Source organism: Microtus pennsylvanicus, chromosome 3 (assembly GCF_037038515.1).
Source record: "Microtus pennsylvanicus isolate mMicPen1 chromosome 3, mMicPen1.hap1, whole genome shotgun sequence".
NCBI lineage: Eukaryota > Metazoa > Chordata > Mammalia > Rodentia > Cricetidae > Microtus > Microtus pennsylvanicus.
Genome location: NC_134581.1, coordinates 116,438,816 through 116,510,904, shown reverse-complemented (window position 1 = coordinate 116,510,904; position 72,089 = coordinate 116,438,816). Strand labels below are relative to the sequence as shown.

The 72,089-nt window shown below is 37.4% G+C and overlaps 1 non-coding gene across 1 annotated transcript; it reads right to left on the bottom strand.

The window, feature by feature from the left end:
- Positions 1-36,187: 36,187 nt before the first annotated feature.
- LOC142847405 (U6 spliceosomal RNA) lies at positions 36,188-36,291 on the bottom strand. The gene has a single exon (XR_012910167.1). It is a non-coding gene; the product is annotated as a U6 spliceosomal RNA (small nuclear RNA).
- Between the last annotated feature and the right edge of the window lie 35,798 nt (positions 36,292-72,089).

Sequence of the window (72,089 nt, the reverse complement as noted above, 5' to 3'; positions counted from 1 at the left end):
TTATCAAAATCCTATAGAACAGCATTAATCAGAACATAAAATAACTTCAAATTGTATTTTTTTGGAATGCAAGCTCATGTTTATCAATGTATGCATCAATAACAGAAAAAGCTCATTACTTTTTGTAATTGCAATTTACAAAATTTTTAAAGTAGATTTTATCAGATGCACAATGGGATTCACTGTCTAAATTCATGGACATTAGTGACACGCTTCAGAATATAACATGGGTTTACCTGTGGGTCACTAATCCTTTGGGTTGAACAACCTTTTCACAGGGATTATCTAAGACCATTAAAAAGCACAGATTATGATCACAAATCATAACAGCAGCAAAACTACATTTATGAAGTAGAAACAAAAATAATTTTATGGTCGGGGGTCACCACAACATGAGAAATTGTATCAAAGAGTCACAGCATTAGGGAGGTTGAGAACTACTGCTTTAGACTGTTGTTTCTCAGTATAGCCCTCACAACAACAGTGTTCCTAGAATTTGGAATGTATTAGATAATTTTTTCACCCCTATTAAACCTAGAGAATTAGAAGGCAAAAGTCAGGTCTAGCAGTCTATGGTTTGCGAGCCTCCTGGAGGAGTACCATGCTAGTTAGGATTTAGAAAGCACCTCCTTAGAAATTGGCATATCCCATGATACCAGGAAGCTAGTAAATGATTGATTCCATCACTCCCCACTCCACATTTGCTTTCTTTATGGCTTCTCAAGGATTCTTTTCTTTGTAGAAAAGCTAGGATCATGTCTTGTTCCTTTTTTATACTCATAAGACCAAGACAATTATCTTGATTAATTTTCCTATGCAGTGAGACTTGTAGTAGTCATGCATGTTTTGTGGAGAAACAAGCAGGTATGGACTGGCAGCTGTAGTGGCTTCTATGCTAGATAGATTTATATCAACTTGACACAAACTAAAGTCATTTGAAGAAGAGAACCTCAAATGACAAAATGCCTCCATAAGATCAGGCTGTGGGCAAGGCTGTAGGCCATTTTCTTAATTGGTAATTGATGGGTGTGGGAGGGCCTCTGTGGATGGTGCTCTTTCTGGGCTGTTGGTCCTGAAGTCAATAAGAGAGCAGGTTGAGCAAGCTGTGGGAGTCAAGTCAGTATATAGCAGCCTCTCCTCGCCTACACTGAGTTCTTCTGCATCACCTCCTGCCTCCAGGGTCTGACCATGTCCTAGACTGAACAGTGATGTGGAGGTGTAAGCTGAAGAAACTCTTTCTTTTTCAAGTTACCTTTGGTCATGGGATTTTACTAAAGAAATAGTAACCCTAAGATAACATTCATTCTGAGTAAAGCACTGTTACTTTAAGTCTTTGGAATTGCATCCAACTTACATTTCAAGTTTGATGGCTTTTTTGTTACAGCCAAGAATTTCATGCTTGTAATACTTACTATACCTTGGAAAACAACTTCTGCTACCAGAGGCTTTTACTGTACTTGTTATTGATGATGTTTTTGTCTTTTCAAAAAAGTGTTTATTTTTTGATATTATAATTTAAGTACAACATTTCTGTCTTCCCTTACCTCCCTTCATATCTTCCCATATGCTGCTTCCTGCTCTCCTTCAAATTGATGGACTCTTTTTTTCACTAATTGATATTTCATGAATATATATATATATATATACATATATATATTCATAAACTCTTCAGTCTGTATAATGTTACTCATATGTATGCTATCATACATTTGGTAACTATTCATTGTTTCTTAAAGCTAACTTAACAAAGATTGAATTCTTTTAGATATTCTCAATCCTGAGCTCACATACATATCTCAAGACCCCATTCTTCATACAGATGCTGGTGTCAGTGTGAGGGCCCTGCTTCATATTAGAAGGCTTGGAGGACCACATATTCATGGCATATTTTGTTTTAATGAGACAGGGTCATGCTGGGTAGTGCTGGCTTGTGTCAGACCCATGGTCCTTCCACTTGAGCACCCTATCCTAGTGGTTGGATTAGACATGTGCCATCACACCTGATTCTATGTGTGCTAGTATTTTTAAGTCTATATTTTCAATAGCTGTTATAAAATCATCATAGTCACAATATTATAAATTAAATGTTTATAATGTGTGGTTTAGCATTACAAATATGTGAAATACATTGTGTTTATTGATACAAAATAGAGAGAATGTGAAAACTAAAAATGATCCTAGAGCAGTGGTTAACTGTTTGCTTTGTAGAATAATTTTTAAATTTGTAAATAACATGTGCTTATCCTATGGAGTATTTATCATGTCAAGTACTGCACAAAGATCCACACTTGTTATCTACTTTAATCTTTATTATAACAATAGCATGTAAATAATAGCCAAAATATGTTTATTACAAGAAACTTGAATATGACATATCTGAACACAGCCATGAAGGACTATTCTAACTGGCAAGTGTATTAGAACAAGATTAAAGCCTTTCACCAGAATCTCTTGGATTTAATCTTTCTTCTCATTTTGTAAAGAAAGTCACTGCTGACAGTTTGGTTGATATCCTTCTAGACAGATTTCTGTATTTGTCTCTACTATAGAATGCTTTTCCTATGTTTCCTTGACTATATTTCAGTACCAAACTTTGGCATCTCTCTCTTTCTCTCTCTCTCTCTCTCTCTCTCTCTCTCTCTCTCTCTCTCTCTCTCTCTCCCTTAACTGCTTATCCCAGCCACTTTCATTACTCTAACATATAGTCCAGGCAATCAACCAATGGAAAAAAAGAAGATATTTTTCTTCATTTGGTTTGCTGCTTTGGAAGTGTCAGAGTTTATTGGTTGGTTCTGGCACTGTGGGTTTGCTGTGGCACATCACGGCAGAAGAAAGCAAACAGATTCACATAAAGTAGCAGAAGAGGAAAGAAGAAGGGGCCAGGGTTCTACTCTGTCCTTCAAGGACATACACTCAGAATAGGGAAAACCTCCCACTGGGTATCATCACTTAAAGTTTCTGCCACCAACATGTAAGGCTGAACTGGGGGCCAAGTCTTTACCCTATGGACCTTATGAATTATTTAATATTAAAAAAATGACTGCCTGGAAAGAATTCAGGCACAAGCCACAGGCCTTGGCAAGTACAGTAGGGCAGTGACCCATTTAAGCGTAATCAATTTCTAAGTTTTACTTTCTAAGTATGGTGATGTCCTAAAACAAAGAGTACTCAGGCATACTTGATCTAGTGGGTCTTACTTTTTAACTTCTACATAAATTACAGAATCTTGAATTTGTTTTGTGTAGGACATAACCTAAGATCAATCTGTTGCAGTTCCAGGGTTCACAGCTGAGTGAGAATGAGAATACAGATTAATTTTCTCCTGTAGCATGGGAGGTTCCTTTCAGCATTATGAATCCCAATCTGTAGGGGACAATCTTCTTTTTAAATTGTTTATTATATTTTAATTATTTTCTTTTAATGATTCACTAGTTGAGAACCACCAGAAGACAGGTTGGTTGAAATGCTTAGGACTTTAATGTTTGCCACTTGGCGTCCATCAAAGTTAATCTCTCTTCTTCCCACAAGCCGAGAAAGATGGAATACTTTCTTCATGGTAGCCATTCCTGAAGATGGCTGAAAGTTATTGAAAAACCAATTCTTGGGTGGTGGAAGTAGCTGGTCGCTTGGAGAAGATTTACAGTGATGAAAGGCAGCATAAGAATTTAGAATTGTGTTTTCTAAAGTAAATTTTCTAAGGGAGGTCAAAGGCACATGTCCAGGAAGAAACTTATGGAACTTTATTCAAACTGAGACTAACTTAAGACTGCCCTGACCAATATGGACAGTAAAGTCATTTCCTCAATATGTGCAAAGGCCTTGTTAGAATTTTATTTGGATGCTTGAATTTATAAACTTAATTTGGAAAGAAGCATCTTCTTTTTTCATAAAGTAAAAGGATTTTTACAGTTTATAAGCCATTTTCATATGTTCCAGATATTCTTGATGCTATTTTTCATCAGTCTTTTTTTCAATTCTAATAAATGGTTCTAGTGTAAAGAAAAATTACTTATTTTTATGTTGCATTTACTAACCTATTATTAGTTCTAAACATTTTCATTAGATATCTTGAAGTAGAACTGACAATAATGACACACTTTCATTCTAGTGTTAGTCTCTTATTTTTAGATAAAAGGAAATTAAATAATTGATTTAAAATTATTCATCTATTTATTTGTTTTATGTGCATTAGTGTTTTGCCTGTATATAGGTCTGTTTACCACCTGCATGCAGGCCAGTAGCTGTGATTGAATCTCCTGGGACTAAAGTTACAAATGGCTGTGAGCTTCACTGTGGGACTTGAATCCCAGGTCCTCTGGAAGAGTAGCCAATGCTGTTAATCTCCAAGCTATCTTGCAAGCAACTATGCAATAGATTAAGTGTATTTATGTATAGTATGTGATAGGCTTTGATTGTTAAGTATCAGAGTAACTCCAGTATTTGTTTATATTCTATTAATTTTTAACTCTACTTTTAAGACTTTATTCTATTAAAATGTTTCTTGGTAGAGAACTAAAGTTCCATATCATTTTTTGTTAGATGCAATATATCGATATAACTTTCTGAAAAGACAAGAAAAATCATATAGGTTAGTCAATAAATTTTGAAAAGTAAATAGAAGCAGAACAAATAAAAGCTATGGTTGTTGTCTTTGAGATTACTCTTGTTTTTCTAAGGTTTTATTTCACTCAAGGAACCTATTCTTTTGTTGGGTATACCTATCAGGATTTGATAACTCATTAATACATCACTATTTACAGTTTTGTTTTGCTAGTGTGACTGATATTAAAGACTTTAAGATGGAAGACTCCATTATAACAATAGGCCCCAGTTTCATTGCTGTTACTGTGATAAAATACCCAGAAAAATATCAACATGGGTAGAAAGGATTTATTTTAGCTCACAATTCCAGGCTATAGTTCATTATTATGGGGAAACCAAGGCAGCAGGGACTTGAAGCAGCTAGCTACATTGTATCCACAGTCAAGAACAGAGAGAAACAAATGCATGAATGTTTAGCATTCACCTAACTTCTACTCTTTTGCAGTCCAGTACCCCAAACCATGGACTACTGCTGTCCACTCTCAGACTGGGTCTTTTTATTCAATTATGACAATCATGACAATCTCCAATAAACATGGATCAGGACAACCTGGTTTAGACAATCTCTCACTAAAATTCAAGTCTCCTGTAACTCTACATTGTTTTCCAGTTAACAAATAAAACTTACCATCACACACCATAAATAAATATGGAGCTAATATATTGCTCACCAATAAAGCCTATACTGTCTCAGCTATTTGATATTTGAGCAGAAATACCCAGCCTATCTTCAGCGATCTTTAATGTTTATTGTGGGCTAGTTGCCATGCTGAGTAATACTGCAATTCTGCTGCTATATCAGATTTAATATATATTTATACACTAAATATCAGAGGAATGCACATCTGGATGAGATTTTCCTTTTTCCTTTGTTTTTAAAGTGCTGAGTTCTGCTACAGATTTTGGGTGGGTATCAGATCTGAGTTCTGGCGAGGCTGCTGAAGTGATATCTCTGTATATTATCCTTTAATGAAACAAGTAGAAGGGATGGCTGATTTACAGAGCAATTTCTTTTGCATCATTACCCATCTTGATTATATACAAATAGATGGTATTTTTATGACATGAAAGAACTGTATTGTTTTTCATATATTTATTTTGAAATTTTACATCTTTCTTGGCATTAGAATTAAATCCTACAGAAATTTCTATGTCTCATCTTTCAGAAATCCATAAGAAATTTTATTGAAATCTTTAACTATGACATTTAAGACTGAAATGTTTTCCATTTTTTTTCTGACAACCTCATTCGTAAAGAACACAATGGAATATCTGTGACTGACCTAAAACTAATTTAATATGGTCATTTTCTTTTCTTTAAGCATATGTTAAAACTGATTCACAAATACAAAACTCTGTTTCTATGGAGATGTCTTATGCTGCATTTACCATTTAAGCTGTTCCTTCATTTTAATTGGGTATTAGTATGAGATTGTATTATGAGTTACCCTCTCATACAACTCATTGTAGTAGAGTTGGAATTTTTAATATTGTCCATATGGTGAGGTTCTAAAATATTATGTTACAGTTTGGAAAGGACAATCTAGTTCTCTTCTTGACCTCTGCTGAACATCCTTTGTCTCACTGTGAGCTGGGTTCATATTAAATTAAAGGAGGACTTTAGCATTCTGTACACACCAGGTTTTGGTCCCACTTCCTTTTCTGGAAGACAGAAGACTAGAATCAAGGAATCCATTTATAAAGTTCTCTAGCCCTGAGTTGGTTGATGGCTGGAAATAAATTAAAAGTAGTTTTTTGGAAACAGCAAAGTTAACCCCACTTCTAGGTAGTTGGTCATAGCCAAGAGAAAGGCAGTGGAGGAAGGGAGAATGAGGGAATATTGAAGAAATTATGTATTTGGAGAGGAGAAAGAGAGGGAGGAGGGAGGTAGGGAGATAGGGAGGGAGAGAGAGATCAATATAGATAAAATATTTGCCTAGTGTGACATGTGGGGAGAGTGCCAGAAATAGTACAAGGACCCTAAGAAATTTACCTCCAAAGCTTGTGCTTGGCTTTTCCCTATTGTTCATCATACTTTTGGCTATTTGTTTCTTATCTAAATGTAACTGAACATCCATTAGGCAATATTCTTATTTTTCAAAAACTTAAAGAAAAGGACCCATGAGTGATTTAAAAGAAAGCATTTTTAAATCTATATCAGTTGTATAAAGACAAGCTTAGAGTAATCCAAAAATCTTGTCAGAATGTTCTCAATTCTGGCAGTATGATTCTCTGCCAAGAATATAATTATGGTTCCAGGTTTGATCTGTATGGGCACCACAATCTGCCCTTATGATCAAATTAATTGATCATGGCAAAATAGAAACTCCAGTTCACACTGAACACCATCAGACATGTTCCCCAAGGGGCAGCAATGCCATTTATTCTAGGCAATAGCAGAGCAGTTCTCAGATATTTCTTGAAAGCATGCAGTTTCTTCATTATGTTAAGTGAATGAATGCCCTCAAAAAACTGTTTTCCTTGAACTGGTCCATCAAATTTTCCCTTAAAAGTTGGCAGCTTTCCTCTGTATTTTTGAGAATAGCTAACCCACACTGCAGACACAGATAAGACAATCTGTGCAGCTCTCTCAGGAAGATAATTTTATCACTTAGTAACCATCTGGATTGCATCATTGCTAGCTGAATGGACATCAACATATTTCTCTGAATTCTCATACCTGTTTGTAAAGGGAATCAGACAGCACAGGGTTGTTAAGAGGATTGTGTTGCATGATGTCAAGGTCATTGTTTCTCTGTACACTCAGAGGACACAGAGTTGTGAGTCATGAATTCCCAAGTCACAGAACTTATTATATATAAGGGTTTCTCTAGACCTTGGTATCTCAAGGAGAGCTATTTCGTTGTTTCTATTTCCAAATTACCCTTAACATTTAACAATTTACTTACTTTGTTACACCATTTTGTGATGTGTTTTCAGTGATCATTTCTGTGAGACATTTCATATACATGACTATTAGTTAACTATTGTGTTTTAGGAATTTATTATATTTAAGTGGATTGTGTGTGTGTGTGTGCACGTGCATGCGTGTGTGTCCGTGTGCATGCATGTGTGTCCGTGTTGGAGGGAGGGTATGTGTACACCAGCTCAAGTTCCCAAGAAGGCCAGAAGATAACACTGGAATACCCGGAGAAAGAATTATAGACTGTGAGGAGCCACCTGGACAGGTGCTCACTTAACTGTGGTCATTGTTGAGAGCAACAAACTAACTCAAATGCTGAGCTGGGTTCTAGCCCCATTAGTCAGTTTGGATTCATACTCTTTTTCATGCAGTTTATCTTAAAGAGGGCTTTTGTAATGTCAGGGGAAGGTCGTGTGCTACTTTTCCATTACACTCTTCCTCATGCAGTTTGTCCTCTAACCTCAGAACATGCCAATTTCTTCAAATACAGAGACCAAAACATTCTTTGCTGCTGGGGCAGGAAAGAGTTTATAAAAAGAGATGGATTAATTGACTGAAGTGTCTCTTTCCATTTGAGTAGCAATTTAATTCAACGTTGCCTTTTTCCCTTTTTGCAAAGGCTTTTTGTTTGTCTCTAATTATTAACAAGTGTTCCCACATCTATGGAAGTCATTGGACTACAGTGTACTAGTTCACTGAAGCATTTTATGTGATAATGTTACCTCTCAAAAATGAGCCTTTGTAGAAACTATTTGATTTTCACCAATCTAATAAACTCATTGTGAGAGCACAACACTGTGTTATAACATCCCATTGCCATTTGACTTCCTTATCCACTAATGAATACTAAGAGGAAGAAAAAGTCCTTGTTTTTATTTTATGAGAAAAGATACCATAATGTCAGCAGTTTGTATCATGATGTTACAAATGAGTAACATCATTTACAAAGTTTAAAATACTCTTTTGAGGGAAACTAAGAAGTAGAATTCTTTTTACACTCATCCTAAATGTGGGAAGCACCATTCAAGGGGCACAGCTCCCAGCCTGTATATCTGGAGAAGTGGAGCACCACCATTCTTCCCTTTACATTTCCAGACCGCGGATATGATGGGACTAGAAGCTTTATGCTCCACCCCCATGATTTTCTTGTCAGGAAGGGATGTACCTTCAAACTATGAACCTAAGAAAACCATTTCTTTCTTAAGTTGCATTTGAAAATGTTTTATACAAACAAAACTAATTTACTGCTTTCCCACATTTAAATGATATAAGATTAAAGAAAAGGATAATCATTGCATACAGTAGTTCTTAAGAGAGAATTCCATGGGAATATGACAACAGTAAGAGGCATACTTTCTAAAAGAATCCATAACAATTGCAAACAGAGAGTTGCTCTTTATATACACATCATCTCTCTCCACACATATGCACATACATGTGCATACACATGTGTAATTAATTGGGCCATCTCATTTTTAAGAACTAAGTTAGCATGTGAGGTTAGGGGAAAGGAATTGGTAAATACAGGCTGAGACACACAATGGGACAGTGGAATAAGATTTTCTTTATAATGTTTAACAATAAGTAGATATTGTGAACTTCATACAAACACATCAGAAGTAGACCAGAAAAGGCACACTTAAATGGACTGGGGGTATGGCTTCATGAATGAACACTTGCTCCACACATGTGAAGTTCTAGGTCTGGTCTCCAGAATAAGAACACAGTCAGAAATTGTATGCATTTTTGACTGCTTTTGTGAGCATGGAAAATGGTATTTGTGCCAAACACTTCTATTAAAAAATAGTTTATATTGAATCTTAAATCAAGAAACTGGACAGATTATGTACCTGCCCATTCAGTAATGTATTCAGGTGATTGTTGACTACATGATAACATGTAGCTGTGTAGACAATGTCCTGATAAACATATAGTAAGAAGTATGTTAGAAATTTCCATCTTACATGTTGCAGAATATTTGTTTAACTGTGTCAAGGTCTGTTGTATTTTTTTTAATTATGTAAAAATGTGTTGCTGTTTTACCTTGCCGGCCTGAGGCACCTGACTGGTCTTATAAAAAGCTGAACAACCAATAGCAAGGGAGGAGGTATGGGCAGTGTTTCCAGGTAGGGATAGTAACTAGGAGGAGGAATTTAGGCTCTGGAGAAGAAAGAAAGAAAACCCAGCGAGACACCAAGGGCTAGCCAGCCTGGCATGGAGGAGCCATGAAAATAGGAATACAGAATTAAAGAAAGATAAAAAGCTTGGAGGCAAAACATAGGTGAATAGAAACAGGTTAACATTAGCTAAAGGAGCTAGTGGGACAAGCCCAAGCTAAGGTCAAGCATTCATTCTTCATAACAAGACGCTGTGTCTTTATTTTGGAGCTGGTTGGTGGTCCAAAGAAAATTTCAGATGCCCACCATTGGTCCTAAATTTCCAGATAGAGCTCCAGAAAGCTGAAACAAACAAACAAACAAACAAAAACGGGACATGGCTTCTGCTCTGTCCTGCACTTGAGAATCTGGCAGGCTACGTAGAAACAAGAAGCTACAAGAAGCTAAGTCATAATGTCTGCCTCAGTGTGGACACGAACTTCCTAGATCTGGGAATTCGAATGCTGCTCTCACTTAAATGCAATTCCCAGGTAATCACAGCTCTCATCATTGCCTAAGCTTGACTCTCATGAATCAGAAGAGAGGTCAGAGCAAACAGCCAGAGCTACATGGTGGAGGATCTGGCTTCTGCTTAGCAGTCTAAGGTTTGGGTCATGTGACCAGAGAATGTTACAGGTGCATAGTAAAACAGTTACAGACCCCCCCCCAAAAATCTTTAAACAGTTTTAGGTATCCATAGGTGCTTAAGAAGGAAGATAAAATGGAAATAGACAGTCATAGGAAAAAATCAATAGCTTAAAAATGGTAAATAAAGTATTTAAAGAAAGAGTAGAGTAATGTAAAATGAACAAGCCACATAAAGATTGGAAATCCACAGGGAGTCTGGGTCATTTATGGTGCTTTGTTGACTTTGAATTTTTTGAATGCAGATGAGTGAAGAGCATCTGCACAGAGACATGGAATTGTAAAAGGAAATCCTGAATTAAACTAACCTAGTTACTTTAGGGGTGTCAACTTTAAAATGGAATTCAGAAAGTATATTGTGTTGAGGCAGATGTTATGCTTTTGTTTCCACAGGAGATGAAAGGTTGTGTATTTTTTCAATATTAATAGAGGCAAGATTTAACTAGTGGGCATCATCTAAAGATCTTGGCTACAGACATAAAGACATAAACAAGTCAAGTGGCATATATGTTGATCCCTTGACATGGGAGCATCTCTGAGACTGGATGAGGCATGATAATTCTTGTTCATTACAGAGTTATCCTGATATTATTACATGCCATCCTTTCATATGACATGGATAGGGGTTTTGTTATACAGTCCAACTTCAAGGCTGCTAGCTAACATGGTCCAACCTCACAGACTAGTCTAGCCAGCACTTTAGATAACCCTTGCACTTTCCCATTACATGGAGACTGGACAAATAAATATTATTGCTAGTTTTCTTAGGACTTGACCATTATCTCAGTTGTCTCAGGGTCCCCTGGGAATGCTACTGCCTCCAGACATCAGGAAGCATTCTAAAGAACACAACAACCATATTCCCAAGAGGTAGAGTAAGTGGTTTTAAGTCATTTGGTGGGCTATTGATGTTTGTCATTATTTAGTGGAGATATAGGAATATAGGATAAAAAGACAGGTATTCATCTCAAATACTTTATTATGGTATGGACTTTCATGTATTAATACAAATGTAAAGTTATTTTTGCTATAATATATATATATATATATGTGTGTGTGTTTCTACTCCTGAAAAAGGTATTGAACTTATGCAGTTCACTTGAAAATGCAATATAAAGTTCTAATCCTTAAAATTTAATATTGAAAACTGTCTAGGATAATTAAAGAATGCAGGTTAGTAGTTAGTCATCAACAACAATCAAACTTGTAGTTATGTAAGGTATATTCTCAAGGTATGTTTTCAACAGATATATAGATAGATAGGTGATCTTCAAATTCTTCAGAGACTTATAGAATATGACATTTAAGATGTTTACTAACATAGGGCTTTTCATGACAGATATATCTGTCCTGGCAGCACCAATCTACTTCAAAAAAGGATGATGGGCAATGAAGGAGTTTGCTTTCATCACGGCAGTGCTAACCATTTGGGTAAGAAACTGCCCTTGCACACACTGCAGAAAGCATGCTGTACAAACTGGAAGAGCAAAGATTATTATTAATATTATTACTTCCTGTGGGAAGTCCAAGGAACCTCCACCTCCATCCAGGTCTAGTAAGTTGAGCATCCAAACTGCCTAGGCTCCCACAAAGCCAGTGCGTGCAGTAGGATCAGAAACCCATTGCCATTGTTCTTGATTTCTCAATAGTCCTAATTGTCCAACATGTTCAGAGAGTCTGGTTTTATCCCAGGCTTTTCCAGACCACCTTTAGTAATGTGGCAGGATACAAGATCAATTCCAAAAAATCAGTGGCCTTCCTATACACTAAGGATAAGGAAACAGAGAGGGAAATTAGAGAAGCATCACCTTTCACGATAGCCACAAATAGCATAAAATATCTTGGGGTAACTCTGACCAAGGATGTGAAAGATCTATTTAACAAGAACTTTAAGTCTTTGAAGAAAGAAATTGAAGAGGACACCAGAAAATGGAAGGATCTCCCTTGCTCCTGGATTGGGAGGATCAACATAGTAAAAATGGCAATTCTACCAAAAGCAATCTATAGATTCAATGCAATCCCCATCAAAATCCCATCAAAATTCTTCACAGATCTGGAGAAGACAATAATCAACTTTATATGGAAAAACAAAAAACCCAGGATAGCCAAAACAATCTTATACAACAAAGGATTATCTGGAGGCATTACCATCCCTGACTTCAAACTCTACTACAGAGCTACAGTATTGAAAACAGCTTGGTATTGGCATAAAAACAGAGAAGTCGACCAATGGAATCGAATAGAAGACCCTGACATTAACCCACAAACCTATGAACACCTCATTTTCGATAAAGGAGCTAAAAGTATACAATGGAAAAAAGAGAGCATCTTCAACAAATTGTGCTGGCAAAACTGGATGTCAACCTGTAGAAGAATGAAAATAGATCCATATCTATCACCATGCACAAAACTCAAGTCCAAATGGATTAAAGACCTCAATATCAGTCCGAACACACTAAACCTGATAGAAGAGAAAGTGGAAAGTACTCTACATCACATGGGCACAGGAGACCACTTCCTACGTATAACCCCAGCAGCACAGACATTAAGGACCTCATTGAATAAATGGGACCTCCTGAGACTGAAAAGTTCTGTAAAGCAAAGGACACTGTCGATAAGACACAAAGGCCACCCACTGACTGGGAGAAGATCTTCACCAACCCCGCAACTGACAAAGGTCTGATCTCCAAAATATATAAAGATCTCAAGAAACTAGACCGTAAAAGGCTAATCAACCCAATTATAAAATGGGGCACTGAGCTGAACAGAGAATTCTCAACAGAAGAACTTCAAATGGCCAAAAGACACTTAAGGTCATGCTCAACTTCCTTAGCGATCAGGGAAATGCAAATCAAGACAACTTTAAGATACCATCTTACACCTGTCAGAATGGCTAAAATAAAAAAACACCAATGATAGCCTTTGTTGGAGAGGTCGTGGAGAAAGGGGTACACTCATCCATTGCTGGTGGGAATGCAAACTTGTGCAACCTTTTGGGAAAGCAGTATGGCAGTTTCTCAGGAAATTCGGGAACAACTTACCCCTAGACCCAGCAATACCACTCTTGGGAATATACCCAAGAGAGGCCATATCATACAACAAAAGTATATGCTCAACTATGTTCATAGCAGCATTGTTTGTGATAGCCAGAACCTGGAAACAACCTAGATGCCCTTCAATGGAAGAATGGATGAAGAAAGTATGGAATATATACATATTAGAGTACTACTCAGCAGTAAAAAACAAGGGCCTCTTGAATTTTGCATGCAAATGGATGGAAATAGAAAACACTATCCTGAGTGAGGTAAGCCAGACCCAAAAAGAGGAACATGGGATGTACTCACTCATATTTGGTTTCTAGCCATAAACCAAGGACATTGAGCCTATAATTAGTAATCCTAGAGAAGCTAAATAAACAGAAAAGTATCTTATATAAGACATGTGAAGTTTATAAGAACAAAAACATAAATTGTTCATCAAAAAGTGTTTTTAGGTTTAAATAGATATAATTTTGGATTGGTAATATGAACTAAGATAGAAAGGTACACAACTTTGAACTCATCGGGATCGAATAGATAATGGAGTATTTTCTCTGAATTGACCAAATGGCAATGGAATGGTTCCTCTTATTCTCTTAATTAGGATAGCTTTCAAACAAGTTAATTGCAACAGGTGAATGAACTGTCACAAGGAGGATAACAACTTTAAAGTAAAGCTAATATTAGGCAATGTGTAGTAGACTTTATTGGACCAACAGCCCCAAAATCACGGCAAAAACTTATTATTGTTATGAATGCCCAGCCTTAATTTAGGCTTGTCCTGCTAGCTGTTATAACTTATTTTGACCTATTTCTTTTCGTCTACATTTTGCCTCAGGGCTTTTTTTCATTTCTTTCCTTCTGTGTGTCCTAATTTCCCGATTCTTTCATGTCTGCCTCGTTGGTGACTGCCTGGCTGACTGGCTCCCAGCATCTTCCTCTCTTTCTCCTTTATTTTCTCTCAAGGATAAATTCATCCTCCTACTTATTTTCTCTGCCTGCCAGTCCTGCTTATCCATCACTGCTTAAATACTGGCTTTTCAGCTTTTTATTGGACCAATCAAGCATGGTAGGCAGGCAAGGTGAAACAAATGTACCACACCTTTACATAGTTAAAGTATTATTCCACAACATAACACATTCTTATCTTTACATAGTTAAAGTAATATTCTGTGACATCAAGGTGATTAAACATATAAAAGAAACAGGGCTAGTGACATTAATGAGAAAATTTTAACAACCTGTCATCATTTATTTCAATAAGTGTATTTGAACAGGATTCGTACAAGGTATTTATTGAGTGTTTTAAACATCTTTTGAGCTTGGTATATGCATATATCTCCAATACAGAGGACAGTCTATTTGAAATGAGAAATTAGATAATCTTGGAGTAGTTAATGAAAAGTGATTTGCTTTTCTGATGAGTTTTAGGCTTAGTTTTGCACAAAGTTCTGTAATTAGGAAAAATTTACAGTCACAATTGTGGTGCTCTTATAGTTACATCTCATAATGTGGCCAAAGACTCTCTTCTCTACCTCCCTTCTGGGTTTTAACATTTTCCAATACATTTATTGGAGTGAAAACGAATTTAATCTCATTATTACCCTCAGTCCCTAAGCATCTCAAATCTCTCCAGTTACACAGAATTAGTTATGGTCTTGAATTATACTGCTTTTTATCAGCTGCAGCCTTTCTTGAAAATGTTTCCATTTCAATATTGAATTCTGGAAAGTTCTGAAGAAATAAATTGCCATGGTGAAAGTTTAGGGAACTGAACAGGAAAATTCCCTTGACTTTTTCATGATTAAATATTTTCATGTGTGTGATTTAAAGAATCCTGAAGGATGTGTGAGTGTGTGTGTTTATGTGTCGAAGTTTAATAACATTATTTCTTTTATTTTTGAAATTGTAACACAATGACATAACTTGCCCAATCATTTGTTTCTCCAAACCCTCATATGTATATATATATGTATATATATATATATATATGTATATATATATACTTTTCAAAGTATAGCCTCATATTTCTTTGTTTTTATACATATATATGAATTTTTATGTATGTGCTTGTCTAAATATATGTACATATTTTCATATGTATTAAAACACATAAGTAGAACCTTCATAATCTTTACAATGTTACTCATATATATGTATTCAGGGATGACCATTTGGCATTACATTTTCAAAAAGCTTTTGGGGCTCTGAGATGTCTCAGTGGTTCAGAGTGCTTGTTGCTCTTGCAGAGGACCCATGTTCAGGCTTTATCACCCTCATGGAAACTCACAACCATCTTTAACTCGAGTACCAGGAGGTTAACACACCCTCTTCTGACCTCTGTGGGCACTGGGTGCACTTGTAGTGCACATGCAGGCAAAAACACATCCACATAGAAAAAATAAATTTAAAAACATCTTTAAAAGCTTCTAAAATATAAGGTTTTCATATGTTTTTTCAAAGATCTTTAGTGTTATTTATTCCTCTTCACATTATTTATTTGCTCTGTTCTTTACCCCATGATAAGGTTAAACCTGCTGCCCATTTTACCATTTTTTATCATCTTTCTTCTTCATACCTGATGTGGGATTCCCCTCTGTATGTTGTGAATACCACTGGTTAATAAAGGAACTGCTTTGGGTCTATAGCAGAGCTATAGGGGAACAGAGCTAGGTGGGGAAAACTGAATGCTGGGAGAAAGGAAGGCACAGTCAAAGAGAAGCCATGTAGCCCTGCCGAAGACAGATGCCAGAACTTTACCTGATAAGCCACAGCCATGTGGTGATACACAGATTAATAGAAATGGGTTAAATTAATATGTAAGAGTTAGTCAATAAGAAACTAGAGCTGATGGGCCAAGGAGTGATTTAACTATTACAGTTTCTGTGTGATTATTTTGGGTCTGAGCTGCCAAACAGCTGGGAACCAACAAGCATCCTATAACAACACACACCATATCTTACCTCCCTTTAAAATTCCTCATGGCCTCTTCCTAGTTTACTGGCTTTTTCAGGTACTCCAGCTTAAGCAGACAAATTTAAAAGTTCAAAGGTAGGTCTCACATCTGAGAAAGAGCAAGGAGTGTTTGCCTTTCTGTTTCTGGCTTACTTCATTCAGTGTGATTATTTTCAGTTCTATCCATTGCCTGTGAATTTTGTAATTTCCTTTTACTTTACAGCTCAGTAAATTTCCATTGTGTGTCCCGCGTTTTCATTAACCATTCAGTCCACTGTTGTGCACCAAGGTTGTTTCCATTTTCTAGTTATCTGAATAAAAATGGTTCCTAAATTGGCAGCACAATGTAATTGCCTTTTGGGATTACAAAGTTAGGAGTTCCTTGCTCCCATTCTACACCTTTCAAATCAGAACTCCAGAAAATGATCATGGAAGTTAGGAGCATTTCAATGAGTAATGAAAGCCTGCCATTCAGATCACCATCCACTGGTTTTTAGAAGCTCCCCAAATTATCTGGCTGTGCTGTTCTGCTGTGGGACAATGGTCTTTTATCCTATCACTTGTATTATTTTTAATAAAACACTGGTTGGCCAGTAGCAGGGCAAGAAGTATAGGTGGGGCAGCCAGGCAGGAAGTAGAGACAGTGTGACAAGAACAGGAGAATTCTGGGAAGAGGAAAGATGTAGTCTGCAGTTGTCACCCAGACACAAAAGAATCAAGATGAGAATGCCTCACTGATGAAAGGTATCAAGCCAAACGGCTAACATAGACAAGAATTATGGGCTAATATAAGCTATAAGAGTTAACAAGAAAAGCCTGAGCTACTAGGTGAACTAATTTATAATTAACGTAGAGCTCTGTGTGTTTCTTTGGGACTGATCAGCTGAGGAACCAGGAGGGACAGAAACCTCTGTCAACACTAATTTATAATATTTTCTCCAGTTCTGGTTTAAGCATATAGTACTTGACTTAAAACAGGAGCTGTTCTTTAGACTTGTATAAAACTAAAGATACGCAATGTCTATTAAAGTGAATAAAGGACAGACCTTCTCTGCTCTTTCTGTATTCCAGAACCTATCCCTTAGGTTCATCACTAGTACTGTACCAGAATACCAGCTGCAACCCCACTTTCCCCTTCTTCCTCCTGACCTTCCTCCCCGACTCCTCCTACCCTCTCTCCCCCAACTCTCCTGACCTTCCTCCCACACTCCCCCTATCCTCTCTCTCCCAACTCTCCTGACCTTCCTCCCACACTCCTATCCTCTCTCCCCCAACTCTCCTGATCTTCCTCCCACACTTCTCCTGACCACCCTTCCCCCACTCATCAATTTGTCCTAGCTCCTAACTCAGACAACCTTTGCTCAACCACAGGCCATTCCTGCTGGAGAACTAGGTGGCCTGCTAGGAGACCTCCTCCATCATCTTTGTTCCTCCAGACGGAATCCCTTAGTCTTCTCTGTAGAACTGCAATGGAACAAACTGCAGCCTCCCTCTCCCTCTACCTGTGTCTTCAGTGGATCCCATTGAACATCTTTTCCTAACATTTTTCCCACCACTACTTTTGCAAACCACTCTCCAATGCCAGCAGGTATTCTTTGTGAACACAGGAACCTAGGAAACATAGAAAACACAAAAGAGGTAACACACAGCTATCACGCTCCCTGAAAACTCAGAGAGAAAACAGAAACCAAGGAATAAAATACCCACCAATAAAGATGAAGAAATCATCAAGAACTATAATCATCCCCAAGCCCAGATGCCTAAGCACCAGTTTAAGCACACAATTAATATCAGATTCACTGAAATTGATAGAATAGAAAAGCAAATGGCCCGAACACGTTGATATAGGAAAAGACTTCCTGAAGAGAACACCAATGATGCAGGTGCTAAGGTCAAGAATTAATAAATGGGACCTCATGGAAATGAAAAGCTTCTGTAAGTCAAAGGACACTGTAGTAGAGCGTCAGCCTACAGAATGGGAAAAGTTTTTTTCTTTTTTTTACCAACTCCACATCTTACAGAGGTCTAATATCTAATATCAGGAGAACATGACCCACTGAATCAACTAAGCGTGGAGCACATGGCCTCACAGAGACTGAAATAGCAAGCACTGAGCCTACATGAGTCTTCACCAGGTCCTCTGCATATATGTTATGGCTGTTACATTGGTGTTTTTCAGGGATTCATAACAGTGGGAGTGGGTGTTTCACTGACTCTTTTGCCTGCTCACGGGACCCTTTTCTTCCTGTTGAATTGCTTTGTCCAGCTTTGGTGTGAGAGTTTTTGCCTTGTTCTATTGTATTTTATTTTACCACATTTGGATGTTTTGGAGGCCTGCTCTTTTGATGGTAGATAAAGGGGGAGCCAATGGGGACAGGGGAAGACAGTCAAGTCGTGTGTGTGTGAAGCCAAGAAGAGTGGAGGGAGGGAAACTCTGGTTTGGATTTATTTTATGAAAGAAAAATCTATTTTCAATTTTTAAAACTGAATAATGATGATATTTATAGTAATAACAAGCATAAGATTTGATTACTCATAAACTCATGTTTATGTGGAATGATACAGTGTGATACAACATCCTCTTCGAGTGACAGGACAAAGTGATTCAACATGCCAGGATGGATGATAAAGAGCCCAGTATTCTGTTCCTTGATTCATAATTGTGAAGTGATAACTTTGATGAGAAACTAGATAATTTTAGCTTTCTTACAGTTACTCATTTTGTTTAATGATTAAAAATAACAAAAACATGGAAATTGCAAAGCAAAAATTATTTATTATTATGGCATAAAAATATAGCTGCTTGTGAATTCAAATGATTAAGAAATCAATTATAACTTGTACTCATTTATAGGTGTTTTTTAAACATAAAGCAAAGAAAACCAGCCTACAAACCACAATCCCAGAGAACTTAGACAACAAAGAGGACACATAGATCTAATCTACATGGGAAGTAGAAAAAGACAAAATCTCCTGAGTAAATTGGGAACATGGGGACCTTGAGGGAGGGTTGAAGGGGAAAGGGAGAGGCAGGGAGGGGAGCAGAGAAAAATGTAGAGCTCAATAAAAATCAATAAAAAAGGAATAGATTACACTAAGAAGACTCTTCCAAAGGCAAAATGTATAGAGTTTTGTCTTGATGAATAAAGTATTTTAAGTAGAGTATTGGTTAGCAAAACAGAGTATAACATCAAAAGTTGAAGTTTATTATTTTTTTGATTTTGTTCATTTCAAATGTAAAAATATTGGCTTGGCAAACTTTCCTTAATGAATATTTATTAATTAATAATGGTGTGAGTTTGTCCCAGAAATGGATATTATAGAATTCCGAAAAACATTTTAGTTTTGAAGTTTCGAATGGGTTCCATAATTACCACAGATACTTTCCCATAGTGCTGGTTCCCAATTATGCTGATGACAAAGTAAAATCATTCTAGTTATATAGGGAATGAAGTACAGCTGGCTATCATTAGATGATAAGGACTGGGGACAATAGTCATGAAAGCTCTAAAGCTTAAATTTAATATTAAAGTGACTGTAATGTTAATTATGGCAGAGAAACAGGAATTCTCCATACAAACCAAATATCACATGTAGGAAGACAATACTTCATTACTGATTGTTTGGCCCACACCAGGGCAGCTGACTTTGTAATTTTCCTGACAAACCCAAATCAGACCTGATTTAAGAATGACTTTTGACTGACTTTTCTGTCTACAGGAAAATCATGTGAAAATGTTCTAATTTTACCTTTCACTGAGATGATGCTAACTAGAAGACATAATTGTAAATTACAATGTTTTTAAAACATAAATTGAGTCAAAATGCTTCTTTTTCTTCTTTGAAAAAGAAATTAAGACAGATGATATATCGTGTGTTTGACCACAGATTTTATACAAGTATCTAGAATAACTGATTAAAACAAATCAGAACAAAGAACAGAAATAAAACTGTCTTTGTAATATTTTCCCCTATCTAGATATATTTACCAATATTATAATAAAACCATATTTATAGTCTCATGTTTAAAAAACTCTTGTCATCATAATCTGGAAAAGGTAATCCAAATTCTCACAGCTTTAAAACATATTGGCTCAGGCAATGTTATTCTTGCAGAACCATGTGGCTACATATTAGGTCCTAAAGATATCCAGATGCAAAGCAATAAAAAATGTTGAAACAGGTAAACAGGGGAAGCTCATAAGTTTTATAAATGTAATTAGAACAAGCTGACTTTACCTGAAAAAGCAAAAGGCATACATTGTCGTAACATTAAAAAAAAAAAAACCTGGCAAAGAAAGATGAAGTGCTCTGCTTTTTATCTCTGACCTTCCTTTCAAAAATAAAACACTCAGCGTGAGAGTGTCAGTAGAAATAGAGAACTGGGCGTATTTTCTATGAAATATTGTCAGTGGAGATTTTGCTCACCACCCACGTTTCACACTGACAGTTTTTATACTGAAAGAAAGAAACCAATAAAATTTAAGAACCTGATTTTACTTCTTTGAAAATGGATACTTTTTAAATGGAAGGCAAAAGGCCAGCAGGAAAACGCTCTGGCGTCATTATTGGTCTAAATGGGCCTCCTCCTGGATGACAATGCATAAGAAGTTAAAGTCATTCTTCATTCTAAGGTTTTAAAAAACTCAAAATTCCAGGTCACTTTTTAAACGGGGTTTTCTTTCCCTCTGTCTTGGTTAGTAGCCTCTGTGCTTCTGCTTGGGGTGACTAGCTTTGCCATGGGCCGTATGCCCAGTGGGATTTCCTGTGTGCTCTCCAAACTACACCAGCATCTCTAGAGACATGTAAGATGCAGATTCCAGTCCTGCCACAATACCACTGAACTCTGTACCCAGCAGGTGATTCTGATACTCCCCGATTTGAGAACAGACGCGCAGTATCATGTTGAGGAAGGTGATACTCCCATAAGACTTTCGACTGTTTCTCTGAAATGGATAGGGTTCAACCACATAAGAGAAAAATACACTTTATAATCTTTTGATAAATGAATTTATTTATAGTTCTGGTGACTAGTGAGAAGGAAGAAATTGTCCTTTAGCTCTGCTTTCTTCATTCAGTATTTCAATTGTATAGAAAAGAAACAAAAATCAGTAAGTTCCTATAACTAGATTTATCTCTGAGCTGATACAATGTGTAGAAGTTAGGCTTCTATATTCTATTCTTCTATATTCAAAAACCTGGACTTTGGGTGCAGGCAGGTATAATTCTGTAGCAAGTTTTTCTCTGTCTCACCAGTAAGCTACCAAATAATGACAAAAAGACTTCTTAATCATGGAAGCTTGGCCTATAGCTTAATCTTGCTCCTAACTAGTTCTTATTATTGAAATTAATACTTTCTAGTAATCTGTGCTTTACTGTGTGGCTTTTTACCTTTGATTCTGTATGTCTGACTCCATCCGTGTCTCATTGGCATCTTTCTCAAGAAATTTGTATGCTTCAATCCCTCCTCAGCTTCCTCTCTCTCCATGGAAATCCTACCTGTCTCTCCTACCTAGCTGTAGGCAATTCATCTCTTTATTAAGCCAACCACATAGTGTAAACAAATATTTTGCAATATTTCCTCTGTTTTTAATAAATAAAAAGGAAAAGTTTTAACTTTAATATAATAAGACTATATAAAATAAGAATACTTATCTGATGTGCGATTCCTTACTGTATGCTGTGAATACCATTGGTTAATAAATAAACTGGCTTGGCCTGACAATGTAGAACAGAGCTAGGTGCATGCTGGGAGAAAGAAGGGCAGAGTTGGAGAGAAGCCCTGTAGCTGGGCAGAGGACAGATGCTGGAACTTTACAGGGTAAATCACAGCCTCGTGGCGATACACAGATTAGTGGAGATGGGTTAATTTAAGAGAGGAGTGGGGGGAGGGGGAGAAGAGTGGGAGGCTGGGAGGAGACGGAAATTCTTTTTTCAATAAAAAAATAAAAAATTAAAAAAGATATGAGTTAGCGAAAAATATACTTAAACTATTGACTAAACAGTATTGCAAATAATATGGTTTCTGTGTTATTATTTTATGACTAAGCAGTCGGAAACGAACAAGCAGCCTCCTACAACAATTATCAGGTATTGTTAGAATAAAATTTTTTTTTAACTCCATCATAGAAAAACTATATACAATAAAGACAATTATCAGGTAAGAATTACATTCACAATGACCAGTCCACATGTATTTGGTAAATTTGAAGAAAGTACTGTATTATCTATCCTGTTTACTGGGTCCAAAGTTTTATATATAAACCATTTTCTATCATAACTTGTATATGAACATATAATACCTTTTTAGACCTAAAACCATTTTCTTAGATAAACAACTTAAAGTTTTATGCCTCTCGACCTATATAAACTTAACATCTTTTTATAACTTTTTTCTTTCTAAATTTGGTAACAAGGGAAACTATAACTATATATTTTTCAAACTCATTAAAGACCCAAGAAGGATACAAACAAGTAACAAGCAAACAAGAAATGCAAAGCCAGCAATTTCCAAAATTAGAGAAACTACCCAAACAGCTGTCAGCCTTGAAATTCACCTCAAGTTTCCTCTGCATCACTGGGGCATCCATCTTCAGTTTCCAAGCCTAGAATATCTCATAGACTTTTCTGTGGATCAGGAATTTTTATTATTATTATTTTATTATTTTTATTGTGCTCTACATTTGTATGAGATCAGAAAATTTTAAAATTATAAATGATGGGCCAATAGCTTAGACTTTTTACTATTTCTTTTAGTATTATTATTTTCATTCATTTTTAAAACAACCTTTTCTTATTTTACATATCAACACCAGTTTCCTCTCTCTCCTCTCCTTCCACTCTACCCACATCCCCATCCCCATCTCCATCCATTCACTCCTCAGAGAGGGTAAAGCTTTAATGGGAAATCAATAAATTCTGGCACATTATTTTGAGGCAGGACTAAGGCCCTTCCCGCTATATCTAAGGTATCTGTCCAAAGAGAATGAGTTCCAAAAAGCCAGTTCAACCACCAGGGATAAATCCTAGTCATATTGTCAATGGACCCACAGATTGCCCAAGCCACACAACTATCATCAACAATCAGAAGGCCTTGTTTGGGCCAGTGAGCTCCCACTATCTCAGGTCAGCTGTTTCTGTGGTTATCCCCATCATGGTCTTGATCCCTTTGCTCATATTATCACTCCTTCTTCTCTCCAACTGGACTCTGGGAGCTCAGAGAATGATTGCTGTGGATCTCTGCAACTGCTTCTATCAGTTTGTTGGATGTAGTTTCTATGATGAAAATTGAGTTAGTCATCAATCTGATTACAGGGTACGTCCAATTCAGACATTCTTCCCACTATTGCTTAGGGTCTTATCTGACATCATCCTTGTAGATTCCTGTGAATTTCCCTAGTACCTATTTACTTGCTAGTCCCATAATGGCTCCCTCAATCATATGTTCTCCCTTTCTATACTCTCCCTCAACTATGTTCATAGCAGTTTTATTCATAATAGCCAGAACCTAGAAACAACCCGGATGCCCATTAATTGAAGAATGGATAAAGATAAAAATAGTAAATGTTAATGTTACTAGAATCTTGGTCTGGCCCCCACCTCCTTGGCTTCTTGTCCTTGTATGCTTAATCAAAAGAAGTAAAATGAAGCACTCAAAGAATAGTGTAAAATATATAGTAGATTACATAATGAGTAAGGTACTCTTAGAGCTGAGAGTTGACAATATCCAAAGAGACCATGTGTCAACCTACATAATGTTTGATTTTATATTTTGAAATATAATTTTATATTAATATAAATATAAATTACAAAATATAATATAAATACAAATTTTTGAAATATTTTTATATTCTGAAATAGCCATTATTCTGAAGGTTGATTTCAAATTATATCATTGACAGACCCAATTGGATTAACTGTGTGTGTGTGTATGTGTGTGCTCAATTAACAGTACCAAGCATGTGATTCCAGCTGTGGAGTGGGCCATAAATTCAATCTGAAAATGCTTTGTTACCCCATAACATTTATAGCACTATTAGACTCATGGACATATCTTGCTCTGCTACTCCATTATTATAGCTTAACAGGGTGGACAGCTGGGTAAAAGTGTTCTTGACTCCCGACCCCAGCAGTTTTCATAGCACCTTCCATACTATTAAAACCAAGCTGGTGATAGACGCTTCCAGCTAAGTTCAGTCTTGATTTATCCATATTTTGTGACCAACCTATGTGATTTCTAAAACCAACAATGTAAAGAGAGTTACCCCAATGTGACACCAGGCTATTTATTTGATAACTTTTGGCTTTTTAGAGGAGCATAATTCCAGGTACAAAGTAACTCAATCTATCTTATGTGAACACACACACACAATGTTTATAAAATAATAGGCTTCCTAATGTAGGATTCCCCTCTGTATGCTGTGAATATGTTTTACTGCCATTGGTTAATAAAGAAACTGCTTTTGACCAATGGTTTAACAGAGTAAAACCAGGTGGAAAATCCGAACAGAAATGTACATCAAGAGTAGGTGGAGTCTGGGTGATGCCCTGTAGTAACTGAAGGAGACAGATGCTGGAATTTTTTCAGGTAAGCCACAGTCTTGTGGTAATACACAGAATAATAGAAATGGGTTAAGATATAAGTGTTAGTTAATAAGAAGCCTAAGCTAATAGGCTAAGCAGTGTTGTAATTAATATAGTTTCTGTGTGATTATTTCGAGTCTGGGCAGCTGGGGAGTGAGAAAGTGGTCTCTGTTTACAGTTTCCATACAGTTTTGCAAACATTTGTCTTACTTATCTTTCCTCCAGCCTCTTCAACTGCCTTACTATCATACTCTCTTCCCACGTAAACCTCTCTCCATTATTCTTCCTTTACCCTTATTTTTGCCTTCATATCACCTAATATCTTCCCTTTGTTAAAATCTTTTTTGATTTCCCGAACATAGCCTCTTTTCAGTTTACAAAAAGCTACTCAAAATTAAATACAAACCCAAAGACTCTCATTTTGATTTTGATTGTGTACAAAGAGACAAATCTTTTCAGTAAAAACTTACATGAAGAGGAGACAAAGATAGTACATAATCTTTCTCAGGATAAGGAGAGATATGTATCAATAATTATTAAACTAAATGTCACAGAAGAGCTATGCACAAGCCATTGGAAGTTATATATTGACAAGTGATGAGAAGAAAGGCAGGAGACAGTTGCCTTGAGATTGTATTCTAGAGATAGTGTTGAGAGCTAAAAGGGAAATTTTTGAGTGCTGTGCTAAGTTTTTGTCAACTTGACACACACTAGAATTATCTGGGAATAAAATATATCAAATGAAAAACTTTCTCTATCAGAATGACTTATGGAAATTTTATGGGGAACTTATTAATTGTTGGGTGATAGGGTCTTGCACACTGTGGTTGGTGCCATCCCTAGGTAGGTGGGATTTGCTTGAATAAGGAAAGTAGCTGAGAAGTCATAGATAGAACAAGCTAATAGGCAGTGTTTCTCTGGGAAATTGCTTCTGTCCTTCAGGTTCTTGCTTGACTCTTTTTCCTGGCTTCCCATCATGACAGACTATAATCTACAAGCTAAAATAACCCCCTTTTTCCCAGGTTGCTTTTGGTTATGGTAGTCATCACAACAACACAGGAAGCATGAGAGGAGGGTCATTTGAGGTACATACTGAGGTGAACATTAAAATTACATTGCAATTCTATTCTGAATTTATAGCTGAGTTGTTTAATTAAGAAAATGTCTCTGTAAGACATTTTTGCTCTTATGACAAAAATGCTTATATTTGACAAGTGCATACAACCTTTTACTGCAATTCAAAATGATTAGGGCTATTTCCTGACTTGCATCAAGCTGAATAAATACACTCTGTTCAAGTGAAAACTTGTTATGACTTTTTTCCCTGCCTTTCAAAATAATAAGAGCAGAGTGTTGGAGACTGAATGTTTCACCTGTGATTCCTGATGAGTCATGTATTTTGCTTATGACTTTACATTCACATTGCTAAGAAATGATTTTCAAGTCATTGTATTGCTTCAGTTGGCTACAAGTATTTGGATAGGGACATCTTGTGATTGCTATGGTATATGTTATGCTATGTATATCTATCATCTATCTATTTATCATCTATAGATCATCTATCTCTTTATCTCTCTATCTATCATCTATCTATCTATCATCTATCTATCTATCTATCATCATCATCATCTATCTATTATCTATCTATCATCTATCTATTATCTATCCATCTATCATCTATCTATCATCTATCCATCAATCATCTATCATCTATCTGTTATCATGTATCAATTATCTTTGCCTCTGTCTCTCTGAATATCTTGTCTTTTCTTTTCCCTTCCTCCCCACTCACTTCCCCTCGCTTCTCCTTTTCCCTGTCTCAGTCTCACTCCTTTATCTAGTCTTGCTTTTAAAACCAAATGGGAGCAAAAATGCAATATTTATCTTTTGCTGTTTGACTTATTTTACTTAATGTGGTGGCCTCTAGTTGCATCTATTTTCTTAGAAATTATACAATTCAATTATTTGTAGCTAGATGAAATTCAGTTGTTTATGTACACCATATTTTATTTATGTGTTCATATGTTTATAGACACGGGCAGGTGTTCTTTTGCCATTAATAACGACTATTGTGAATACTAAATATAGATATGCAAGTAACTCTATATTGTGTTGATTAAGAGTCCATTAGGAAGACCTGGGTCCTATGATAATTTTTCATATTTTGAGGAACCTCCATATTGGTTTCCATCATGTCAAAATCAGTTTTTTCCCTTCAGCAGTGTATCAGAGTCCATGTTTCCTGTTCACTGTTTTCATCATGATGTTATAAGATAGAATCTCAATGCTGATTTACTTTGCATTCTTCTAAAGTTTTGTGTTTTTCATTTGTTTATTAGTCATTTATACTTTGTATATTTTGCAAACTCTTTTTATTTCATTAGCTTATTATTCAATGGTTTTTGTACTCTGTTTTTGAGGGGTTTTTTTAGCTTTCTTTTTTTTATTGATAAAAGAAGAATAAAGAAAAAAAAACAAATTTCCACCTCCTCCCAGCCTCCCCTTTCCCTCCCCCTCCTCCCACTCTTCTCCCCCTCCTCCCACTCTTCTCCCCCTCCTCCCACCACTCTCCCCTTCTCCCCACTCCTCTCCCCCTCTCTCTCCAGTCCAAAGAGCAGTCAGGGTTCCCTGCCCTGTGGTAAGTCCTAGGTCCTCCCCCCTCCGTCCATATCTAGGAAGGTGAACATCCAAACTGGCTAGGCTCCCACCAAGCCAGCAGATTGCGTAGGATCAAAACTGCGTGCCATTGTCCTTGGCGTCTCATCAGCCCTCATTGTTCGTCATGTTCAGAGAGTCCAGTTTTATCCCATGCTTTTTTGGTAATAGTCCAGCTAGCCTTGGTGAGCTCCCAATAGATCAGCTCCACTGTCTCAGTGGGTGGGTGCACCCCTCGTGGTCCCGACTTCTTTGCTCATGTTCTCCCTCCTTCTGCTCCTCATTGGGACCTTGGGAGCTCAGTCCATTGCTCCAGTGTGAGTCTCTGTCTCTATCTCCATCCATCGCCAGATGAAAGTTCTAGGATGATATGCAAGATATTCGTCAGTATTGCGCTAGGATAGGGTCATTTCAAATTTCCTATCCTCAGCTGCCCAAGGAACTAACTGGGGACCTCGGCTTGGGCACCTGGGAGCCCCTCTAGGGTCAATTCTCTTCCCCACCCTAAAGTGGGTCCCTTAACTAAGAATTGTGGTTCCGTGCTCCCCTATCCAACCTTCCTTTATCCCAATCCTCCTGTTTCCCCAAGTCCCCCCTCCTTCCCTTCTACCTTTTTTCTCCCCATCTCCCCTTACCCCCATCCCACCCCACCCCCAAGATCCCACTTTTCTCCCCGGCAATTTTGTCTACTTCCCTTAGCCAAGAGGATAACTATATGTTCTTCCTTGTGTTCACCTTCTTACTTAGCTTCTTTAGGTTCGCCAATTGTAGACTCCGTGACCCCTATTTATGACTAGAAACCAATTATGTGTGAGTACATCCGATGTTCATCTTTTGGGGTCTGGGATACCTCACTCAGGATAGTGTTTTCTATTTCCATCCATTTGCATGCAAAATTCGAGAAGTCATTGTTTTTTACCGCAGCGTAGCACTCTAGTGTGTATATATTCCATACTTTCTTCATCCATTCTTCCATTGAAGGGCATCTAGGTTGTTTCCAGGTTCTGGCTATTACAAATAATACTGCTATGAACATAGTTGAACAAATGCTTTTGACATGTGATAGAGCATCTCTTGGGTAAATTCCCAAGAGTGGTATTGCTGGGTCCAGGGGTAGGTTGATCTCGAATTTCCTGAGAAACCGAAACACTGACTTCCACAGTGGTTGCACAAGATTGCATTCCCACCAGCAATGGATGAGGGTACCCCTTCCTCCACAGCCTCTCCAGCAAAGGCTATCCTTGGTGTTTTTGACTTTAGCCATTCTGACAGGTGTAAGATGGTATCTCAAAGTTGTTTTGATTTGCATTTCCCTGATTGCTAAGGAAATTGAGCACGACCTTAAGTATCTTTTGGCCATTTGAACTTCTTCTGTTGAGAATTCTCTGTTCAGTTCAGTGACCGATTTTTTAATTGGGTTAATTAGCATTTTAAAGTCTAGTTTCTTGAGTTCTCTATATATTTTGGAGATCAGACCTTTGTCTGTTGCAGGGTTGGTGAAGATCTTCTCCCAGTCAGTAGGTTGCCTTTGTGTCTCAGTGACAGTGTCCTTTGCTTTACAGAAGCTTCTCAGTTTTAGTAGGTCCCATTTATTCAATGTTGCCCTTAATGCCTGTGCTTCTGGGGTTATACCTAAGAAGCGATCACCTGTGCCCATCTGTTGTAGGGTATTTCCCACTTTCTCTTCTATCAGGTTCAGTGTTTTCGGGCTGATAATGAGGTCTTTAATCCATTTGGACTTGAGTTTTGTGCACGGTGATAGATATGGGTCTATTTTCATTCTTCTACAGGTTGACATCCAGTTGTGCCAGCACCATTTGTTGAAGATGCTTTCTTTCTTCCATTGTATACTTTTAGCTCCTTTATCGAAAATGAGGTGTTCATAGGTTTGTGGGGTAAAATCCGGGTCTTCTATATGATTCCATTGGTCGACTTCTCTGTTTTTATGCCAGTACCACCCTGTTTTCATTACTGTAGCTCTGTAATAGAGTTTGAAGTCAGGGATGGTAATGCCTCCAGAAGATCCTTTATTGTATAGGATTGTTTTGGCTATCCTGGGTTTTTTGTTTTTCCATATAAAGTTGATTATTGTCCTCTCCAGATCTGTGAAGAATTTTGATGGGATCTTGATGGGGATTGCATTGAATCTATAAATTGCCTTTGGTAGAATTGCCATTTTTACTATGTTGATCCTCCCAATCCAAGAGCAAGGGATGTCCATCCATTTTTTGGTATCCTCTTCAATTTCTTTCTTCAATGCCTTAAAGTTCTTGTCATAGATCTTTCACTTCCTTGGTTAGATTTACCCCAAGATATTTTATGCTGTTTGTGGCTATCGTGAATGGAGAAGCTTCTCTGATTTCCCTCTCTGCTTCCATATCCTTTGTGTATAAGAGGGCGACTGATTTTTTGGAGTTTATCTTGTATCCTGCCACATTACTAAAGCTGTTTATCAGCTGTAAAATTTCTTTGGTGGAGTTTTGGGGGTCGCTTATGTACACTATCATATCATCTGCGAATAACGAAAGTTTAACTTCTTCCTTTCCAATTCGAATCCCCTTTGAACCCTTTATGTTGTCTTATTGCTATTGTTAGAACTTCCAGCACTATATTGAAGAGGTATGGCGAAAGTGGACAGCCTTGTCGTGTTCCTGAGTTAAGCGGGATGGCTTTGTGTTTCTCTCCGTTTAATTTGATGTAAGCTGTCGGCTTGCTGTATATAGCTTTTATTATATTTAGGTATGACCCTTGTATCCCTAATCTCTCCAAGACTTTTATCATAAATGGATGTTGAATTTTGTCAAATGCTTTTTCAGCATCTAATGAAATGATCATATGGTTTTTTTCTTTCAGATTATTTATATGCTGGATTACATTGATAGATTTTTGTATGTTGAACCAGCCCTGCATCTCAGGAATGAAGCCTACTTGATCATAATGGATACTTTTTCAGATGTGTTCTTGGATTCGGTTTGCCAGTATTTTGTTGAGGATTTTTGCATCCATATTCATGAGTGAGATCGGCCTGTAATTCTCTTTCCTGGTTGAGTCTTTGTGTGGTTTTGGTATCAGAATAACTGTAGCTTCATAAAAGGAATTTGGTAATGACCCTTCTGTTTCTATATTGTGAAATACATTAAGGAGTATAGGTATTAGGTCTTCTTGGAAGTTCTGGTAGAATTCCGCATTGAAACCATCTGGTCCTGGGCTTTTTTTGGTAGGGAGGTTTTTGATAACCTCTTCTAATTCTACGCGACTAACAGGTCTATTTAGATTGTTCACCTGGTCCTGATTTAACTTTGGTAAATGATATTTATCTAAGAAAGTATCCATTTCCTTTACATTTTCCAGTTTTGTGGCATATAGGCTTTTGTAGTAAGATCTAACGATTCGCTGAATTTCCTCTGTGTCTGTGGTTATGTCCCCCTTTTCATTTCTGATCTTATTAATTTGCAAATTCTCTCTCTGCCGTTTGATTAGTTTGGATAGGGGTTTGTCAATCTTGTTGATTTTCTCCAGGAACCAGCTTTTTGTTTCATTGATTCTTTGGATTATTCTCTGTGTTTCTATTTTATTGATTTCAGCCCTCAGTTTGATTATTTCCAGTCTCCTACTCCTCCTAGGTGAGTCTGCTTCTTTTTTTTCTAGAGCTTTCAGGTGGGCTGTTAAGTCTCCAATGTGAGCTTTCTCTGTTTTCTTTAAGTGGGCACTTAGTGCTATGAACTTTTCTCTTAGGACTGATTTCATAGTGTCCCATAAGTTTGAGTATGTTTTTTTCTTTATTTTCATTGAATTCCAGGAAGACTTTAATTTCTATCTTTATTTCTTCCTTAAACCAGGTATGGTTCAGTAGTTGGCTGTTCAGTTTCCATGACTTTGTAGGCTTTCTGGGGGTAGCATTGTTGTTGAATTCTAACTTTAATCCATGGTGATCTGATAAGACACAGGTTGTTACTAATATTTTTTTGTAACTGTGGATGTTTGCTTTGTTACCGACTATGTGGTCGATTTTCAAGAAGGTTCCATGAGCTGCAGAGAAGAAGGTGTATTCTTTCTTATTTGGGTGGAATGTTCTATAGATGTCTGTTAAGTCCATTTGCTTCATTACCTCCATTAATTCTCTTATTTCTCTGTTAGGTTTCTGTCTGATTGACCTGTCCATTGGTGAGAGAGGAGTGTTGAAGTCTCCTACTATTAGTGTGTGCGGTTTGATGGCTGCCTTGAATTTTAGCAATGTTTCTTTTATGTACGTGGGTGCTTTTATATTAGGGGCATAGATGTTCAGGATTGAGACTTCATCCTGATGAACTGTTCCTGTTATGAATATAAAATGCCCCTCTCCATCTCTTCTGATTGATTTAAGTTTGAAGTCAACTTTGTTAGAGATTAGTATGGCCACACCTGCTTGTTTCTTAGGTCCATTTGCTTGATAGGCCTTTTCCCAACCCTTTACTCTGAGTAGATGCCTGTCTTTGTGGTTGAGGTGTGTTTCTTGTAAACAGCAGAATGTTGGATCCTGTTTTCTTATCCAATCTCTTAGCCTGTGCCTTTTTATAGGTGAGTTGAGTCCATTGACATTAAGTGATATTAATGACCAGTGGTTGTTAACTCCGGTCATTTTTTTTTTAGTCGTAGAGTTTGTGTGTATCCCTTCTTTGGTTTTTGTTGATGAAGGGTCTCTAGATGTCTGAGTTATTGTGGTCATTGTTGGACTCCTTGGTTAGTGATTTTCCTTCTATTACTTTCTGTAAGGCTGGATTTGTGGCTGCATATTGTTTGAATTTGTTTTTATCCTGGAAAATTTTATTTTCTCCATTTATAGTGAACGAAAGTTTGGCTGGGTATAGTAATCTGGGCTTGCATCCGTGGTTTCTCAGTTTCTGCAGTACATCTATCCAGGACCTTCTGGCTTTCATGGTTTCCATGGAAAAGTCAGGTGTAAGTCTGATAGGTTTACCTTTGTAAGTAATTTGGCCTTTTTCCTTTGCCGCTCTTAATATTTTTTCCTTATTCTGTATGCTTTGTGTTTTGATAATTATATGGCGAGGGGATGTTTTTTTTTTGATCCAGCCTATTCGGTGTTCTGTATGCTTCTTGCACCTTCATAGGTATATCTTTCTTTAGGTTGGGAAAGTTTTCTTCTATAATTTTATTAAATATATTTTCTGGACCATTGAGCTGCACTTCTTCTCCTTCTTCTACTCCTATTATTCTTAGGTTTGGTCTTTTTATTGTGTCCCATATTTCCTGAATGTTTTGTGATGAGAGTTTGTTGGACTTGCTGTTTTCTTTGATCATAGTGTTTATTTTCTCTATGGTATCTTCAGAATCTGAGAGTCTTTCTTCTATCTCTTGTATTCTGCTGGTTATGCTTGTTTCTGTAGTCTCTATTCGTTTACCTAGATTTTCCATGTCCAGCCGGCCCTCTGTTTGTGTTTTCTTCTTTGCCTCCATTTCAGTTTTCAAGTCTTGAACTGTTTCCATTATCTGTTTGATTGTTTTTCCTTGGTTTTCTAGGGTATCATTCACTGATTTATTCAATTCTTCAAACTTTCTGTTATATTTCTCATCCATTTCTATAAGGGCGTTTTTTACATGCTGTTTAAGGGCGTCAATCACTTTCATGAAGTCAATCTTTTCTCCTTCTTGATTAAGGTGTTCATGTCCTTCCGTTGTGAGGTCGCTGGTTTCTGGTGGCTTCATGTTGCTTTTCAGTTTGTTGGGCGAATTCTTACCTTGGCGTCTGCCCATCTCTTCTTCCAAATGCTCCCTTATGGATCTTCTTTTACCAGATCACGTCTCCTTGCCTACCCAACGCGGCCTCCCCAATGTTGGCTCTCCTGGCACCAAGGGATCAGGTCTCCATGCCCAACCCTGGCTCGTCCCAACGCTGGTTCTCCTGGGGCCGAGAGATCAGGCCTCCGTGCTGGTTGGGCAGCTTGCAAACAAAGCGCCTACCCTGCTTGGTGCAGGCAGGCCACAGAAACAAAGGAACTGCAGCCCGCCCAGGCGCCCCGAGGACTGGGACCCAGCGCCCAATGCCACGTGCCGAAAGAGGGCGGTGGGGCCAAAGTGGAGAGGGCTCTGGACGGAAGCTGGGTGGGCCAGGAAGAAAGAGGCAGTACCCAGGGAATAGAGGTCCTGCAGAGAGCCCAAGAAAGACAGGAGGCCAAGGGACCCCCGAGCTCCCTGTCCCCGGCTGGCGCCGCGGGCCAGAAACTCACCCCAATGCTGGTTCTCCTGGGGCCGAGAGATCAGGCCTCCTTGCTGGTTGGGCAGCTCGCAAACAAAAGCGCCTACCCTGCTTGGTGCAGGCAGGCCACAGAAACAAAGGAACTGGAGCCCGCCCGGGCGCCCCAAGGACTGGGACCTAGCGCCCAGACAGGCTGGGCTGGGCGATGCCACCCGCCAAAAGAGCGGTTTTTGAGTTTTAAATACATTTTATATATTAATGCTCTGTCTGTCAATAATATATATATTACTGAGAAAAGGAGAAAAAAAACAAGTTTCCACCTCCTCCCAGCCTCCCATTTCCCTCCCCCTCCTCCCACCCTTCTCCCCCTCCCCCCACACCTTTCCGCCTCCCTCTCCAGTCCAAAGAGCAGTCAGGGTTTTCTGCCCTGTGGTAAGTCCTAGGTCCTCCCCCCTCTGTCCATATCTAGGAAGGTGAACATCCAAACTGGCTAGGCTCCCACAAAGCCAGCACATTACGTAGGATCAAAGCCCCGTGCCATTGTCCTTTGCGTCTCATCAACCCTCATTGTTCGCCATGTTCAGAGAGTCCAGTTTTAGCCCATGCTTTTTCAGTCACAGTCCAGCTGGCCTTGGTGAGCTCCCAATAGATCAGCTCCACTGTCTCAGTGGGTGGGTGCACCCCTCATGGTCCCGACTTCTTTGCTCATGTTCTCCCTCCTTCTGCTCCTCATTGGGACCTTGGGAGCTCAGTCCAGTGCTCCAGTATACCCAAGAGATGCCCTATCATATGACAAAAGCATTTGTTCAACTATGTTCATAGCAGTATTATTTGTAATAGCCAGAACCTGGAAACAACCTAGATGCCCTTCAGTGGAAGAATGGATGAAGAAAGTATGGAATATATACACATTAGAGTGCTACGCTGCGGTAAAAAACAATGACTTCTCGAATTTTGCATGCAAATGGATGGAAATAGAAAACACTATCCTGAGTGAGGTATCCCAGACCCCAAAAGATGAACATCGGATGTACTCACTCATAATTGGTTTCTAGCCATAAATAAGGGTCACGGAGTCTACAATAGGTGAATCTAAAGAAGCTAAGTAAGAAGGTGAACCCAAGGAAAAACATATAGTTATCCTCTTGGCTAAGGGAAGTAGACAAAATTGCCGGGGAGAAAATTGGGATCTTGGGGGCTGGGTGGAATGGGGGTAAGGGGAGATGGGGAGAGAAAAGTTAGAAGGGAAGGAGGTGGGGCCTTGGGGAAACAGGAGGATTGGGATAAAGGAAGGTTGGATAGGGGAGCAGGGAACCACAATTCTTAGTTAAGGGAGCCACTTGAGGGTTGGCAAGAGACCTGACCCTAGAGGGGCTCCCAGGTGCCCAAGCCGAGGTCCCCAGTTAGTTCCTTGGGCAGCTGAGGATAGGAAATTTGAAATGACCCTAACCTAGAGCAATACTGACGAATATCTTGCGTATCATCATATATTTGGATTTTTGAGACGGGGTTTCTCTGTAGCTTTTTGGTTCCTATCCTGGAACTAGCTCTTGTAGACCAGGCTGGCCTCGAACTCACAGAAATCCACCTGCCTCTGCCTCCCGAGTGCTGGGATTAAAGGCATGCGCCACCACCACCCGGCCTGGTATATTAAGTGGAAAAACTTTTTTTTCCAGATTTCAAGGCTGAATCTTCAGTAGGTTTACTTTGTTAACTTGATGGAATCCCTTAGTCAGTTTTCATTTGTTTCACTGAGCTATTGGGGCCCATTTCAGAAACTTTTGCTTATCTGTATATCCTGAACACTTTCCCTATGTTTTCTTTTAAGAGATCCAGTTCTTAAAAACTTTGGATCATTTTAAATATATTTGTCCTGGATGAGGAATATATATTCCATTAGTTTTCTACTTGCAAAAGCCTAGTAATGTAGAAAGTCCGTCTTTCCTACAATAGTTTTTTTGTTGTTGTTGTTGTTGTATTTGCCCCAAATCAGGTAGCTGTAGATGTGTAGGTTTAATTTTGGAGGTTTTTATCCCACTGATCTACATGTCTGTGTTTTCTCCACAAGATTATGTCAGTTATTACTTTGGTTTTGTATGTTACTTACACCCAGGTATGGGATCACCCATTGTTATTCATCTTGTATTTTAATGTTTTAGCTATCCTGGGTCATTTGGGTGATTTTTATGATTTTTATGTATCCTGTAAAGAATACCACATACTTATGATGAGTATAGAATTGAATCTGTAGATTAATTTTGATAACATTACAATTTCCATAGACTTAGTTCTGCTGAATGGTGAACATAGAAGGGCTTCTCATCTTATATAATGTTTCTCAGATTCTTTTGCAGTGTTTAAGGTTTCTTTTTTGTAGAGGTCTTTCCTTTTCATTGTTCAGTTAATTTCAAGGTGTTTTATTCTTTTAGATAGACTTTTAAATATGGAACACCATCAAATTTCAGGTCATCTTCATGCAGGGGATATGTTCATCTTCTCTGTATCTTTCCAATTTTAGTATGTGTGATGCTGGAGGAAGAAGTAAAGGTTTTATAAATGAAATTGCTTTTATTGGCTCACTACATTTGCTAGCTATTTATAAGAAACCTAGTGATTTTGTAAGCTGATTTTGTATTTTGCTAATTAATTAAAAGTGATTATGAGTTCTAAGAATTTTACAATTTGATTTATTTTGCTTTTTACCTATAGGATCATATTGTCTTCAGTTTTAATCCTTATTTCTTATGGATCTAAGACTTCAAACAGTATATGAAATAGAGTAGAGAGAGCAAACATCCGCATATCTCTATTGATTATATTACTTTTGAGTATTTCATAGTTAAGTATAATACTAAATTTGCAATTGTCACATACACCCTTTATAACGTTAAAAGACATTCCTACTATTCTTGCTTTCTTTTAGACTTTCTCATGAAGAGATGATGAGCTTTGTTAGTATCCTTTTCTACATCTATTAATATCATTATATAATTTCTTTCCTAAGTCTATTTATCATTGTGTTATGTTTATAAATTGGAATAAATTTAATCTTCCTAATATTCCAGAAGCGAGGTCAGCTTGATCATGGCGAGCAGTTTTTTGATGTATCTATTGTTGATTTTGTTTGCCAGTAATTTTTTTAGTTGAAGAACATATTAATTTGTAATAGTTACTTTTTAACTCTGACAATTGTACACATGACTATAATGACTTTTGGGCACTGTACTACTCATTATCTTCCTCCGTTTCCTTCTTCTCTCTTCTTCTCCATACTACTCCTCTCCTACTTCAACGTCTTATTTTGTGACTACTGATTTTAATTATGGTCCCTCACATGATCATGAAGTGTGGTGGTTATTTACTGGGGCATGGCAACTTACTAGTGGCTACAGAATGATGAAAATAATAGTCTCTCCCTCAGTAGCTGTTATCCAGACTTGCATAAGGGGTGAAGCCTCATAAGCCTCTCCATTATGTACAGTGGTGATAGCCCCCATCTTGTGCAGGACTCGTGTAGGTCACCACATTTGTAGGGACTTCATGAGTGCAATGGCTGTATCCTGTACAGAAGTACTGTTTCTTAGCAGCCCTCTTCATCTTTTGGCTCGTCTTCTTCCTGTTCTCCCTTCTGTGAATTTACCTGGGCCATGGAAGGAGTGATATCAACGCTCTGTTCAGGACCATCAGTTCAAAGTCATTTATTTTCTTCATGTAGACCTGTTAATTATTTGCATTTGTTCCAGTCCACTTCAGAAGGAAGCTTCTCTGATGACGAGAAGGTGCGGAAAGGAACGTAGAGAAAACCCAGCATCTTTTCACTAGCTATGGTTATAATCAAGAATTTATTGAATAGAATTCAGTGTTAAACCATGTCCATTATATCTTTGATCTTCCCAGACACCGGGTCTTGATCGGTTTTGCAGGACCATTATGAGTTCCTTCTTGTATTTGAGAGCCTCAAATATAAAACAAACAAACAAACAAAAACAGTTGGTAGTCATGCTACTATAGGTAACAATGAACATATCTTTTTAGGTATATTATGATTTTAGTTTAGCTCTAGAAATAGGATTTTAGATGACTTTTCTCAGTTTAAATAGCACCTACTGGCACTCTAAAAGCTAGCCAGTCAGAAACTTTCAGCTTAGTTCCAGCTTGATTTCTTCTGTTCTGCCATCCAAGAGGGTGGTGTCTTCAACAACAGAGTTTCATGATCTGGTTCTTGTGGGTAACCAAGTACTCTGTAACAGTTTTTGGTTTTCTGCTTTGTTTTGTTTTAGACTTTTGGCATCTAAATATATTAGAGAGATTCACCTATAAATTTATCTTATGTTCTATCTTTACATGAATTTGGTATCAGGGTAATACTAGTTTAATGAAAAGTTTGGTATCATTCTTTTTCTCTTCTTTATTGAATAGGTTAAGAAGCATTGATGGTCTTTAATAGTCTGATACAATTCAATAATGAATCGATCTGGACTTGCATGTTTTTTATTTTGTGGTTTTAAAAAATACTGCTATACTTTTTGATTTTTTAAAAAGTAAATCTGTTCAAATGATTTTTTCATCTTGGTTTTAGTTTAGTAGTTATTATTTGTTATTTATTATTTTTCTAACTTCATAGAATGTAAGTCTGAAGGTACAATCTAATGATTTTCTCTTTTCTTTGTTACCTCTTGTCACCTCTTCCTTTTAAAAATCATTAACTTAATTAGTTTGAAAATTTTTTTCCTCTTGTCTGGTTCTTCGGTATCCTAAAGAAAGCCTCTTTATTTCTTTAATTGCATTTTTGTTGTCTCCATTTCATTAATTTCTACCTTGATGTTATTTATTTATTTCTACTTGCTGATTTTGTGTTTCACTTGATTTTTGTTTCTGTAAATATCTATAAAGTTCATCATTAATTTCTTCATTTGAAATTTCTGATATTTTTGTGTATGATCTCATAGATGTAAACTTTTATGTTTGGACTACTTTCTTTTATACCCCATGTGTTTGGGTGGGTTATGTTTCCATATTTTCTTTGACTGTATGGTATTTTATTTTCTTTGATATTTTGATTCATTGATAACCAAATTATCATTCAGTACTGTGTTTTTAAATGTTCATAGTTTGGTACATTATGCATTTTCCAAAGCTGTTGATTTCAAGCTTTATTCCATTTTGTTAATGATAACACAAATGATTATTTCAGTTTTTCTATATTTACTTGTTATATGGCCAGTTTTAGAGACAGTTCTTTGGGCTCTTGAAAAGAATGTGTATTCTGTATTCTTTGAACAAAATGTTCAGTAGATATCTATAAAATTTATTTAATTTATAATGACATTTAACTTAGATATTTCTTTTCCCCTTTATTCTTTTATTGAAAATAGTTATATATGTGTATATTTATATCTATCTATCTATCTATCTATCTATCTATCTATCTATCTATCATCTATCTATCTCCTGACTACAGTTTCCTCTCTCCTATACGTCTCTACTCCTCTCATTTCCTCCCGTAGTCCCTGTTATCTGGACCCACCCATTTTATGTTTCTCAATAGATAACAAGAGGCTTTGGTCTTTCCTTCCTCTGTTCCCACTGGATCACTTTCAGCTCCCAAATACAGCAGCCAATTGCTTGCAACACCCAGCCTAGCCTGCAGGAAGAGCAAGTAGGCCTGCAAGCAGGTAGGCCGACCATAAACCTTCACTCTCCCTCCTCTCTGCCAAATCCAAACTCCCAGTTTCATCCCTAGCTGTGTAGCAGAGCAGACCACTTGCTATGGTGTCTCCTTACTCTATGCCTCCTTTGCTGAAGTATAAGCAGATCCCAGAGAATTTTAAATTCCAAAATTATCATTATTTTCTGATAGAGGTACTGTATATATGCTCATCAGAGGTTCCTAGTGTTAGCTGCTCATGGAAAAAACTTCAGATAGAAGTTGGTGGAAGGGAAGAAGTTGATTCAAATGTGCCTGGAGAAGAAGAGACTCCATACACCTGTCTCAGGGGGATCCAGGTACTGGGAGCAAAGGGGAGAGACCATGGGTGGGAAATCCTGGGGCAGCTCTCCTGTCTCCGTGTGGTGTCTTCTTTCCTGCAGCCTGTTAACCAGATCCCTAGGGAGGCTTTAATTCTGCAAACACAGTTCGAGAAAATGAAGGAAGAGAAGTCACATGGTCTCAAAGGAACCCCTGGTAAAATCAGAAGTCTGTACAATGAGACTCATTTTTAAACCAGGGGAAAATACCTATTTTTCTTTCTTTATTTTTTTTTTGAGACAGGGTTTCCCTGTAGCTTTGGAGCCTGTCCTGGAACTAGCTCTTGTAGACCAGGCTGGCCTCGAACTCACAGAGATCCACCTGCCTCTACCTCCCAAGTGCTGGGATTAAAGGCATGCACCACCATCGCCTGGCTATTTCTTTACTTTTTTAAAAAATATTTTTAATTGAAGATAATCTTCTTACAATATATTTGGATTATGGTCCCCTTTCTCCACTTCTTCCAGATCTTTCCCACTTTCCCATCCACCCAAATCTACCCACATCTTTTTTCTCTCTCTTTAGAAAGCTAACGGGCAAACAACTTAACTTTTATCCTCCTGATTCCATGACATTTTACTTAAAGAGAAAACATTATATTCTGAAATGAGCAAAATTAAAATATAGTTGATCTCTAATGAGGTTGATCATCATGATTGTAATATTGATAACCAACTTGACATTTGGAATGGTCCTTGTTCTAGAGAGAAAACTTAGAATGCATCTCCTTCTGGAGAGAGAGCAAATGCCTCTTTGTGAACAGTTAGGAATGAGAGTTGCTAACTGGTTTAACAAATGCTACAGTTATTGAAGTTTTTCTTATTCTTAACAGATTGGGATGCTATTCACAAGACATGGGGAGCGCCGGCCCAGGTGATGTCTCTAATACAGGATTCTGGAGAAGACATGCCCCCTTACAGATTATACAATTAAAGGGCCTTTTAAAGATTTTTATAAAATATTAAAAGAGGATGATGTTCAGATTGGTGTGCTACTAATCCACTGTCAGCTATAATATGCAGGACATCCCTGTGGAAGCACACAAAGAAGCAACTTAAAAATCTGAAATTAGCTCTCTACCTGTCAGATTTGAAGCTTTCAATTCCTTTCTCAACAGTAAAATCAATTGCACTAGGACATGGGTTCTACTCTCTGTCATATTTCAGAAGAGATAAAAGTTGATGAATATTGTAGTGTTGGCTACTGGGAGAGGGAGAGGCAGTTTTCTTAAAAAAACATAGCCTTTGGTTAAGTTGATTGTGCTTCAGTGGAAGGGCAGACATTCTTGAAGAAGTAAGCTGCATAAATTGGACTTGATGGGTTAAAAAATGTGTCGACAAAAATGAGACGGGAGGGAAGATATCACTCTGTAGGAAAGAGAAATGGGGACTCATTGTTTAATAGCAAAAATGATTTTATTTGGAGTTATTAAAGATTTCTAGACATACATTGAAGTGACAGTTATACAAGATTATGAGCATAATTAATGTGACTGAGTAATGCATTTAAATAATAGAATCACCAGATTCTATTTCTATTTAATGTATCTCAATCATGGTAAAATACAATTATAAAAACACTTTACAAATGAGGAAACAAAGTTGGGAGGTAGAGAAATTGGGTGGATCTGGGAGAATGAACATGATCAAAATGCATTTTATGAAATTCTGAAAAAAACTAATAATTTTTAAAGGTGGGAGATAAGAAGATATGGGCACATTGACTTTGTTAATAAAAAGACTAGGCTAGATGAGCTGAGCCATTCTTTGAGTTTCTAATACTTCACAACTGATTTAGAGAGATAGCATAAGATTAAATTTTGCTTTGGAAGTCGAAGAAGATAAATTAGTTACCTTCATGTACTGGCTAGTTTTATGTCAACTTGACACAGCGATAGTCATCAGAGAGGAGGGAGCCTCAGGTGAGAAAATACTTCCATAAGACTGGGCTGTTGGCAGGCCTATAACACATTTTCTTGATCACTGTGATTGATTGAAGGCTCAGCCCATTGTGGGTGTTACCACCCCTGAGCAGGTGGTCCTGGGTTCTACAAGAAAGCAGGCTGAGCAAGCCATGAGGAGCAAGTCAGTAAGCATCTCCCCTCCATGGCGTCTGCATCAGCTCCTGTCTCCAGGATCCTGATCTGCTTGAGTTCCTGTCTTGGCTTCCTTTGATGATGAAATGTTATGTGGGAAGAAAGCTAAATAAATGTTTCCCCCTGTTGCTTTGGTCATGGTGTTTTATCATATAAATAACTCACTTTTTCACAATTAAATAGTCAAATGGAGAGCCCAGAGTGTCTGAGATTGGTTAACTAATTATTCATGAAACTCTTCCTTTTCCACGGTTGATAGAATGAAGCCCCAGGATCAGTTAGGATTACTGTACTGGAGAGCTCTTCCAGATGACAATATTAGCTAGGGGGTTCTAATTTTATTAGTAAACTTTTTTGTTTTGTTTTCTTTTTTTGTTTGTTTATTTTTAAATAAAAGATTAATCATATGCTTATTTTCATTGACATTCAGCTAAAGGAAGTTTTCTCCTATTTGGCTGTGTCTCTTGGATGCCTGCTCTGGGGGAGAGGGAAGTTGGGGGTGAACTAGGAGAAATGGAGGAGGAAATTTATGGTCAGAATGTATTTTATGAGAGAAGAATTGTTTCAATAATTAAAAAGAAAGACTCAGGCTTGAGATGACTAGTTTTTGCTACATTTCTAAGTTGGGATTTTCTGTGTAAAATTGATGTGAAAACTTTTTAATTTAGAAATCCAATGTTCTTGTTTACTTGTCCTACGTCTTGATGAGCCTTTCCTGTTCCTTTGGTCTAGATTTTTATCTCTTATATGGGGTCAGTGCTTATCCTCTTCTGTTTTGCTGTTTTTTTTAATTTAAGAGAAAAAATCATATAATGAAAGATTCAATATAATTTATAGAAACAGACAGGCCCATACATGGCTGGCTCCATGCATGGTGTTTGACGTGCATGCTCACCAACTCAGCTGCCACCGGAGACCAGATTTGGTTTATCACAACAGCTACTCCATCTATGGGCTGCTAGAGAGAATGAAGGAGCCCTTCCTGCCCATGTCATTACTGAACAGTGTTGGTCCTAGGGTTCTAGGCCTGCTGGCTGAAGCCCAGCATGGAGCCAGTGCAGCTGCAGTCTGCTCTTCTTGCCCTGCTTGGAGACAGAGAACACAGGGGAGCGGTGCTGCCTGTAGTCTAGAAGCACAGAAGTCACATATGGTGAGCCCCCGGACAGCCGGCATTGAGGCCAGGGAGCTGTGAGGCAACTTGGAGCTCAATTGGAACATACCCTCAGATACACTGCCTAGCTATAAGATCTGGACAATCAATAGCAGGATATCTGAGACTAGTCTAAGTAATGTTCCAGTATTTAGGGTGTGTCAGAGACCAGAAAACTTGAACCAGACCAACAACTTTTTGCAATGAATATTTGCATGTAAAGCTGTTTGAACAGAAAAATGCACTGTGCGACACACTGCAGTTTCCAATGCCACTGTGATGGTCAAATATGGAATGGAGAGGTGGGAAAGATGGCGAAACAAAGCAGTGAGTGGTAGAAAGAGGTGGGAATGGAGATGTGGTGATGGTAATAGGTATGAAAGAAGCTTGCAGTGAACAAGGGAACTTGTAGTTGATGGTAGGCCAACAGGGTGGTGTGCAGCAGCCAGAAGTTTGCACTTAAACCCTGCCCTCAAAAATGATCACGTAATTGCCTTGGATCTGAGCAATGACAGAATGTTCAAGCTGAAAAAAATGATTTATTTTATGGACTGAACTTCCTTGAGAGACCTCTATGGTCCATGCTGCCCATGGAGCCCACTTTGGTATCCATGGTCTACTGTCCCAGGCTGTATTGAAGCTGAAGATTTATAAGGTATATGTGGCCCTATTGCAATTGGTGTCTGTGTTATGGTCATGATCCCGTTATTCAGATGTCCATGGTCTGTGCTGCAGCCTGAAATCATGTTGATGTCTGTTGGCCATGCTTCTGCAGGGGCCATATTGATGTTAATATCCTGAGAAGGTAACTAAGGCCACGGTGATGTCTGGGTCCAAGCTGCCATGCAGGGTTGTGATGGTGTCTGTAGCCTGTGTGGTGGCAGAGTGTTCTGTTGTGTCCATGATCTGTGGTTATCCTAGTTACGATTTCTATTGTTGTGAAGAGATGCCAGGACCACAGCAACTCTTCTAAAGGAAAATATTTAATTAGGGCTGCTTACAGTTTCAGAGGTTTAGTTCATTATCGTCATGGCAGGACATGGTGGTGTGCAGACAGACATGATGCTATAGAAGCAGCTGAGAGTTCTACACCGTGGACTGCAGGCTTGAGTATATGAGACCCCTGTCTACCCCCACAGTGGACACACTTCCTCTGACAAGGCCAGACCTACTCCAACAAGACCATACGCCCTAATAGTGCCACTCCCTATGGGCTTAAACCCATGAGTCTATGGGTGCCATGTCCGTTCAGTATTGCCCCTGAGACCATGCTGAGTTCTTAACATGTGCTGATGCTAGAGACCATATGGATGTCCATGGTCTGTGCTCTCACCAGAAACCATGTGCAAGGACAAGATCTGTGCCCTCGTTGACCATCAAGGACAAGGAATGGCTGTGGTATTGCTGACTGCAGACTTGGTTGAGAAAGAGTAAAATAGAAGGAAGGCTTCTATGATAATTCCTACCCACCCCAATAAATCACTCAAAAAGCCTTGACAGAAGACATTGAAGAGAACTCTTAAAAGTTGTGATAAGGATGCTGAAGTATAAATCTCTCCACAATTGGTGGCTTCTGCTTGGGGTACGGTAGGGAAGGATTGAGTGTTCTTTTAGGTACTGGTACCAGGGGTGTGACCATGTTCCAATGAGTATTTTTGGGCTTGTTTTTTGTTCTTGTTTTTCTTTTTTTAGCGGAGGAGGTCTTAAGGGTGGTGGTGCAGATCTGAGAGGACTGAAAAGTGAGGGTGTTGGGGGCTTCATGATTTAAAATTCTCAAATAAACAATAAAAATACTATGGGAAAATTTATTATTCAAACTAAAAAGATAAAAATACAGTATAAGAACAAATGTGTGTATTTGATAATACTGTGACCTAAATATGTAAAACTGGGTAAATTAAGATTTATTATCAATAATCTCTATAATACTTGTTTTACACTGTGCTTAAAATGTCTTTAAATACTTTTTCTCTTAAATATGAAAACAATTGAAAGTCATTGTGATCCTGTCATAGAGAGTTAAGGACCAATGCATTGTAGACAGTTTTTGTCATCTACAATAAATGAATTAGAATATACAAACCTTTGGGGATTTCATTTTTCTTGCTCAATACATTGTATAAATCTTTCACAGAAATAATTACAGATCTTTTTTTTTTTTTTGGTTTTTTGAGACAGGGTTTCTCTGTAGCTTTGGTGCCTGTCCCAGAAGTAGCTCTTGTAGACCAGGCTGGCCTCGAACTCCTAGAGATCTGCCTGCCTCTGTCTCCCGAGTGCTGGGATTAAAGGCGTGCGCCACCACCGCCCGGCTTAATTACAGATTTTGTACACTTGGAAAAAAATTGGAGACATTTTGTGAATATATTAACGAAGGTTTATTCAATCCTTTCATATGCAGTTGATATAAAATAATTCATTATTTCTCATTGATATTAATTGTTTATGTTCTTATAATCAGAATATGTTGCATGAAAAATTTTACCAATAAAAGAAAATGAAAAGAAGTTAGTGTAGAGAGAAGGAATGCTATGTCTGTGGCTTACCTCTGTGATTGTTAGCTGGATAACACTTCCACATGTCTGATCCATTTTTGTCTGATCCATCCTATGTCTGTGGCTCACCTCTGTGATTGTTGGCTGGATAACACTTCCACGTGTCTGATCCATCCTTGAGACTGCCCTTCAGTTTTTAGTTTAGGTCTTTCTAGTTTTGTTTCTTCTGTTCACACCTCTTACTTATGACATTGTAAGTTGTTTAAATCTTTCCTCACTTGCCTTGTGAGTATCTTTTAAACCCTTGTCTTACATTCTCATCAGTAGAAATTCCCTGGTATTCTTGGATACAGCCAGCTTCCATTTTCATGCATGTTCTGACCCCGTGTTACTGTTTCTCAGTATTTCTTGAAATTTGTTTACTTTTCTGATTCCATTTTTATAGGCATCACTGTTTGACTCTAAAGGTTTCAATTGTGCTTGGCTTTGCTCAGTATTTTTTTAATTCTTTTTTTTTTTCATTTTCCATACGAACCGCAGTTTTCCCTCCCTCAACTTCTCCCATCCGTACCTGGCCCCATCTCAGTCCCCATCCATTCTGTAGTGGTGCACCGAACATAAATGACTGGTTCATCACCTGTGTTCAATATACACTTAATGTTCAAAACCATGGATAGTAAAATTTAGATAAATCCCATTAAAATGTATCATGTATTCTTGGTTGAGATATAGTCTGTTTTACAAATTGCTCTCTGTTTTCCTTGTATAAGATTAGCTAAGACATTCTGTTTCCTCAATAACAGCTATGAATAATTATTCAGGTAAATTATAGCTGCATAGACATCTTGGAAGTTAGCCACAGAAGTATTTTATATAATGTAAACTTTTATCTAATGCAGTCTCACAGGAAAGCTGGGCTGTTCAGAAACTGGGACGCTGGACAGTGTCTGGAGGGTGGCACATTCCGCATCCCTCTGCATGCTTCAGGAGAGCATCAGCAGGAAGCGGTCTTCGACCTGGCTCTACCCACAAGCTGTTACATTTGTCTTTCATTTTTATTGTTCCCTACTGGAAAAGCTGCAATCATTGGATGAATAATCAGATTGCATGGTGCCGAAAGATCTGTTCGTTTACAGTTCTGCTTAATGACTAGTGGTCTATTTAGAGAGCTTGAACAACAGTAAGTTAATGTTAAAGAAATAGCAATGTCTTCTAGACTGCCCCATGGTTTGGATGCAGAAAACATTACTTACTATTAAAACATTTTTGCATTCAATTCATCTTCTTCAGCTGGCAAAATCTCAGAAAGATGGTGAAGTCTTCAGTCTTTCCAGATACTTGTGTTGTTCGTCTATATCTTTCTCCCCAGAGCAGAACCCTTAGTGATATCATGTAATATGATTCTGGAATAGCTGTCTAATGTAAATTGAGTTTGGAGAAATGCTCAGGTTTATATCCTTCAAATCTCTGAATTTTAATATTACCGTATTACAATGAAGGTTTAGCATTATGGGGAACATTAGGAAGCATCTTCAAAGCACTTTATGTTGGTGCCTGTCAAATAAATGAGCGGTGATAAACATCCATCTTATACAATGTGTTGACTGGGAAGTCATTGAATGTTTATGTATATTTTTACTTCAAAGAATTTAAGAGTTGTTTTCAAGTAACTCCAAATGCCTGATCATTAACAAGATTGTGAACTTTGCATTGCCTATATAGTTATATTTTAGAAGGGGGAAACACATAAAAGGTTATAAATTTTGACTATAGGCAGTGATATAAGAGCACATGGAAGATTACAAATAAAATGGATTGAATCACTTTCATCAGAATTCACTTTAAAACTGTATTTTTTTGAACTTTTGTGAACTTTTCTTTCTTAAAAGAAAAATGAACTGAAAGGAATAGAAAAAAGTTGCCAAGTATATTTTTTGAGTTCATTACAAAGCACTACTTCTTCCAGACAACTGTATTAAACATTCTCAATAGCCTAGAAATAGTGGGCACAAATTAATATGACCATAGTAAATAGAAAAGTGAATTTTCAGATCTAAAATATGTCTTCTCAAATGTAAGTTCAAGAGTACTAATTTTTCATAATGTAACAATGTGAATACCTATATTTTTACTCACAAGTCATGGTAATAATCTAGTAATAGACTAGAAGTTTTACATTTTATGCATTTTCAAATTTAATCATAAGAATGTGATATACTTTTCTCTTTTTGATTATCTTTTATTTTCAAGATTATAATAAAATTATATCACTTCTCCTTTCCCTTTCCTCCTACTAAACCATTCCATTTACCCTGTGCCTCAGTTTTAAATTTATGGTCTCTTTGTTCATTAATTGCTTAATTAATCTGCTTAATCTATCTAATATAATCTTTAACTTTTATATATGTTTCCAGGGCTGACAATTCTTTTATTGAATAACAAATTGGTATGATCTTCCCTGGGGAAGACTATTTCTTCTACTCTCAACATTTCTTAGTTGCTTGTCGCTCTTTGTGTAGGGCTGTGGCCTCATGAGCTTTGGCCCATTTTCTGTCATGTGTCTGTCGGTATTGTCTTTGTCAGCTCATGTTTAGGTAGTTATGTTGGTGAGACTTTATGGATGCAACTTTTGATATTTCTCACAGAAAACTCCTGATCCTATGGTTTGTACCATCTTTCCACCCCCTCTTTTGCAATGTTCCCTGAGCCTTAGGTATGAGACGGCTTTGTTCATGCGTCCATTGGGACTGGGCTCCTCATCTCTGCAGTTTGACTGGTTGTGTTTTTCTGTAATGATCTCCATCCGCTGAAAATAGAAGTTTTTCTTTTATTTTTTTTAAAGAGTGATGAAATGAGGATACATCGATCTGTGCATAGAAGGACAAATATTTAGAGTATAGTGACGGATTATGCTGGATTAGTGAATTGGTAACTCATAGGTTCTCCTCCAAGATCTGTGACTTTGATATTCTTGGGTAGCTGGCTAGGTTTCTAGTACTAATCATGATTTCATTCATGTTGAATATGTGTTAAGTTCAATTATAGAGATGTTAGTTAACTGTAATAATAACTCTAAGGGTTGTTCCATGCTTATCATTGCTGTGTTTCATAGGCATAATAGCTGGGAAAGACTACAGGTTGTTTCCCTGCTTAGGAAGCTTGCTTCTCATCTTCTTTTACTAAGAAAGCTAGTTTTTGGTGAGAGGGTATTCACGCCAATTCATGGGTCTCTGCACCCTGTGTCTGAAATGAATATTGCCTTGAGAACCAGGGAACTACCTTCCACCTCTGCTGTGTGTGTGTGTGTGTGTGTGTGTGTGTGTGTGTGTGTGTGTGTGTGTCTTTGAGCACAATCAAGTAATGGGGAGTGTCTTGGGCAGCCCAGGCCAGAAACTCAAATAAGGGCTTCTCATGACAGGTGTTGTGGTTTGATTAGGTAGACTTTGGCTCTTGAAGGAAACATTGTTGAACCAGATGAGAAAATTTCATTTAAATTATAAATTTACATTTATACATAGACTTACATGTATTATGGATTTTCCCCTCTATGACTCATATATACTTGTTGGAATAAGTATATATTTAATATACTTATTGGAATATGCCCTAAAGATCCAACATTCAACTCCACAGATAGTTACTCATCCATGTTCATTGATGTTCTAGTCACACTATCTAGGAAATGGAGAGAAATATCCTACAACCGATGAGTGGATAATGAAAGGGCAGTAAATATTCACTATGGAATACTATTCAGTTGTAAAGAAAAAATTAAATCTTGGCTTTGCAGCTAAATGAATGGAACTAGGAAAATATACTGACTGAAGTAATGCAGACAAAGAAAAACAAATGCCACATTCTTTCTCATCGGAGGGCCCTAACTCCAAATCTTCATGTGTGAGTACATATCGTGGAGTAATACAGAAACCAGGAAAGGCAAATATGACCACTACCAGTGCAGGGGTTGTGACAGAGCAGTAGAGAGGGAACTGGCAGGGCACAGGCGATCTGATAGGGAAACAGGAAACAGGCATGGCTCTGCAGGCACTGGTTAGGAAGGAGGAGGGAGATACATGCAGAAGGAAACAGGCTGCTATCTGTCTAATTTTTCTTAAAAATTGTGTTTTAGTTGTTGTGATTGAAAATTTCCTAGGTGAGTTCTGGATTTGTATCATCCCCATTATTTTTATTCCTCCAGTTCCTTCTGCTACCCCCTTCCCAAATTCACGGCCTCTTATTTTTTATTGTCATCACCACATATATATTTTGTAAGCATATGAACATATGTGTCTATATATACAGTGTGATGAATTAATTTATGTTGCTTATATATGCTTAAGTTTGACTTCTGAGATCAGAGAACCTATCAGGTTTCTTGTTCCTGGAGAATCCTGGTGCTCCTTCTCTCAGCAAACCTTCATTTCCTGTAGGTCTTCATCTAGGAGTGAAGCCTGATGCTTTCCCGTCCATGTCGGCATGTCAACTAGCGTTGCCATTTTATCATTTTGTTTAGACAGCCACACTGTTGAGATCCCGGGTACAGCTTCTTGGTGATGTATAAAAGATATTTTATTGCTGCAGATGGCCTTTTCTTCTGGCTCTTGCAATCTTTCTTCCCCTCTTCCTGGATTTTTTTTTTTAATCTGAGCCTCAGGTTAGATATTATGTTGTACAAATATCAGTTGGGTCTCTACAATGAGACTGGTCTAAAACTCACTATGTAATCTCTTGTGCTGAGCTTACAGGTGTAAGGCATCATATTGGTTCCTATCTTTTTAAAATATTGTTTATTTACTTTATTGTATGTAGGGATAAGTCCGGCCCCTTGGGGGACGTGTTCGCCTCGGGCTAATGTTTGCCTATAAATTTGGCTAGCGTGCTCCCAGCCGTCCCTGGTCTCCGCAGGAACGGTGGTTCTGTTAAGTCTTTTGCGCCATTAAAGCTGTATATATATTTTTACAATCTGTCTGCATTCTTTTACGCCGTTACAATTGTACAGAATAGGGTTTTACTGGAACCCCCTTTGTAGATCAGGATGGCTTTAAGTTCACGGAGATCCACTTGTCATTGCCTCCCCTGTGCACGGACTAAAGGTGTGCACCATACCTGGCTAATAATACATATATTTTATATATGCTTTATGATATATTATGAGTATACATTTGTATATGGTAAGGGGTACAGTTCAGAGTCATGTCTCTTTAATAAGCAAAAAAATTACTGTTCTTAAACTGAGTGTCTCATGTCTGTCTGTGAGTCTATAAAGCATTTTACTACTCAGTGTAAAGGACACAGAAAACCTTATTCATGAGCAAGAGAAAGTGAATTTAGCCAGTGCATAAATTCTATGCATATAAATATATATGCATCCTATACTTAATACATGCCACATGTAGTATGAATGCATAATAAGTATATGCGAAAGCTATACATGTGGATGTGATATATAATATGAGAGAGGATAGAGAGCAAGTAGATAGCCTTTTTCTGAATCTCTGCTCTGTTTGTTTCTAATGTATTTTATTTTTACGTCTATGCCTCTCAGAGCTAATTATTGTGGCAAGTCTTGGAACTAAATAATCCATATCCTTTAACTTTTAAAACTTTCTTAAATTTACAAACAAAACTTGTAAAATTGTGTTGACTCACCCAGGCATACTGTAATTTCTTGAGATTTAGAACAAGTTCATCAGTTCTTCCAAATAAGAAAATTGCTTGAAATTTATAGACCTATTGAAGATGAAGATGTCTCATGAGGAAGATAAATTTATAAATTTCCCTTTTGGTAATATACTTACCTATTTAAGAAATTCTCAATATGATGCTAATCTCCAGTACTTAGTGGGTAGTAGTCATTGATCCTCCAGTTCTGGAAGAAGTTCCTGTTCTTGTGGTGTGAATTTTTTAATTTTTTTGTACATAGTTAATATAATTCCCCAGCTAATCCATTTGTGGCTAAGTTTTGAATTTTATCTTTAATCTTCCAAATAGACTGGAGGTTATTCATATTTTCTACTTCCCGTTCAGTATTTTTGTCATTTGCCTGCAGGAAAAAGAAACTTTTCTTTGGTATATTTTTGTTATTGACATAAAATTGTTTTCTATATTTTCTTAATATTCCTTTGTGTATGCTGTAGAAGGTACTGAAGGCCCAAGATCCAGTGGAGTATATATAGCTAGTCACTAGAACCGAATAAAACTTGGCTTAAATGTAGTTGTTGTTTTGGAAAATTTTGCATTACTTCTATTTCCTAATGGGACTGTGAGAAAATTCTTTAATCTCAGTCTGTCTGTATTCCTCAAAATCGTAGATTATTTTTATAGACCATTAAAATATAATCTCCAAATGGTGTGTTTTTCTCACTGATCCTTTATCTTAGACCAAGAAATCTCCAGAAGAAAGATGCTTTTCTGTGCTTGGTGACTGCTTCAAACCACTTAGTGTTTGTGGAACGTTCCACAGGGAAGCTTATGCATGTTAACGAAATCTTCCACACCTGTGATCCATAATGCAGGCTGGTAATGTGGCAGGAACATAAACCTTCAGAAACATTCTTTTTCTACAATGGGGTGATTATAAGAAATCAAAACAAAATGCCTAAACCTTGGAACTAGGTAAGAGAATATGTGTTCTGCTTGAGAATATCTCATACACTTATGGAGAGTTTATATAATTCTCTAAGACCAAGCTTGTTCACTGCTTACTCTTCATCAGGGTATAATTTTTAAGGTTGTTACATGGTAAAATCCATAATGATAAAATATATCTCTGCTGAATAATCATAGTGTCAGTTTTTCTGGTAGAAATAAAAATTTCTTCCTGTATATGGAAAGATACGCAATGTGCAGTTTATAGTTTATTGCCCTGGTTTTGTATGTAAGCACCATTATTTATTATTTATTTTTCTGTGTCTGTTTTAACTTTATGTCTTAGTCATTGTTCTATTGCTGTGGAGAGACACCACAACTAAGGCAATTCATAACAGGAAGCATGTAATGGGGACTTGATTATAGTCTCAGAGGGAGCATGGCAGTATGCATGGTGCTGGAATGTAGCTGAGAACTGCATCCTGATCCACAGACACAGAGAGAGAGAGACTTGGGCTTTTGAAATCTTGAGCATGGCTTGGGCTTTTTTGGGGGTGGGGGTTCGAGACACTTCAAAGCCCATTCCCAGCAGCACAGCTCCTTCAACAGGGCCATACTCCCTAATCTTTCCAAACAGTTTACCAGCTGGGGACTGAACACAAACAGCTGAGGTCGTGGAGCCTGTTCTCTTTTAAACTATTACACTTTTCTTTTTCAAAACAAGATTTCTTTGTGTAGTCTTGGCTATCCTGGAACTTGTTTTGTAGACCAGACTGGCCTGGAATTCAGAGATCCTCCTTTTTCTGCCTTCTGAGCACTGGGATTAAAAGCATGTGTCACCACCTCCTGGCACCACCACACTTTTCAAATATCTATTCTATTATTATTATTATTATTATTATTTATGGTGTGTGTGTTTGCTTGCATGTTTGTATGTGTAGCACATGGGTGTCTGGTGTCTATGCAGGTCAGATCCCCCTAGAATGGAGTTATAGATGGTTGTGAGCTGAACCCAGGCCTTCTGACAAGTGCTAGGCCAACTCATCAATTTCTTTTTTTTTGCTTTATCATTTTGTCTTGCTTTTCAAATAGAAAATTTAAATGTATACATTGCAATGGAGTTCATTATTGTCTTCATAAAATATGTCAATTTCCTCTGCTCTTACTCACTCCTCTTTTCTCTGCCTCCTTCTTGCTATTCCATCTCCCCACCATTTGTTCCCACTCCCTTACTGCCATTTCTTCCCTTCCCATGAACAAACTTTTATAAATGTAAAATTTAACATATAAGAGAAAATGTATGTAATTTTCTTTTCTATATCTGGTAATCAGACAATTTTATCCCATACCATATTTCTTAACTGCAAGCAGTCTGGATATATTTGATGAATATATTAAAGAATGCACATACTCATGTTGCAAGTAACCCCAAGAACAGGGGCTGTGCACTATTCCAAGGTATTGGCCTGATGTCAATACTTTAATAAAATGATCCATATATCCTAGTCCAAGGAAAAGAGTTTCCATAGGGAATATAATCTCTACAAAATACTGAATGATTCTTAAAGAAAAATGTGCAGTCAGTTGTGCTTTGAGATATGTTCTTTCTTTTTCTTTCCCACTGATTTCTGAGCATGGCTTCAGAGATTGTGTTATAGTTTGAGACCCTTTCCAACACAATGGAAGGAAACCCTCTAATCATACTCTTATATTTGAGCAGTCACTGTTTCAACAGTGGGCTATTTCAGCTTTTAGTGGACTACTCATTAGAAAGATTTTTACCTGCCATGTAAAAGATATTGGTCACAATCTATCTGAATTTCTCAATGGCTGAAAGTTTGTTAAGAATGGGTGGATCAGAGCTGAAGAGATGGCTCAGAGTTTAAGAGCACAGACTGCTCTTCCAGAGGATCCAGGTTCAATTTCCAGCACCCACATGGCACCTCACAACTGTCTACAACTCCAGTTCCAGTGTATCTGACACCTTCACATCAATACAAATAAAATAAATTACTTACAAAAAGAATGGGTGGATCTCTGCTAAAAAAGAAAAAAGACCTTCAAGACAAAATCTGAATTCACTGTTTTCTAAACTACATCAAGAAGCACATCAACAACAAAAAGATATACTTCAAGAAAAGAATTCTACATACTAGATACTTGTCATGGACGTGCACATTAATGTAGCAGAGATGCTTGATTTGGAATTTCCTTTCAATGTAACCAAAGTTTTGGTGAGGTAGTAGCAATGTTATATGTTGAACCCTCAAAGATGACTCATGTAAATTGCTTAACAAATTCTCAGACTTCCTTCTTACACCAATCTTAAACCACCTACTTGTTCAAGAGGTGAAATATGTAAAGCTGAGTGTTCATATACACACTTAACACAAGTGCGGAAATTGTGCAGACCTCGGATTCTGGGTCTTCTAAGATATTACTGAAGTCTTTTAGTATTCTATAACAAAGATAATGAGTCACATATCTATGATAACATAGGCGTCAAACTATGAATGCATTTTTTATTTCTTTTCTAAAAATTGAAATGAGGTAAATATCCCTTTGTTGTTTATTTTGAAAATACAGTTTTTTGATATTTGTAAAATAACATTGAAAGAGTAGATAGGCAAGGGCAAGGAAACGGTTTTAAAGCAATGACTTTTGCTCTGGCACTGATCTGTTTATGCTCCCTCTTGGCATAGGATTTGCTACAAAATTTGTGCTATGATCTGAGATTACAAACTCCTTAAGATTAGATGAAACTTAATCTTTTCAAGTACTTGTTGCCTCTTTCATACTGATTCTGAAATTAGAATACATTTTTTTTTCCTGAGAAATGTGATATCAGATCACTTGCTAGCTAGGTGAAAAGCTAAAGAAAATCATCACGGGTAAAGAAATTAAGAGAAATTTCCTATATAAATGCTCATGTTCATGTTTTATACCCATGAGTCGTTATACCAGAGATTCACAATAAACTGTGATTAGCAGGAGAGGTCTACTTGTTCGGTTCCCATTTGAAACCTCTACAGTCATTATGCTGCTGACTTTGGGTATCGGAACACCAGTGTGATGCCTCCAGGTTGAATCCCATGTCTTGTTTGGAAACTTTTAAGAGTGCTTGTTGTCAGGTGTTTGAAGGTGGATAGACTATGTGTATCTTGATTTTTAGGAAAACATGGTATTTATATTTTTCCTTTTTCTTCTCTCCCACCTGCACTGTAATAATTTCATTCACTTTCCTCACTTTTAAAGGGAACCCAGGTAGGATGAGCAAGCTGTCAAGACTTACCTTTCAGACAAGAAAGCAGGAGTACAGTAAACCTTCATGGGTAGAGAGCAGACTGAGCTGAACCACAGAGACCAAGGGCTACCTAGAGTGGCTGGATATAATATTCTTGCTTGATGAGTTCTCCTTCCCTTGCTCACCCCTGGACAGTTTGGGTTCTTTCCCTTATCCCCAGTTCAACTTAATTTCAGTTCTGGGGATAAAATATAGGGCTCTTATCTGTATTCTCCTCCACTATAGTATCATTGGTTTTAAAAGTGTGTTATCTTCTCAAAATAGATAAAGAAAACATCATTTTGTAAAAAATATAGAAATATAGATACAGATCAAATATCACCTGGGAGTTATGGGGATACTTACTGAAATCTCATTTATTTCTTTATTTTTAATTCAAACATTTTATTTTATTTTGCTTTATAAATAATACCATTCAAAATTTCCACCTCTTCCCCTCCTCCCATTTCCCTCCCACTTCCCCACTCTCTCTCCCCCATCCAGTCCTAAAGAGGACAGGGTATCCTGCCCTGTGGAAAGTCCAAGGCCCTCCCCGCTCCATCCAGGCCTAGGAAGGTGTGCATCCAAACAGACTAGGCTTCCAAAAAGCCAGTACATGCAGTAGAACCAAATCCCAGTGCCATTATCATTGGCTTCTCAGTCAGCCCTATTGTCAGTCACATTCAGAGTCTGGTTTGCTCATAGAAATGATTAAATACATGAGTCAGTCTATGGCTATCTATGCTGCCTGCTAATTTTTATGTAACAGTCTCATCTTATATCTGAATGCCCCAAATACTTTCCTATCTAAAAATATATTTTCTACTTGCCAATCCTCTATATTGAATTCTCACTGATATGCTTACTTGTAAAATGCAATGATTACTTCTAGGTAGGAATGCCTGATAATACATCGTGGTCTGATTAAAATACAATGCATCTCTCACCTGGAGAAACAGGTATGCCAAACAAGAAGAATTTGATGAGACCTACATGTCAAGAAATGTCTAAGTACAAGGTAATAGATTCAAAAGTTTGTCTTGGTAGAATTATTATAGAAACAGTGCATAATTAGCTACAGGTACTCTGAGAAAGACCAGGAAGGTGGATAAACAAAAATGGGAGAAAACTTAATCATTTCTAAGATCTGATGTAATTTTCTATTGAACTCTAAGTCTGTGAGAAAGTATACAAATCTTTAAATGTTAGTGTCTGAAAGCCCAAATGTAGAAAACGCCTGGACTTCCACACTCAAAGAGCTAAGACATTCCGAATGAGGGGCAATTTGGGTGATCAAGGAGGCTGAGAGTGTTGAGCTCTGTAAGATGATGAGATGGAAGTATTGAATTGCAGTCGGAGATTCAGATGCTAATGAGAGAGAGAGAGAGACAAAAACTCACTCAACAGCATAAAAAGTCAACGATGAGCAAGATTTCAAAACTGTATTAGGATTATGGGAAACCTTCCCGGTTAATAAGGCACAATTTTAATAAATTATGAGGGGAAAATTGCAGCAAAGAATAATTTATAAAATTATAAAAGAAAGCTAAATCTAAAGATGAATGACCCATAAGGGGCCAGGTTTTCATTAATGATGGCTCCATGAGCCGTTTTCTCCTTCACTTCCTTTCCTTTGCAGTAGAATGACCCTGTGCTGTGTGTGCATGCTGTCTAGATCCAGTGTGGTACCTTTTAGGCTTTATGCTAAGTTTAGTGATCCTCACATTCTGTGCTAATCATAAAATAATCACAAGTGTCTACAAAATGGACAGCTTATAATAATTTAGGAAACCATTAATTCTAAAAGAGAAGTGACTTTCACCCAATTTGAAAGTGCTTAGGTGGTTTTCTTAGAGCAGGAATAATAAGAAAAAAGGCTATCATCTCTTTGTGTAATTTTCTGCAATTTTACCACTTAAACTAGGTGTAACTGGAAAAGGCTTCTCTGCTCAAAGGCTCTGAAGGAAATTGTCTTTTCTGGGTAGCACTACAGGATAATGCAAAGGTCATTGTCATGTTTTAGATTTTTAACACATTTCCCCTTGCTATAAATAGCCGTGGCGGCTGTTTTTATCTCATGAGGACCTCAGCTACATAAATTGGATTTAAGATGTAAAGTGTCGGCCAGGTGAATTAATTGAAAAAATGTGTACATAGCATTTTGCTCCAAGTCTCTTTAATTACAGGCTTTCTTTTTTAAATTTTAGATTTTTTTCTTTTTTTTTATTTTGCTAGATATAATATTTTTAGAGGCTCTAGCTATTAAAATATGGATTTGAGTTTAGTATTTGTAGGATAAGAAAAACACGAGGATTCCTCAGTGACCCCCCTCCCCACCTACCCACCAAACCAATCTCTACTAGACTTGCTCCAGCTCCTATTGGCTGGGACCCAGGGAGGCTATCTGTGCCCTCCATACCATTCTCTGCATGGTCTGGCCAGACTATTTTTAGACCTGTTGCTTCCCATAGGTTTGAGCCCCACTTCCCAGCCACCTCTGCTCTCTAGGGCCCTCTCCTGTTTTCCTAGCCTTGGAACTCAGCTGGACTCCCACTTTTCTAGGACAAGAGCAACCAAAGAACAAACTACTCACTCAAAAGAGGTAAGACTACACCAAGAAGCACCACCAAATTCCTAACTACAGATGTTTCGATTCCAGCACAAAAAACATAAATATGAATAACCAAGATAATATGCCTCTTCTAGAAGACAGTAATCTATAGTAGTAGGCCGTGAGAAAAGTGATTTTGTATTTTCTTAATAAGACAAAGTATCAATTATCAATTTGCAATTGATACCTCCTGAGAAAGGGAAAATCAATTTTCTCCAATGGAGGGTCACTGGGTATATCAACCACAGTCCACTACAGGCTTGGTGCCTAAGAATAGTTGGCTAATACAAAATGAACTCTATTTATTTTGTTCATTTTTGTTTTGTTATATTTTTTGCCCTCCTATTTTTGTTTGTTGGTTTGATTTTTCTTTTTTAGAGAGAGAAAGACAAAGAAAGCAAGCATGAAGTTGGGTAGTTAGGGAGGTAAGCAGGATCTTGAAGGAATTGAGAGGGAAATAATGTGATAAAATACATTTATAAAGCTTATTTATTTATTTATTTATCATTCATTCATTCATTCACTTATTGGCTTTTTGAAAGAGGGTTTCTCTATTTAGCCCTGGGCTATACGGGAATTCACTTTGTAGATCAGGTTGTTCTCAGTCTTACAGAGATCCTCCTTTCTCTGCCTTAGGACTAAACCCAGGTCCTATATAAGAGCAACAAGTGCTCGTAGCCACAGAGCAATATCCCCAGCCCTCAGCTAGTTTTCTTATATAGTCCAGTACCGCTGGTCTATGTCTAGCACTACCCATTACAGCTGTGTTACTATGCAATTATTGTCAGAAGTGGATGAAATCTTTTCAGGGAGACAAGTCACTCTTTTGCTGTCACCAGACTTCAGATTTTACCCCCATTGTAAACAGTGCATTCTTGAGGAAGTTTCAATTTCTTTGGGCACATTGATCCATCATTTCATTGGAAGATGGTCTGACAAGTTGTCAAAACTTGGTGAAATCTCTTTTTGGTAAATAACATTTGGTAAGCTGAAATAGGAGGGCCCTAAGTTTGCAGCCACCCTAGTCTTTATGATGAGACTCTGTCTCTAACAAATGGGACAGAAGGCTTGTGCCAATCTCCAGAAAATAACTAAAACTCCAGAGGTTATAAAAAATGCTTTGTATGCATTGCTACCTGGCATTAACTGTGATCTAACTTGCAGTGGTCCCTACTTGCATTCTGTTAATTATTTTTGTTTCAGACATAGACATAGTGCCTGTCAAGACTGCGGTGTGCTAATAGAAAGTGAAGGTTGCAATAGGCTTAGAAGAAAGGAAAATACTCTAAGAAGACAGTCTTTTTCTCAATTTGACTATGAGATTGAAATAACATACCTTAAAGAAATCAGAATGTTAAGCTGGGAGAAGGAAAAGCAACCAGAGCAGGGACTTATCTCAAGACAAAGCTTACACTTCTTAATCATCAATCCCCCAAACTCTTTTTCCTTCCCTATGGTAGCTACCTTTGGATGCTGTGACCAACATGGCTAACATAACAAGTTAAAGGGGAAAATTTATTTTGGTTCTTAGTTTCAAAAGATTGGCTTCACCTCTTTTGCCCCATGTTTGGGGGCTGAATACAGAACTGGAAGCATGTGTCAGAGGACTTCCTTAACTAAGTGAGGACAAGGAGCAGAAAGAATAGAATCCAAGAATGAACTAAGACAAGGTAGAACCTCAAAAGGCGTGTCCTTGACTGACCCATCCCCACCCCTGCATCCCACCTTCTAGATTTCAAGGCCACCTGATAGGGCTCTCATACTAATGAAGGATTCAAACCTCATTAGGTCATAGCCTTCTTGAGCTAGTCATCTCTGGGAGAACTGTTACACACACACACACACACACACACACACACACACACACACACACACACACACGTGTTTATTAAGTTCCCCAGTGTTCTTAATACAGTACAATGACAACCATCAATGGCCATCCAGCTGGTGTAACTGTTACTGCATTATGTGCTTTTAGGAGCTCAGCTATTTTAGATTCCATGTGTGAGTGAGAACCTGAACTATTTGACTTTGCTTTTTTGGTTTATTTAACTTAAGCATGGTGGTCTCCAAATTCATCTGTGTGGTCACAAACTATAGCATATCTCTGTACTTGCCACATTTTCTTTGTCCAGTTATCCATTTCTGAGTACTTAGATTGATTATGTGTCTTGGACATTGGGAATTATGTTTCAGCAAACACGTAAGTGTAGATATCTTTTTTGGCATGTTGGTTTTAGTTCCTTTGGATATATACCCAGAAGTGAGATCATATACTCACCAACATTCCCACCAATAGTGTCCAAGTTTCCTATTCTCAAAATCCTTGCCAACAACTCTCTCTTATCTTTTTGATAAAGGAAATTATGACAGATATGAGGTGTTATCTCACTGTAATTTTAATTTCCATAATGAATAGCGATGGGCATTTTCCCCCACGTACTTGTTGGTCATTGAACACCCAAACTATTATGACTATTTTCTTTTCTTCTTATTGGTCCAGACTATCCTGTGTCGTTATCAGAAAGCAAAGAAATTAAAGACAACAGAAGTGTTCAGTGTTTGAAATGTCTAAAAGTAGTCTTTCTTTCTACCATTTTTTATCATCTTTGAGAAACTGAAATATACCTAGAACAGGATGGTGCTAAGTAATAAGATTATATAGTTTGAAATCATGAATTTTTGGTCTTCAGACTTTGTTAGGTTTTGTTTATTTCTTCATTTTCCTAGGCAACTTTTAACAATCCCATGTCATCTAGGCTTGTAGTCTATGGGCTGACATAAACTGAAAGTTTTCCAGGGCTTTTAGTGTTAAAGAGGGACAAGTTTAGAGCAAGCTAGGACATGTGGTCACTTTGGCCTTACCATAGCTGCTCTGAGGGTATTTTTCTTATGCCCAATAAAAGATTTAAGCTCATACTTTAGAGATAAAGAGGAGGCTTTCAGGTAGACCTTCCTTATCCTTTTTTCTGACTCACCAACCTCTAATCAAGGCTTCCTTAAACAGCTTCTGTCTTCCCTATTCCCTGCTTCTTTGTATCCAGGAAGTAGTTTTTTTTTTTAAATCTGTTTATGGTATTTTTTAACAGGTCAAGTCTGAGCATACTAACAGGAAACTGTCCTTACGTGTCTTGTAGAGTGTTTTTGCATGTCCAACTTTTTGTATCACGTAAAAGAGGGTGATGCAATTAAAGAAAAGTTTTATAATGTTCTCATTTAAATTACTCCCAATTAAATAATAAATGCCCTTTTAATCCTTGCCTATAACCTTATTTTCAGCCACAGAACTGTCATGGAGACTCTTTTTATGAGTGCTATTGTTCTTCCTTGAGTGACAAACAGACACAGCTTTGTTTTTCATACCTCAAGTCATTTTATTCTTCAACAACATAAACATACTAAATTGTTTTCCAATTTTAACACAAACCCTACTCTTTCTAATCTCTCCTATTTCTCTTCTTGTCTCTCTCCACTTTTTCCTGTTCTCTTGTCTCTCTCAACTTTTTTCTGTTTATTCGGATTGAAATCAAGAGAATCCTTCCTGTCTTTATCATGTTCTCTGTGACGTTTGTTCGTCATTCTTCAGAACATCCCAGTATACATAGTTTTGTATTACTTCCAATGATCATATGCTAACTAAGTTTTATGGGAAGTTTCATTTTTATATCTAATTTTAACTAGGATTATTCTTTAAAAATAAGTCACAGCAATGTATAAAGAATAATATAAAATCAACTATAATTTTTCTAGGCAGCTATTACATAGCTACTCTCTGTGGGTTTTGTCATTTTCCACGATTGTTCTAATTAGCTACATTTTCACATTGATCTTTAAGACTAGTCCGTTTATATTCAGGATTGTATGGAATGTCCTCCTTTCATGTCGTTAAACACTCATTTAAGATTCAAAGCACACCCCAGTACTGATGTTCCCAGCTTTACATCTTAATCCCATGGTCTCCTTTGCTCCATAAATTCTCACTGGCTGAATTATTTGCTAATGTTTCCTAGTACATTAACTATATCTATAACCTCATTCTGAGACCTGTCAAATCTCTCTCCATAACAAGTTTCAGATCATAATTCTATTAGAACCACAATTACTCCAAATGGGTTTCATCATACCCCAGATCCCCCATTTTTTTAAAACACCCTGTGGTGAGGACACCGCGAACCACCCATCCTTTCTCCCGCTCATCAGTCACGTCCAGCCAGTTACCAAGTCTTGATGGTTAGCACCACTTCACATCTCATAGATCTCTCCCTTTATCTTTGCCTAGATGTGGGTTCTTAGGTTTTGGACGCTGTATTTGTGCAATAGTATTCTAAATGCAGCCTTTCCCTGGCCCTCTCAATCAATTCTCCTTATTGCAGCCAAAGTGATTTTTCAAAAACATAAATTTGGACGTGTGGTTAAGATGTGTGGGTTCTTGAATGTTGTAATCTTTGATTTATAACTGCTTTCAACTCTTACTAGCTAAATCCTTGGGAAGTTGTTTAACAGCTCTTTAAGCCTTAATTCCCTCATTGATAATTGAGATTACAATTACTTGGAGCTTCGTTCTGAGGACTAAATGAACAATCTATTTGTCAGAGTGCCTTGCGTCTAAGATTTCACTAGGTGGTGACTGTCATTTTTATGGCTAGTGTTGCTGTTGTTGATATTTAATATACCATTTCCTATTTGAATTAGTCTGTGCTTCTCTATCAGGTGTCAGGTAAAGTTTTAGTTTTCTGTTTTGCAGAAGACTTCTTATGCCTCATTTGGTTCTTCTAATTTCATTTCTTACTATTGTTCTTGGTCTATTCTCTACTCAGTGAATTATTTACGCATTTCTTAACTTTAGACTTCCTTTTCTTTTTTCAAAAAACCTTATTCAATATTTCTTGATTTTTTAAACTATTTATATAACTAATCTCATTACACTTTTTAAAATTTCAGGTCAAGCTTAGTCTTTTCTCAAGAAATCCTTGTCCTTACTCTAGTTTGGATCAATAATCACCCCATTTTTCTCTCTTCTCTTCTCTCTCTCACCTATTTTGAGACAGGGTCTCTCTGTGTAGCCCTGACTGTCCTAGAACTAGTTTGGTAGACCAGGCTAGCCTTAAACTCACAAAAATCTGCATGCCTCTGCCTCCTGAGTGCTGGGTTTAAAGACATGTAATACTGACCCCCATTTGTTCTCTTAAGTTCCCATGCACATAGCTCTACTATACTACACTGTTCAGTTCATCCCTCCCACCAGAGTCTGAGGATGCATCCAATTTACTAATAATTTGCATTGACAGTTTCCAATCTACTACTTGGCAAATAGTGTTAACTGATAGGCAAGTTTCCTGTCAATAATGGAGACTTGAAGTATAAAATAAAGATAATTAGAAAAAACAAATAATTAAATATTTGAGATATATATGTTAGGAATTATATAATTATTGACATTTTTTTTGTTGTCTATAAGTGTTAAAGGAAACGATTCTACATGAATAGTGTCTTTAAGGTAAAGAATGGATTAGATTCAAACACACACAAAAATTTTTGTTTTCTTCTGGGAAAGGAATAGTGTAAGGGCAGATATAGAAGCTGCAAACATGAGTAGCATGTGACCTATGTGGTACATAGTGCTGTTAGTTAACAGTGACTTTTAAAAATCATTTTTTTGTGTATTATGATTTGGATACATTACATGGTGTGTGTGTGTGTGTGCTTGTAGGTCAGAGGGCAGGTTTAGTATCAGGCCTCGACTTCCACCTTGTTTGAGAAAGAGTCCTTGGTTTTGCCTTGTCCTTGATTTTTAATGCTGTATACACTGAGCTGTCTAGCCCCCAAGTTTCTGGGGATTCTCCTGTCTCTACCTCTCTTTTTACCAGAGGAGTTGATATTACAGATGGGTGCCACCATGTCTGACTTTTCAGTAATTCTAGGGATCTGAACTCAACCTGTGTGCTTGCACAGCAGGGATTTTACCCTCTAAACCATTTCTTCAGCCTACCTTTAACTTTTAAAACGTAATTTCCCCCTGGTTCTATGAAGGATTCAGTTGAGTTCACTGAGATCTAAAAGGATTAGTAAGTTTATAATGTTCACAAACCTGTTCCAAGGCAAAAACAACAACAGCAGCAGCAACAACAACACAACACAACACAACACAAAACAAAAACATATATTAAAATTGAGCTCTTCCAGAATCTGAAGGATTGCTGTATTTTCAGTAACTCTAACACAATTCATGCTGACATGTGAGAATATTGATCGAGTAGTCAGTGTCTTAGATTATAGCTGATCTTCAAAGAAGAGCGAAAGTAGCTTCTGAGCAGGTTCCATGCATGCTTTCATTGTCTGCATGATAGAATTGGAAGAACCTGTGTCAAAATTACCTTTTCACTCTGGAAGATGGGGGCTTTCCTAGGGCCTGTGACAAGCTACACTGCCAAAATGTATTGTGTTATGAGGACCACCCATGAAAGTGCACCCTAAAAATGGATAGACGAAACTTATTCTCAAAATGTTAGAACCTTATGCAAAGACATGCAGGGTAGAAGGAGAAAATCCTTCATTTTTTTTCAGGACAGAAACTCCAGTGAGGGAGTAAGGAATAACTTTATTCTTATTAACTTTTTACTTCTACTATGCATCTAACAACTCATCTGTGAATTTCTCAAAAATATTATTCTGATGATCTCTGCTCCTAGAGCTACTCAGAGTCAATTCTTTTGGCTTATAACCAATATATGATTAATCAATACTGTACGTATTCAGTCAGTGTTGGCATACAATTTAAATAGCAGCAACCCAATGATTAAATAACAAAAAGTACATGATTTAAATCTAACTGGATTTAAATATGGAAAACATGCTGCATCATTTTTATGATATATTAAGTTGTCGAAGGTGGAGGCATATTTTTTCATGACCCTCTTCCCTTGTGTCTCCATGTAAGATATTGCCAAAAGATAGGATGTTGTGAGATTTGGAAGGTGGAACTCCAATAGAGCCAGAAAATCTTTTTGGCCACTCATTGTGAGAGATAGCTGCAGATGTATCTTTAAATCCTTTATGGATATAAATAAGTGCTATCTCCAAATAACTGGTTTCTAGACTCATAACTAAATAGAGAATTGAGAGTTTTTCATTTCAATTCTCCAACGCTGACCTTTCATTTCTGATTCTCTCCTACTAGCTGTGTTAACAAGTGTCCAGAAATTGGAAAACTCCAATTTGCCCAGTCTGTCCAGTGTTTCAGAAAGATCCTCTTCCTATCCTTCCATTACTCATTTTGGTTTACTTCTGCAACTTCTTCAATGCTTGGGCCAGGCCTCATTTCACAGTAAATACCTCCTTCTGTAAAACTCAGAGAGGTTCTGTTCCCATCATTGGATCTTTATTGCTTCAGTTATTCATAAGAGATTTGGTTTTAGAAAAACAGAGCACTAAAGATGGTAATCTATAATAGGCTTGCTGATTTAATAAAACCATTAAAGTTATTATGGGCAGCAATAAAGGGGCTACTGGTAAACCACAGCATGTGGAAGTAAAATAGATTCTTATCATCTATAATTTACTATTACAACTACTTGCTGCCATAGAATACTTTAATGAAAGTGAGTAGAATAACGGTGTTTGTTGGTTGCAGTGGGAAATATATAAAGAAAGAAAATGATCTCAGGATCTAAATTCCCAGATTAAGGTTTGTATAATAGATAAGAAAATTTCTGTATCTTCTCTGAGAGAAACTTATATTTCTTAGAATTTTAGTAAAACCAAACTCAAAGTCTATATAGATGAAGAATGCATAAGTAGATTTCAAAGCAACCTTTTAGTGCTTCTTTGACTAGGAATGGGCATTGACTGACAGGTTATGAAAACTGGAATGGAGACATATGGCTGATACTGATCAGGGAAATGTGATAGCTTTTACTTTGTTGAGTCTCATTTATCAGAGAGAGCATCCTGTCCTCCCAGGATGAGGATGCTCGACTACCCTTTCCTGAATCACTTACATCTCTTTGACTGAGAACTTAATTTGTGGTGGATTCTGAGACCCCCTTCATACCAACCATCTTCTTTTGCTTTGTTAAGTGTGACCTGACTCAGGTTATGACATGGTCCTCGGTATCAGATAAAATTTGTGATGTGAATGAATTATATATAGCCTACACCCAAGTATACACTATTTGTATTCACATAGTTGTGGGCTATGCATGGAAGTGTATTGAATGTATCTTGACCAGAATAGAAGAAAATATGTGAGTTAGGTTGAATGTGTTGAAATTGGTTCACCAAGCAGAGATACTATTTACAATTGTTCACAGTGACTGACAAATAGTTCTGTTTGCTTGGGCAGATGGCTGACATCAAGCTACTAGAACTTCCTTGGCATATGATAGAAGAGGTGTGAAAAAAAATAGATTTAGGTTGTAAAGCCTGTTTATCTAGCGTATTTGTCACACATAAAATTTTAAATGATATGTACCCTACAAGGAGTGTTATCATTCACGAGGAACTCTTCCGCTTGCCAGGAATGACAGTAAGATAGCCTTCCAGCAAAATAGAGCTAATCTAATATAACAGCTCACAGTGGACATGGTTGCCTTCACATGATCAAGCCATGAAATCAGAGGGAAATAGCTTTGGGGAATCTGGGGAAGTTGGAGGAAGTAGTTGCAGGTACATATATTGTATACATGTATGAAATCTTCAAAGAACAAATAAAAGTATATAAAATCTAGGTTGCTGAATTAAACAGAGATTCTAGAATCCTAAAGCAGGGAGACAAAATGATAATACTTAGTCATTGGAGGTAGTCTGGGGAATGTTGGAAGACTGGTAGCGTATATGAAGGAGTCATCAGAATTCTTTCCCTCGCATCTTGTCACTGGTTATTTGATCAAAATGCCCCAAGGGCTGACACACATGGACAGCTTGTAAAATATTATTTCATTTTCAGAGATTGAAAAATTCTCAGTCTGGTGAACAGAAATTTGACTAGAATCATCAAAATAAAGAATCAATTTCTATATTTGTGACAGTTTACACTTCCAGGGCATCCTCCTCAGTTTTCCTTTGACAAAATTGTACACAGGATATCTTTCTTTAGCTTCCCTCTGGAGAAACTATGTTCATTTACATGGGGAAATAATGAAAGGAGGGGTTTCCACACTAATCAGGAATTACTGTACTCTGACTCTGTTCAAGAGAGACAAAAAGTCACACTATGATTCTTAGTTAACCCTTTAGAAGGTCAGTGTTTTAACAATGTTTTAGCTTGAGTTTGTCTCATAGAAAACTACTAGGTTCTCAAACCTAGAAACAGTCATCCTAAAAACTCAGCAGAAACCTGTATTGATTCCTTGATATGTGTGTTGGGGATTCTTGCTGTGGGAAGGGCCAAATGAAGTAACAACTGTACAAAACTCTGTCTAAAAAAGGACAGCATATGAAGCCAGTGCCTCCTTTCCCACATGGGTTTCAAGATTAGTGACGCTATCAACAAAGAATGTAGAAGTGGTGGTGTTCCCAGCCTCCCAACGTTCCATTCTGCTCTCCTTCTTGGCCTGCTCAGGAGAGAACAGAAATTGAGGAACCCTGTAACTAAGTGGCAAGTTCAGTTGTTGCAGCTCATCTAGATGTGGTTTTCTTCACAGAAAAGATGAAAACATTCCATATCATTTCCTTCGCTTTTAATTTCATAAGACTCACCTTCTCTGTGTTCATTACTGGAAATCAGCAAAACTTGTTAGCTTATTATGTTGGCCATGGCCTACTAAGTGCTTTTCCCACAGTATCTGAGAGCTACAACTATTTTCAGCTTGTCTGTGACTCACAGACGATTCAGTTGTCCATATATATATATATATATATATATATATATATATATATAATATCACATAAATTGTTACATATTTGATTTTTGTATGTGAAGAGTAAATATTATGAGTGAATTTGGTTTTCCTGCCCCAAATACTTTTCTCAAAACAAGCATCCATGAACGTTTATATTCCTTATTAAATGCCATGGTAGTTTGCATACCATTGTTTTTTACAGGAGAATCCTTTTTGCAGTTAACAAATGTGGCATTGGTTCATGCATATGGAATTTAGAGATCTTATCATTGGTTACAAATACCCCAAAGAAGCTAGCCCAATACATGAGTTAAATAGTGTCTGGAATCAAACTTTACCTTATTAGCTTATCACTTTGTGGACTGGCTAAATAATGGTATTTGCTCTGAATCTTCAACAAATGTATCATTCTGTTTTCTCTAAAATTATAAGTCCACGAGTCAAGAATAACAGGTTAAAAATTGGAATCACTTTCTCACCATCATACTAGTTCAGTAGTAAAATATTTGCTTTTGTCACTGTAACCTTGAATTTGTCTTGTGTAGGGTTTTTGTTCCTGTACCCAGTTGTTCTTCCAAAATATTGTATTTGAACTTTTATTTGATAATTGTATGAATTTTATCTGGACATGGTTTTGGAAAACATAGAAGCTGTAGGAACAATACTGTTTTATTTTAAAGGCCTGTGTACTCATATCCTCATTCGATTTGCCCAGTGATCAGGAACAGGAGTTTACCAAGCTTGTGGATGTCCCCACACCCCTGTGCATATGATCATCACTAATTGAACTCAGTGAACTAGTGTTGGATTATTATTATTTGTTGTTTTTAAAGAGGACATGACGTTGGGAGAGAGATGTGTTAGGGGAGCTAGAGGAGTCTACCTTTTGGTAGACAATCAACCTTTTGGATTGTTTCATAACATTGTTACCTATAATGTTCACAAAAGAGCTGTGCAACTGTATACAAGAACATAATGTAGAAAAATCCCATCTTGTTTTACCTAAGATTATGGAATCTCTGTTAGATCATGTTCACAACTTTCCTAGAACACATGTGTCCTGTGCCTCATGTACTATACTCAAGACCATTCTGTGGTTATGATTTTTGTAAATATTTTGTCCTCTACATCAAAGGTTATTCTTTCTTTCATCCATATATCTACACATATTTCAATACTTTGAATTTAGGTTGCTAATAATACCAATTACTTTGGTACTAAGTAATATCAATCTACATTGAGATTAAAAAAAATACCCCCAAATCTTCTCCACTGTCAAAAAACTTTTAAGGAGACCTGGACTATTGCCCAGTCTTACTGGCAAGCCCCATTCCTAATTTGTGCAGAAGGTGAAAAACTCTCATTCTTGGTGATTTTTACTGCTAGATGCACATGGACTCTGAAGTGCCAGACCCAGCTTTGAGCTCCAGGAATGTGTGGGAAGGCTCATCAGCACTTACAGGGGGAAAAGGAGAGACAAGTAAAGCTCATAAAGCTACGCAAGTACATTTTATTTCATTGCCCTCGCGTCTGGGTATTTTGGATATATTTCTGAAATATATCTAATGTATATATTGCTTAAAATGGATTATACCTCTATAAAAATAGTTTTTGTTTGTGGAGATACTTCATAAGCACATTTTTAACGATATCCTATACATACTCAATTTGTAATTGATATTTTCCATCTGTAATCACAAGAATTTGATGAATTAGAATGGAATGCAGTTGAATGCTACTTGGTTCAGTGGGAATTTTTCATCTAATTTGGAAAATTAAATCTGGGCAGTATAAACTCATTGAAATTCTATTTCTTCCTTAAATACAATGCTACTATCTTAAAACTTCATTTCTAGCACATTGAAATGTGTGCCACAGAGGAAGTCTTAGAGTTCTCTTGTGCATCTCATTCTCTCATGTTTGTTATGGGCATTAATGTTTCTTAGTTCTTTCAGGACCCATTGACACTCATGCTCAGAACATCAAGTCTCTCCATATTTGAAGTCAATGAGTATTCTAGTTAATGGTGCAGATCTACTCCCTGGAGGCTGCACATAGTATTTTCCTAGAAATAAAATTTAATATGCTGCCATCACTCCAAACATTAAACCAGTTTTATTAAAATAAATGTCAGTATTCAACCAGGCAAACAAGAGTATTGAACTTGAGGTAAGAAACAAAAATCTCAATCAAGATAGGTGAAATTGTTGGTCTCATTATCTACTGCAAATAGAAGCTACTCTAATGAATGATGAGAGATGTATTAATCTATAGGTTTATCAACAAGCTGTTTACTAGGGATTGGCTTAATACTATAGTCATTTAAGAGAATAATAGTAGTAAGCTTTCCTGTAAGCCCTGTAATCTTCTATCCATAAATTCTTTTATATTATTATTATTATTACAAATTTTCATCTCCTCCCCTCCTCCCATTTCTCTCCTCCTCCCCCCACTCCCCATCCCCCTCCTTCTCCAGTCCAAAGAGCAGTCATACAATGTTGCCAGGTATGGGTTTCATCTTGTATAGTGGGTATTACTGCCAATCATAAAGTGGTTGGTTATTCCTATGATGTTTGTTTGAGTATTGTACCAATGGGCATGTCTGTTGTAGGTAGGCCACTTATTTGTTCCCAGCTGCTCAGCCCCAAAATAACCACACAGAAACTGTAGTAATTAAATCACTGCAGGGCTCATTAGCTCTAGCGTCTTTATTGACTAACTCTTACATACAGATTTAACCCATTTTTATTAATCTATGTATCACCACGAGGCTGTGCTTACCAGGTAAAGTTCTGACATCTGTCTCTAGTGGGGTTACATGGCTTCTCCTGACTCTGCCTTCTTTCTCCCAACATTCAGTTTAGTTTACCCTGCCTCGCTCTATTCTACCCTATCAGGCCAAGCTAGTTTCTTTATTAACCAATGGTATTCACAGCATACAGAGGGGAGTCCCATGTCTTTTTAGTCTATCGTTGTTGTAGCTCTCAAGGTTCACAGCTGGGTAAGCCTGTTTATTGCACAGAGATCCACAACAGGACAAAGTACAAAGTACAGAAAATAAGAGACTGTGGAATGCTCAGCCCCAAATGGAATATTTATTTCAAACCTTCCAAGGCTCAGAAATCATTGTGGAAGAAGGAACAGAAAGAATTTAATTTAAGACTCAGAGGTATTAGAAGACTACATAGAAACTTTATCTTCTGGATACAACTGAATAGTTGTATAACAAATACACGGCAATTGTGACAATGTGTGCAAATGCTGTGCATGTTCAAGCCAGACCAAATCCCTGCATAAGAGGGAGATGGGCATGAAATACTATCCCAGGTCAAGGAGGTATTGACACTTGATAGCTCTTGGGATAACGAGAGAGGGTTTTCCTTAGGTTTTCCCTTGGTAAGTTGACACAAAATTGTGTGTATAGGAAAGTTACAGGGCCTGAGAGAAGTTAGGGATGGGTGTAAAGAAGATCAATACATTTTGAGAAACTACCAAAGAACTAATTAAAATGGGGGAAATAAGAGAAATTTCTGGATCAAAATCATCCCTTTATTCTATTAATACTTATTTTTATGAAAAGTGATAGAAGTGTGTGTGTATGTGTGTGTATGAAATATACATGCAAAACTCACATAAAATATTGTAGTTTAAAAGTTGGTTACCATTCATTATTGCTTATTCATTGTTATAAAACTATTACTGTTCACTTGTAGAACAATTCTTGCCTCTCAGTGTTAGCGGGAAATAGTCTTCTCTCAGGCCTTTGCTGTGGAGGGGCTTTTCAGCCAGGTTAAGAATAAAGCCAATGATCCAGACGTCAGTCGATTAGCATTCCCATGGCATCTGTGATTGTTTTATGTGTAGTCACATGGCTTCTAAATAATTAATGAGGTGCAATCAATGCTTTTTTTTTCACTGTGTTGTGATAAAAAGCTCCATATCTTTTCCATTGCTTGGGAACCTTAGAGGATTAGGAACTACTCCTGAGGCAGTGATTTTGCGTTCATATAAAGAGTGGAGGCAAATCCCAAGGAACTGAAGAGGAGAAATAAAGATGGCAAAAATTAAATGTTACTACCATAATTTGAACTTTGCATGGTCATTTGCCACGCTATCTACTGTTCACACTAGCTGTTTGATATAATGAGTCCATCCCCCATTCTGATTTTTGTCTTTAGTTGCTATAAGACAAATAATGCTCATTTGTATCTTCATTAAAATTAATGGAAATGGCCTTTTGTGTTGGGGTAGTG